The sequence below is a fragment of the Pseudorca crassidens genome, chromosome 5 (assembly GCF_039906515.1).
Source record: "Pseudorca crassidens isolate mPseCra1 chromosome 5, mPseCra1.hap1, whole genome shotgun sequence".
Lineage (NCBI taxonomy): Eukaryota > Metazoa > Chordata > Mammalia > Artiodactyla > Delphinidae > Pseudorca > Pseudorca crassidens.
Window position 1 is genome coordinate 1,537,387 of NC_090300.1, and position 72,089 is coordinate 1,609,475.

The following is a 72,089-nucleotide window of genomic DNA, read 5'->3' on the forward strand; positions in this document are numbered from 1 at the left end:
CCTTTTTGGCCAACCAAGCAAACTTGCAAAGGAAATCTGCACTACAATGTAGTCTCACTTCCCCCCGGTCAAAAGGGCCATCTGAAGAAAGTGTAAAATCCAGAAAGGCAGGACAGGCCATGGAGAACTGGGAGCCTTGTTATGCTGATGGGCGGGATGTAAATTGCCAACAGACACTCGGGAGAAGTGTATGGTGTTTCCTGAAACATCTAAAAAACAAAGCAACAGAGCCTAGGGCACTTCCACTTATGGTCCTATAGCTTAGGGAAATTAAAATCAAAAAGACACAGCCACCCCAAAGTTTGGTACACCTCTGTTTACAAGAACCTCGTTTACCGTACAAGATCAATATCACAGAAAGTGAAAAATGGATAAAGAACTTGTAGTACTTACGTACAATGCAGTATCACTCAGCAATGAAATCTATGTCATCAGGCCCGTAGCAGCATAATGAGTGGATTCAGGTACGATGATTCTAACTGAAATAAGTCACACAGAAAAAGAAACATCATAAGATATCACTAATACACGGAATGTAAACTTGGCTACACAGGAACTGAATTCCAAAACAGAACAGGGTCTCAAATTTAGAAAACCAACTTATGCTTGCTTAAGGGGAAAGGTGAGTTGGGGTGCTGCATAAAACCAGACATTGAAATGAGCACAGATAAAGTTCCTTAAGCCAAATATGGAATAGACAAGAGCTACTCCTTGCTCAACGAAATGGACTCAACACCCCATATTAAACGCCTAAGTATGTACGTGACTAGTAAGTATCTTAAAACCTATGGATTGCTATGTCTCCAAAAGAGAATCAAGCGTGTGTACAGGGGCATAAATGCAGCAGTGATAGGTTTGCAGAGGTTCGGTGAGCAAATGAAGACCCTTTGAAGTCATATTGCATGGTACCCATTCCACGGGTCTCAACTCTCCAGGTTTAAGGTATTCTTCCTTCAGCTAAAACATGCATGTGGAACCCAGAGTATGATCAACCGTGTGAACGGGAGACGTGTTCAAATATGTCTCAGTTTTCCTCCCCTGGTACTCGGGTGCAACATTCCCGACGCTTTACTAACACTCTCCCCACTTGCAGAGTCAATGCCTTTAACCTCCTGTTTGGCCCAGTTTGCAATTTCTGCGGAAGATGAACAGGAATAGGGAGAACCAATGAGAGACTAGCTGGAGGTGTCTGGACGGGCAAATTTAACTCTCATTTTCCACCAGGAAGAGGAAATAACCAAAGGCTCTGCGTGCCGTTCCGGAACAAGATTAGGGCCTGAAGCCATCCTGCGGTGCTGCGACCAGGTCACAAGAAAGCGAGTTGAAGAAAGGAGCTCAGGGGCACTGTAATTCACAAACCTGCAGAGTTATAAATGACAGCTATCGTCCAAAAATATACTGAAGTAAGGCTGCCAAGAGGACTTGAAAGCGGGGCAGAATTGCAGGAAATCGATTTCAGGAGGTAGACTGGAATTGCATTGAAAGCATAGGAAAAGAGGCAGAACGTCCACAATGATGCACTTGGCCAAAAAGGGCGTATGCGTTTTTTCCTGAATATATTCAGGAAAAAACGCATACGCCCTTTTTGGCCAACCAAGCAAACTTGCAAAGGAAATCTGCACTACAATGTAGTCTCACTTCCCCCCGGTCAAAAGGGCCATCTGAAGAAAGTGTAAAATCCAGAAAGGCAGGACAGGCCATGGAGAACTGGGAGCCTTGTTATGCTGATGGGCGGGATGTAAATTGCCAACAGACACTCGGGAGAAGTGTATGGTGTTTCCTGAAACATATAAAAAGCAAAGCAACAGAGCCTAGGGCACTTCCACTTATGGTCCTATAGCTTAGGGAAATTAAAATCAAAAACACAGCCACCCCAAAGTTTGGGACACCTCTGTTTACAAGAACCTCGTTTACTGTACAAGTTCAATATCACAGAAAGTGAAAAATGGATAAAGAACTTGTGGTACATACGTACAATGCAGTATCACTCAGCAATGAAATCTATGGCATCAGGCCCGTAGCAGCATAATGAGTGGATTCAGGTACGATGATTCTAACTGAAATAAGTCACACAGAAAAAGAAACATCATAAGATATGACTAATACACGGAATGTAAACTTGGCTACACAGGAACTGAATTCCAAAACAGAACAGGGTCTCAAATTTAGAAAACCAACTTTTGCTTGCTTAAGGGTAAAGGTGAGTTGGGGTGCTGCATAAAACCAGACATTGAAATGAGCACAGATAAAGTTCCTTAAGCCAAATATGGAATAGACAAGAGCTACTCCTTGTTCAACGAAATGGACTCAACACCCCATATTAAACGCCTAAGAATGTACCTGACTAGTAAGTATCTTAAAACCTATGGATTGCTATGTCTCCAAAAGAGAATCAAGCGTGTGTACAGGGGCATAAACGCAGCAGTGATAGGATTGGAGAGGTTCGGTGAGCAAATGAAGACCCTTTGAAGTCATATTGCATGGTACCCATTCCACGGGTCTCAACTCTCCAGGTTTAAGGTATTCTTCCTTCAGCTAAAACATGCATGTGGAACCCAGAGTATGATAAACCGTGTGAATGGGAGATGTGTTCAAATATGTCTCAGTATTCCTCCCCTGGTACTCGGGTGCAACATTCCAGACGCTTTACTAACACTCTCCCCCCTTGGAGAGTCAGCGCCTTTAACCTCCTGTTTGGCCCAGTTTGCAATTTCTGCGGAAGATGAACAGGAATAGGGAGAACCAATGAGAGACTAGCTGGAGGTGTCTGGACGGGCAAATTTAACTCTCATTTCCCACGAGGAAGAGGAATTAACCAAAGGCTCAGCGTGCCGTGCCGGAACCAGATTAGGGCCTGAAGCCATCCTGTGGTGTTGTTGCCAGGTCACAAGAAAGCGAGTTGAAGAAAGGAGCTCAGGGGCACTGTAATTCACAAACCTGCAGAGTTATAAATGACAGCTATCGTCCAAAAATATACTGAAGTAAGGCTGCCAAGAAGACTTGAAAGCGGGGCAGAATTGCAGGAAACCGATTTCAGGAGGTAGACTGGAATTGCATTGAAAGCATGGGAAAAGAGGCAGAACGTCCACAATGATACACTTGGCCAAAAAGGGCGTATGCGTTTTTTCCTGAATATATTCAGGAAAAAACGCATACGCCCTTTTTGGCCAACCAAGCAAACTTGCAAAGGAAATCTGCACTACAATGTAGTCTCACGTCCCCCCGGTCAAAAGGGCCATCTGAAAAAAGTGTAAAATCCAGAAAGGCAGGACAGGCCATGGAGAACTGGGAGCTTTGTTATGCTGATGGGCGGGATGTAAATTGCCAACAGACACTTGGGAGAAGTGTATGGTGTTTCCTGAAACATCTAAAAAACAAAGCAACAGAGCCTAGGGCACTTCCACTTATGGTCTTTTAGCTTAGGGAAATTAAAATCAAAAAGACACAGCCACCCCAAAGTTTGGTACACCTCTGTTTACAAGAACCTCGTTTACCGTACAAGATCAATATCACAGAAAGTGAAAAATGGATAAAGAACTTGTAGTACTTACGTACAATGCAGTATCACTCAGCAATGAAATCTATGTCATCAGGCCCGTAGCAGCATAATGAGTGGATTCAGGTACGATGATTCTAACTGAAATAAGTCACACAGAAAAAGAAACATCATAAGATATCACTAATACACGGAATGTAAACTTGGCTACACAGGAACTGAATTCCAAAACAGAACAGGGTCTCAAATTTAGAAAACCAACTTATGCTTGCTTAAGGGGAAAGGTGAGTTGGGGTGCTGCATAAAACCAGACATTGAAATGAGCACAGATAAAGTTCCTTAAGCCAAATATGGAATAGACAAGAGCTACTCCTTGCTCAACGAAATGGACTCAACACCCCATATTAAACGCCTAAGTATGTACGTGACTAGTAAGTATCTTAAAACCTATGGATTGCTATGTCTCCAAAAGAGAATCAAGCGTGTGTACAGGGGCATAAATGCAGCAGTGATAGGATTGCAGAGGTTCGGTGAGCAAATGAAGACCCTTTGAAGTCATATTGCATGGTACCCATTCCACGGGTCTCAACTCTCCAGGTTTAAGGTATTCTTCCTTCAGCTAAAACATGCATGTGGAACCCAGAGTATGATCAACCGTGTGAACGGGAGACGTGTTCAAATATGTCTCACTTTTCCTCCCCTGGTACTCGGGTGCAACATTCCCGACGCTTTACTAACACTCTCCCCACTTGCAGAGTCAATGCCTTTAACCTCCTGTTTGGCCCAGTTTGCAATTTCTGCGGAAGATGAACAGGAATAGGGAGAACCAATGAGAGACTAGCTGGAGGTGTCTGGACGGGCAAATTTAACTCTCATTTTCCACCAGGAAGAGGAAATAACCAAAGGCTCAGCGTGCCGTGCCGGAACCAGATTAGGGCCTGAAGCCATCCTGCGGTGCTGCGGCCAGGTCACAAGAAAGCGAGTTGAAGAAAGGAGCTCAGGGGCACTGTAATTCACAAACCTGCAGAGTTATAAATGACAGCTATCGTCCAAAAATATACTGAAGTAAGGCTGCCAAGAGGACTTGAAAGCGGGGCAGAATTGCAGGAAACCGATTTCAGGAGGTAGACTGGAATTGCATTGAAAGCATAGGAAAAGAGGCAGAACGTCCACAATGATGCACTTGGCCAAAAAGGGCGTATGCGTTTTTTCCTGAATATATTCAGGAAAAAACGCATAGGCCCTTTTTGGCCAACCAAGCAAGCTTGCAAAGGAAATCTGCACTACAATGAAGTCTCACTTCCCCCCGGTCAAAAGGGCCATCTGAAAAAAGTGTAAAATCCAGAAAGTCAGGACAGTCCATGAAGAACTGGGAGCCTTGTTATGCTGATGGGCGGGATGTAAATTGCCAACAGACACTTGAGAGAAGTGTATGGTGTTTCCTGAAACATCTAAAAAACAAAGCAACAGAGCCTAGGGCACTTCCACTTATGGTCCTATAGCTTAGGAAAATTAAAATCAAAAAGACACAGCCACCCCAAAGTTTGGGACGCCTCTGTTTACAAGAACCTCGTTTACAGTACAAGTTCAACATCGCAGAAAGTGAAAAATGGATAAAGAAGTTGTGGTATTTACTTACAAAGCAATATCACTCAGCAATGAAATCTATGTCATCAGGCCCTTAGCAGCACAATGAGTGCATTCAGGTATGATGATTCTAACTGAAATAAGTCACACAGAAAAAGAAACATCATAAGATATCAGTAATACACGGAATGTAAACTTGGCTACACAGGAACTGAATTACAGAACAGAACAGGGTCTCAAATTTAGAAAACCAACTTATGCTTGCTTAAGGGTAAAGGTGAGTTGGGGTGCGGCATAAAACCAGAGATTGAAATGAGCACAGATAAAGTTGCTTAAGCCAAATATGGAATAGACAAGAGCTACTCATTGCTCAACGAAATGGACTCAACACCGCATATTAAATGCCTAAGTATGTACCTGACTAGTAAGTATCTTAAAACCTATGGATTGCTATGTCTCCGAAAGAGAATCAAGCATGTGTACAGGGGCATAAACGCAGCAGTGATAGGATTGGAGAGGTTCGGTGAGCAAATGAAGACCCTTTGAAGTCATATTGCATGGTACCCATTCCACGGGTTTCAACTACCCAAGTTTAAGGTATTCTTCCTTCAGCTAAAACATGCATGTGGAACCTAGAGTATGATCAACCATGTGATCAGGAGACGTGTTCAAATATGTCTCAGTTATCGTATCCTGGTACTCGGGTGCAACATTCCAGACACATTACTAACACTCTCCCGACTTGGAGAGTCAGTCCCTTTAACCTCCTGTGTGGCCCAGTTTGCAATTTCTGCGGAAGATGAACAGGAATAGCGAGAACCAATGAGAGACTAGCTGGAGGTGTCTGGACGGGCAAATTTAACTCTCATGTCCCACCAGGAAGAGGAAATAACCAAAGGCTCAGCGTACCATGCCGGAACCAGATTAGGGCCTAAAGCCATCCTGCGGTGTTGCGGCCAGGTCACAAGAAAGCGAGTTGAAGAAAGGAGCTCAGGGGCACTGTAATTCACAAACCTGCAGAGTTATAAATGACAGCTATCGTCCAAAAATATACTGAAGTAAGGTTGCCAAGAGGACTTGAAAGCGAGGCAGAATTGCAGGAAACCGATTTCAGGAGGTAGACTGGAATTGCATTGAAAGCATAGGAAAAGAGGCAGAACGTCCACAATGATGCACTTGGCCAAAAAGGGCGTATGCGTTTTTTCCTGAATATATTCAGGAAAAAACGCATACGCACTTTGTGGCCAACCAAGCAAACTTGCGAAGGAAATCTGCACTACAATGAAGTCTCACTTCCCCCCGGTCAAAAGGGCCATCTGAAAAAAGTGTAAAATCCAGAAAGGCAGGTCAGGCCATGGAGAACTGGGAGCCTTGTTATGCTGATGGGCGGGATGTAAATTGCCAACAGACACTCGGGAGAAGTGTATGGTGTTTCCTGAAACATCTAAAAAACAAAGCAACAGAGCCTAGGGCACTTCCACTTATGGTCCTATAGTTTAGGGAAATTAAAATCAAAAAGACACAGCCACCCCAAAGTTTGGGACGCCTCTGTTTACAAGAACCTCGTTTACCGTACAAGCTCAATATCACAGAAAGTGAAAAATGGATAAAGAACTTGTGGTACTTACGTACAATGCAGTATCACTCAGCAATGAAATCTATGTCATCAGGCCCGTAGCAGCATAATGAGTGGATTCAGGTACGATGATTCTAACTGAAATAAGTCACACAGAAAAAGAAATATCATAAGATATCACTAATACACGGAATGTAAACTTGGCTACACAGGAACTGAATTCCAAAACAAAACGGGGTCTCAAATTTAGAAAACCAACTTATGCTTGCTTAAGGGGAAAGGTGAGTTGGGGTGCTGCATAAAACCAGAGATTGAAATGAGCACAGATAAAGTTCCTTAAGCCAAATATGGAATAGACAAGAGCTACTCCTTGCTCAACGAAATGGACTCAACACCCCATATTAAACGCCTAAGAATGTACCTGACTAGTAAGTATCTTAAAACCTATGGATTGCTATGTCTCCAAAAGAGAATCAAGCGTGTGTACAGGGGCATAAACGCAGCAGTGATAGGATTGGAGAGGTTCGGTGAGCAAATGAAGACCCTTTGAAGTCATATTGCATGGTACCCATTACACGGGTCTCAACTCTCCAGGTTTAAGGTATTCTTCCTTCAGCTAAAACATGCATGTGAACCCAGATTATGATCAACCGTGTGATCGGGAGACGTGTTCAAATATGTCTCAGTTTTCGTATCCTGGTACTCGGGTGCAACATTCGGGATGCTTTACTAACACTCTCCCCACTTGGAGAGTCAGCGCCTTTAACCTCCTGTTTGGCCCAGTTTGCAATTTCTGCGGAAGATGAACAGGAATAGCGAGAACCAATGAGAGACTAGCTGGAGGTGTCTGGACGGGCAAATTTAACTCTCATTTCCCACCAGGAAGAGGAATTAACCAAAGGCTCAGCGTGCCGTGCCGGAACCAGATTAGGGCCTGAAGCCATCCTGTGGTGTTGCGGCCAGCTCAAAAGAAAGCGAGTTGAAGAAAGGAGCTCAGGGGCACTGTAATTCACAAACCTGCAGAGTTATAAATGACAGCTATCGTCCAAAAATATACTGAAGTAAGGTTGCCAAGAGGACTTGAAAGCGGGGCAGAATTGCAGGAAACCGATTTCAGGAGGTAGACTGGAATTGCATTGAAAGCATAGGAAAAGAGGCAGAACGTCCACAATGATGCACTTGGCCAAAAAGGGCATATGCGTTTTTTCCTGAATATATTCAGGAAAAAACGCATACGCCCTTTTTGGCCAACCAAGCAAACTTGCGAAGGAAATCTGCACTACAATGAAGTCTCACTTCCCCCCGGTCAAAAGGGCCATCTGAAAAAAGTGTAAAATCCAGAAAGGCAGGACAGGCCATGGAGAACTGGGAGCCTTGTTATGCTGATGGGCGGGATGTAAATTGCCAACAGACACTCGGGAGAAGTGTATGGTGTTTCCTGAAACATCTAAAAAACAAAGCAACAGAGCCTAGGGCACTTCCACTTATGGTCCTATAGCTTAGGGAAATTAAAATCAAAAAGACACAGCCACCCCAAAGTTTGGGACGCCTCTGTTTACAAGAACCTCGTTTACCGTACAAGCTCAATATCACAGAAAGTGAAAAATGGATAAAGAACTTGTGGTACTTACGTACAATGCAGTATCACTCAGCAATGAAATCTATGTCATCAGGCCCTTAGCAGCACAATGAGTGGATTCAGGTATGATGATTCTAACTGAAATAAGTCACACAGAAAAAGAAACATCATAAGATATCACTAATACACGGAATGTAAACTTGGCTACACAGGAACTGAATTCCAAAACAGAACAGGGTCTCAAATTTAGAAAACCAACTTATGCTTGCTTAAGGGGAAAGGTGAGTTGGGGTGCTGCATAAAACCAGACATTGAAATGAGCACAGATAAAGTTCCTTAAGCCAAATATGGAATAGACAAGAGCTACTCCTTGCTCAACGAAATGGACTCAGCACCGCATATTAAACGCCTAAGAATGTACCTGACTAGTAAGTATCTTAAAACCTATGGATTGCTATGTCTCCAAAAGAGAATCAAGCGTGTGTACAGGGGCATAAACGCAGCAGTGATAGGATTGGAGATGTTCGGTGAGCAAATGAAGACCCTTTGAAGTCATATTGCATGGCACCCATTACACGGGTCTCAACTCTCCAGGTTTAAGGTATTCTTCCTTCAGCTAAAACATGCATGTGGAACCCAGATTATGATCAACCGTGTGATCGGGAGACGTGTTCAAATATGTCTCAGTTTTCGTATCCTGGTACTCGGGTGCAACATTCGGGATGCTTTACTAACACTCTCCCCACTTGGAGAGTCAGCGCCTTTAACCTCCTGTTTGGCCCAGTTTGCAATTTCTGCGGAAGATGAACAGGAATAGCGAGAACCAATGAGAGACTAGCTGGAGGTGTCTGGACGGGCAAATTTAACTCTCATTTCCCACCAGGAAGAGGAATTAACCAAAGGCTCAGCGTGCCGTGCCGGAACCAGATTAGGGCCTGAAGCCATCCTGCAGTGTTGCGGCCAGGTCACAAGAAAGCGAGTTGAAGAAAGGAGCTCAGGGGCACTGTAATTCACAAACCTGCAGAGTTATAAATGACAGCTATCGTCCAAAAATATACTGAAGTAAGGCTGCCAAGAGGACTTGAAAGCGGGGCAGAATTGCAGGAAGCCGATTTCAGGAGGTAGACTGGAATTGCATTGAAAGCATAGGAAAAGAGGCAGAACGTCCACAATGATGCACTTGGCCAAAAAGGGCGTATGCGTTTTTTCCTGAATATATTCAGGAAAAAACGCATACGCCCTTTTTGGCCAACCAAGCAAGCTTGCAAAGGAAATCTGCACTACAATGAAGTCTCACTTCCCCCCGGTCAAAAGGGCCATCTGAAAACAGTGTAAAATCCAGAAAGGCAGGACAGGCCATGGAGAACTGGGAGCCTTGTTATGCTGATGGGCGGGATGTAAATTGCCAACAGACACTCGGGAGAAGTGTATGGTGTTTCCTGAAACATCTAAAAAACAAAGCAACAGAGCCTAGGGCACTTCCACTTATGGTCCTATAGCTTAGGGAAATTAAAATCAAAAAGACACAGCCACCCCAAAGTTTGGAACAGCTCTGTTTACAAGAACCTCGTTTACAGTACAAGTTCAACATCGCAGAAAGTGAAAAATGGATAAAGAAGTTGTGGTATTTACTTACAAAGCAATATCACTCAGCAATGAAATCTATGTTATCAGGTCCTTAGCAGCACAATGAGTGGATTCAGTTACGATGATTCTAACTGAAATAAGTAACACAGAAAAAGAAACATCATAAGATATCAGTAATACACGGAATGTAAACTTGGCTACACAGGAACTGAATTCCAGAACAGAATAGGGTCTCAAATTTAGAAAACCAACTTATGGTTGCTTAAGGGTAAAGGTGAGTTGGGGTGCTGCATAAAACCAGAGATTGAAATGAGCACAGATAAAGTTCCTTAAGCCAAATATGGAATAGACAAGAGCTACTCCTTGCTCAACGAAATGGACTCAACACCCCATATTAAACGCCTAAGAATGTACCTGACTAGTAAGTATCTTAAAACCTATGGATTGCTATGTCTCCAAAAGAGAATCAAGCGTGTGTACAGGGGCATAAACGCAGCAGTGATAGGATTGGAGAGGTTCGGTGAGCAAATGAAGACCCTTTGAAGTCATATTGCATGGTACCCATTCCACGGGTTTCAACTACCCAGGTTTAAGGTATTCTTCCTTCAGCTAAAACATGCATGTGGAACCTAGAGTATGATCAACCGTGTGATCGGGAGACGTGTTCAAATATGTCTCAGTTTTCGTATCCTGGTACTCGGGTGCAACATTACAGACGCTTTACTAACACTCTCCCGACTTGGAGAGTCAGTCCCTTTAACCTCCTGTTTGGCCCAGTTTGCAATTTCTTCGGAAGATGAACAGGAATAGCGAGAACCAATGAGAGACTAGCTGGAGGTGTCTGGACGGGCAAATTTAACTCTCATTTCCCACCAGGAAGAGGAAATAACGAAAAGCTCAGCGTGCCGTGCCGGAACCAGTTTAGGGCCTGAAGCCATCCTGCGGTGTTGCGGCCAGCTCAAAAGAAAGCGAGTTGAAGAAAGGAGCTCAGGGACACTGTAATTCACAAACCTGCAGAGTTATAAATGACAGCTATCGTCCAAAAATATACTGAAGTAAGGCTGCCAAGAGGACTTGAAAGCGGGGCAGAATTGCAGGAAACCGATTTCAGGAGGTAGACTGGAATTGCATTGAAAGCATAGGAAAAGAGGCAGAACGTCCACCATGATGCACTTGGCCATAAAGGGCGTATGCGTTTTTTCCTGAATATATTCAGGAAAAAACGCATACGCCCTTTTTGGCCAACCAAGCAAGCTTGCAAAGGAAATCTGCACTACAATGAAGTCTCACTTCCCCCCGGTCAAAAGGGCCATCTGAACAAAGTGTAAAATCCAGAAAGGCAGGACAGGCCATGGAGAACTGGGAGCCTTGTTATGCTGATGGGCGGGATGTAAATTGCCAACAGCCACTCGGGAGAAGTGTATGGTGTTTCCTGAAACATCTAAAACACAAAGCAACAGAGCCTAGGGCACTTCCACTTATGGTCCTATAGCTTAGGGAAATTAAAATGAAAAAGACACAGCCACCCCAAAGTTTGGGACGCCTCTGTTTACAAGAACCTCGTTTACCGTACAAGTTCAATATCACAGAAAGTGAAAAATGGATAAAGAACTTGTGGTACTTACGTACAATGCAGTATCACTCAGCAATGAAATCTATGTTATCAGGCCCGTAGGAGCATAATGAGTGGATTCAGGTACGATGATTCTAACTGAAATAAGTCACACAGAAAAAGAAACATCACAAGATATCACTAATACACGGAATGTAAACTTGGCTACACAGGAACTGAATTCCAAAACAGAACAGGGTCTCAAATTTAGAAAACCAACTGATGCTTGCTTAAGGGTAAAGGTGAGTTGGGGTGCTGCATAAAACCAGAGATTGAAATGAGCACAGATAAAGTTCCTTAAGCCAAATATGGAATAGACAAGAGCTACTCCTTGCTCAACGAAATGGACTCAACACCCCATATTAAACGCCTAAGAATGTACCTGACTAGTAAGTATCTTAAAACCTATGGATTGCTATGTCTCCGAAAGAGAATCAAGCGTGTGTACAGGGGCATAAACGCAGCAGTGATAGGATTGGAGAGGTTCGGTGAGCAAATGAAGACCCTTTGAAGTCATATTGCATGGTACCCATTCCACGGGTCTCAACTCTCAAAGTTTAAGGTATTCTTCCTTCAGCTAAAACATGCATGTGGAACCCAGAGTATGCTCAACCGTGTGAACGGGAGATGTGTTCAAATATGTCTCAGTTTTCCTCCCCTGGTACTCGGGTGCAACATTCCAGATGCTTTACTAACACTCTCCCGATTTGGAGAGTCAGTCCCTTTAACCTCCTGTTTGGCCCAGTTTGCAATTTCTGCGGAAGATGAACAGGAATAGCGAGAACCAATGAGAGACTAGCTGGAGGTGTCTGGACGGGCAAATTTAACTCTCATTTCCCACCAGGAAGAGGAAATAACCAAAAGCTCAGCGTGCCGTGCCGGAACCAGTTTAGGGCCTGAAGCCATCCTGCGGTGTTGCGGCCAGCTCAAAAGAAAGCGAGTTGAAGAAAGGAGCTCAGGGACACTGTAATTCACAAACCTGCAGAGTTATAAATGACAGCTATCGTCCAAAAATATACTGAAGTAAGGCTGCCAAGAGGACTTGAAAGCGGGGCAGAATTGCAGGAAACCGATTTCAGGAGGTAGACTGGAATTGCATTGAAAGCATAGGAAAAGAGGCAGAACGTCCACAATGATGCACTTGGCCAAAAAGGGCGTATGCGTTTTTTCCTGAATATATTCAGGAAAAAACGCATACGCCCTTTTTGGCCAACCAAGCAAGCTTGCAAAGGAAATCTGCACTACAATGAAGTCTCACTTCCCCCCACTCAAAAGGGTCATCTGCAAAAAGTGTAAAATCCAGAAAGGCAGGACAGGCCATGGAGAACTGGGAGCCTTGTTATGCTGATGGGCAGGATGTAAATTGCCAACAGACACTCGGGAGAAGTGTATGGTGTTTCCTGAAACATCTAAAAAACAAAGCAACAGAGCCTAGGGCACTTCCACTTATGGTCCTATAGCTTAGGGAAATTAAAATGAAAAAGACACAGCCACCCCAAAGTTTGGGACGCCTCTGTTTACAAGAACCTCGTTTACCGTACAAGTTCAATATCGCAGAAAGTGAAAAATGGATAAAGAACTTGTGGTACTTACGTACAATGCAGTATCACTCAGCAATGAAATCTACGTCATCAGGCCTGTAGCAGCATAATGAGTGGATTCAAGTATGATGATTCTAACTGAAATAAGTCACACAGAAAAAGAAACATCATAAGATATCAGTAATACACGGAATGTAAACTTGGCTACACAGGAACTGAATTCCAGAACAGAATAGGGTCTCAAATTTAGAAAACCAACTTATGGTTGCTTAAGGGTAAAGGTGAGTTGGGGTGCTGCATAAAACCAGAGATTGAAATGAGCACAGATAAAGTTCCTTAAGCCAAATATGGAATAGACAAGAGCTACTCCTTGCTCAACGAAATGGACTCAACACCCCATATTAAACGCCTAAGAATGTACCTGACTAGTAAGTATCTTAAAACCTATGGATTGCTATGTCTCCAAAAGAGAATCAAGCGTGTGTACAGGGGCATAAACGCAGCAGTGATAGGATTGGAGAGGTTCGGTGAGCAAATGAAGACCCTTTGAAGTCATATTGCATGGTACCCATTCCACGGGTTTCAACTACCCAGGTTTAAGGTATTCTTCCTTCAGCTAAAACATGCATGTGGAACCTAGAGTATGATCAACCGTGTGATCGGGAGACGTGTTCAAATATGTCTCAGTTTTCGTATCCTGGTACTCGGGTGCAACATTACAGACGCTTTACTAACACTCTCCCGACTTGGAGAGTCAGTCCCTTTAACCTCCTGTTTGGCCCAGTTTGCAATTTCTTCGGAAGATGAACAGGAATAGCGAGAACCAATGAGAGACTAGCTGGAGGTGTCTGGACGGGCAAATTTAACTCTCATTTCCCACCAGGAAGAGGAAATAACGAAAAGCTCAGCGTGCCGTGCCGGAACCAGTTTAGGGCCTGAAGCCATCCTGCGGTGTTGCGGCCAGCTCAAAAGAAAGCGAGTTGAAGAAAGGAGCTCAGGGACACTGTAATTCACAAACCTGCAGAGTTATAAATGACAGCTATCGTCCAAAAATATACTGAAGTAAGGCTGCCAAGAGGACTTGAAAGCGGGGCAGAATTGCAGGAAACCGATTTCAGGAGGTAGACTGGAATTGCATTGAAAGCATAGGAAAAGAGGCAGAACGTCCACCATGATGCACTTGGCCATAAAGGGCGTATGCGTTTTTTCCTGAATATATTCAGGAAAAAACGCATACGCCCTTTTTGGCCAACCAAGCAAGCTTGCAAAGGAAATCTGCACTACAATGAAGTCTCACTTCCCCCCGCTCAAAAGGGCCATCTGAAAAAAGTGTAAAATCCAGAAAGGCAGGACAGGCCATGGAGAACTGGGAGCCTTGTTATGCTGATGGGCGGGATGTAAATTGCCAACAGACACTCGGGAGAAGTGTATGGTGTTTCCTGAAACATCTAAAAAACAAAGCAACAGAGCCTAGGGCACTTCCACTTATGGTCCTATAGCTTAGGGAAATTAAAATGAAAAAGACACAGCCACCCCAAAGTTTGGATCAGCTCTGTTTACAAGAACCTCGTTTACAGTACAAGTTCAACATCGCAGAAAGTGAAAAATGGATAAAGAAGTTGTGGTATTTACTTACAAAGCAATATCACTCAGCAATGAAATCTATGTCATCAGGCCCTTAGCAGCACAATGAGTGGATTCAGGTATGATGATTCTAACAGAAATAAGTCACACAGAAAAAGAAACATCATAAGATATCAGTAATACATGGAATGTAAACTTGGCTACACAGGAACTGAATTACAGAACAGAACAGGGTCTCAAATTTAGAAAACCAACTTATGCTTGCTTAAGGGGAAAGGTGAGTTGGGGTGCTGCATAAAACCAGAGATTGAAATGAGCACAGATAAAGTTCCTTAAGCCAAATATGGAATAGACAAGAGCTACTCTTTGCTCAACGAAATGGACTCAACACCGCATATTAAACGCCTAAGAATGTACCTGACTAGTAAGTATCTTAAAACCTATGGATTGCTATGTCTCTGAAAGAGAATCAAGCGTGTGTACAGGGGCATAAACGCAGCAGTGATAGGATTGGAGAGGTTCGGTGAGCAAATGAAGACCCTTTGAAGTCATATTGCATGGTACCCATTCCACGGGTCTCAACTCTCCAGGTTTAAGGTATTCTTCCTTCAGCTAAAACATGCATGTGGAACCCAGAGTATGATCAACCGTGTGAACGGGAGACGTGTTCAAATATGTCTCAGTTTTCCTCCCCTGGTACTCGGGTGCAACATTCCAGATGCTTTACTAAAACTCTCCCCACTTGGAGAGTCAGCGCCTTTAACCTCCTGTTTGGCCCAGTTTGCAATTTCTGCGGAAGATGAACAGGAATAGCGAGAACCAATGAGAGACTAGCTGGAGGTGTCTGGACGGGCAAATTTAACTCTCATTTCCCACCAGGAAGAGGAAATAACCAAAGGCTCAGCGTGCCGTGCCGGAACCAGATTAGGGCCTGAAGCCATCCTGCGGTTTTGCGGCCAGCTCAAAAGAAAGCGAGTTGAAGAAAGGAGCTCAGGGGCACTGTAATTCACAAACCTGCAGAGTTATAAATGACAGCTATTGTCCAAAAATATACTGAAGTAAGGCTGCCAAGAGGACTTGAAAGCGGGGCAGAATTGCAGGAAACCGATTTCAGGAGGTAGACTGGAATTGCATTGAAAGCATAGGAAAAGAGGCAGAACGTCCACAATGATGCACTTGGCCAAAAAGGGCGTATGCATTTTTTCCTGAATATATTCAGGAAAAAACGCATACGCCCTTTTTGGCCAACCAAGCAAGCTTGCAAAGGAAATCTGCACTACAATGAAGTCTCACTTCCTCCCGGTCAAAAGGACCATCTGAAAAAAGTGTAAAATCCAGAAAGGCAGGACAGGCCATAGAGAACTGGGAGCCTTGTTATGCTGATGGGCGGGATGTAAATTGCCAACAGACACTCGGGAGAAGTGTATGGTGTTTCCTGAAACATCTAAAAAACAAAGCAACAGAGCCTAGGGCACTTCCACTTATGGTCCTATAGCTTAGTAAAATTAAAATCAAAAGACACAGCCACCCCAAAGTTTGGGACGGCTCTGTTTATAAGAACCTCGTTTACCGTACAAGTTCAACATCGCAGAAAGTGAAAAATGGATAAAGAAGTTGTGGTACTTACGTACAATGCAGTATCACTCAGCAATGAAATCTATGTCATCAGGCCCGTAGCAGCACAATGAGTGGATTCAGGTACGATGATTCTAACTGAAATAAGTCACACAGAAAAAGAAACATCATAAGATATCAGTAATACACGGAATGTAAACTTGGCTACACAGGAACTGAATTACATAACAGAACAGGGTCTCAAATTTAGAAAACCAACTTATGCTTGCTTAAGGGGAAAGGTGAGTTGGGGTGCTGCATAAAACCAGAGATAGAAATGAGCACAGATAAAGTTCCTTAAGCCAAATATGGAATAGACAAGAGCTACTCCTTGCTCAACGAAATGGACTCAACACCCCATATTAAACGCCTAAGAATGTACCTGACTAGTAAGTATCTTAAAACCTATGGATTGCTATGTCTCGAAAAGAGAATCAAGCATTTGTTCAGGGGCATAAACGGAGCAGTGTTAGGATTGGAGAGGTTCGGTGAGCAAATGAAGACCCTTTGAAGTCATATTGCATGGTACCCATTACACGGGTCTCAACTCTCCAGGTTTAAGGTATTCTTCCTTCAGCTAAAACATGCATGTGGAACCCAGAGTATGATCAACCGTGTGAACGGCAGATGTGTTCAAATATGTCTCAGTTTTCCTCCCCTGGTACTTGGGTTCAACATTCCAGACGCTTTACTAACACTCTCCCCACTTGGAGAGTCAGCGCCTTTAACCTCCTGTTTGGCCCAGTTTGCAATTTCTGCGGAAGATGAACAGGAATAGGGAGAACCAATGAGAGACTAGCTGGAGGTGTCTGGACGGGCAAATTTAACTCTCATTTCCCACCAGGAAGAGGAATTAACCAAAGGCTCAGCGTGCCGTGCCGGAACCAGATTAGGGCCTGAAGCCATCCTGCGGTGTTGCGGCCAGCTCAAAAGAAAGCGAGTTGAAGAAAGGAGCTCAGGGGCACTGTAATTCACAAACCTGCAGAATTATAAATGACAGCTATTGTCCAAAAATATACTGACGTAAGGCTGCCAAGAGGACTTGAAAGCGGGGCAGAATTGCAGGAAACCGATTTCAGGAGGTAGACTGGAATTGCATTGAAAGCATAGGAAAAGAGGCAGAACGTCCACAATGATGCACTTGGCCAAAAAGGGCGTATGCGTTTTTTCCTGAATATATTCAGGAAAAAACGCATACGCCCTTTTTGGCCAACCAAGCAAGCTTGCAAAGGAAATCTGCACTACAATGAAGTCTCACTTCCCCCCGCTCAAAAGGGCCATCTGAAAAAAGTGTAAAATCCAGAAAGGCAGGACAGGCCATGGAGAACTGGGAGCCTTGTTATGCTGATGGGCGGGATGTAAATTGCCAACAGACACTCGGGAGAAGTGTATGGTGTTTCCTGAAACATCTAAAAAACAAAGCAACAGAGCCTAGGGCACTTCCACTTATGGTCCTATAGCTTAGGGAAATTAAAATCAAAAAGACACAGCCACCCCAAAGTTTGGAACAGCTCTGTTTACAAGAACCTCGTTTACAGTACAAGTTCAACATCGCAGAAAGTGAAAAATGGATAAAGAAGTTGTGGTATTTACTTACAAAGCAATATCACTCAGCAATGAAATCTATGTTATCAGGTCCTTAGCAGCACAATGAGTGGATTCAGTTACGATGATTCTAACTGAAATAAGTAACACAGAAAAAGAAACATCATAAGATATCAGTAATACACGGAATGTAAACTTGGCTACACAGGAACTGAATTCCAGAACAGAATAGGGTCTCAAATTTAGAAAACCAACTTATGGTTGCTTAAGGGTAAAGGTGAGTTGGGGTGCTGCATAAAACCAGAGATTGAAATGAGCACAGATAAAGTTCCTTAAGCCAAATATGGAATAGACAAGAGCTACTCCTTGCTCAACGAAATGGACTCAACACCCCATATTAAACGCCTAAGAATGTACCTGACTAGTAAGTATCTTAAAACCTATGGATTGCTATGTCTCCAAAAGAGAATCAAGCGTGTGTACAGGGGCATAAACGCAGCAGTGATAGGATTGGAGAGGTTCGGTGAGCAAATGAAGACCCTTTGAAGTCATATTGCATGGTACCCATTCCACGGGTTTCAACTACCCAGGTTTAAGGTATTCTTCCTTCAGCTAAAACATGCATGTGGAACCTAGAGTATGATCAACCGTGTGATCGGGAGACGTGTTCAAATATGTCTCAGTTTTCGTATCCTGGTACTCGGGTGCAACATTACAGACGCTTTACTAACACTCTCCCGACTTGGAGAGTCAGTCCCTTTAACCTCCTGTTTGGCCCAGTTTGCAATTTCTTCGGAAGATGAACAGGAATAGCGAGAACCAATGAGAGACTAGCTGGAGGTGTCTGGACGGGCAAATTTAACTCTCATTTCCCACCAGGAAGAGGAAATAACGAAAAGCTCAGCGTGCCGTGCCGGAACCAGTTTAGGGCCTGAAGCCATCCTGCGGTGTTGCGGCCAGCTCAAAAGAAAGCGAGTTGAAGAAAGGAGCTCAGGGACACTGTAATTCACAAACCTGCAGAGTTATAAATGACAGCTATCGTCCAAAAATATACTGAAGTAAGGCTGCCAAGAGGACTTGAAAGCGGGGCAGAATTGCAGGAAACCGATTTCAGGAGGTAGACTGGAATTGCATTGAAAGCATAGGAAAAGAGGCAGAACGTCCACCATGATGCACTTGGCCATAAAGGGCGTATGCGTTTTTTCCTGAATATATTCAGGAAAAAACGCATACGCCCTTTTTGGCCAACCAAGCAAGCTTGCAAAGGAAATCTGCACTACAATGAAGTCTCACTTCCCCCCGGTCAAAAGGGCCATCTGAACAAAGTGTAAAATCCAGAAAGGCAGGACAGGCCATGGAGAACTGGGAGCCTTGTTATGCTGATGGGCGGGATGTAAATTGCCAACAGCCACTCGGGAGAAGTGTATGGTGTTTCCTGAAACATCTAAAACACAAAGCAACAGAGCCTAGGGCACTTCCACTTATGGTCCTATAGCTTAGGGAAATTAAAATGAAAAAGACACAGCCACCCCAAAGTTTGGGACGCCTCTGTTTACAAGAACCTCGTTTACCGTACAAGTTCAATATCACAGAAAGTGAAAAATGGATAAAGAACTTGTGGTACTTACGTACAATGCAGTATCACTCAGCAATGAAATCTATGTTATCAGGCCCGTAGGAGCATAATGAGTGGATTCAGGTACGATGATTCTAACTGAAATAAGTCACACAGAAAAAGAAACATCACAAGATATCACTAATACACGGAATGTAAACTTGGCTACACAGGAACTGAATTCCAAAACAGAACAGGGTCTCAAATTTAGAAAACCAACTGATGCTTGCTTAAGGGTAAAGGTGAGTTGGGGTGCTGCATAAAACCAGAGATTGAAATGAGCACAGATAAAGTTCCTTAAGCCAAATATGGAATAGACAAGAGCTACTCCTTGCTCAACGAAATGGACTCAACACCCCATATTAAACGCCTAAGAATGTACCTGACTAGTAAGTATCTTAAAACCTATGGATTGCTATGTCTCCGAAAGAGAATCAAGCGTGTGTACAGGGGCATAAACGCAGCAGTGATAGGATTGGAGAGGTTCGGTGAGCAAATGAAGACCCTTTGAAGTCATATTGCATGGTACCCATTCCACGGGTCTCAACTCTCCAGGTTTAAGGGATTCTTCCTTCAGCTAAAACATGCATGTGGAACCCAGAGTATGATCAACCGTGTGATCGGGAGACGTGTTCAAATATGTCTCAGTTTTCGTACCCTGGTACTCGGGTGCAACATTCCAGACGCTTTACTAACACTCTCCCGACTTGGAGAGTCAGCGACTTTAACCTCCTGTTTGGCCCAGTTTGCAATTTCTGCGGAAGATGAACAGGAATAGGGAGAACCAATGAGAGACTAGCTGGAGGTGTCTGGACGGGCAAATTTAACTCTCATTTCCCACCAGGAAGAGGAATTAACCAAAGGCTCAGCGTGCCGTGCCGGAACCAGATTAGGGCCTGAAGCCATCCTGCGGTGTTGCGGCCAGCTCAAAAGAAAGCGAGTTTAAGAAAGGAGCTCAGGGGCACTGTAATTCACAAACCTGCAGAGTTATAAATGACAGCTATTGTCCAAAAATATACTGACGTAAGGCTGCCAAGAGGACTTGAAAGCGGGGCAGAATTGCAGGAAACCGATTTCAGGAGGTAGACTGGAATTGCATTGAAAGCATAGGAAAAGAGGCAGAACGTCCACAATGATGCACTTGGCCAAAAAGGGCGTATGCGTTTTTTCCTGAATATATTCAGGAAAAAACGCATACGCACTTTTTGGTCAACCAAGCAAGCTTGCAAAGGAAATCTGCACTACAATGAAGTCTCACTTCCCCCCGCTCAAAAGGGCCATCTGAAAAAAGTGTAAAATCCAGAAAGGCAGGACAGGCCATGGAGAACTGGGAGCCTTGTTATGCTGATGGGCGGGATGTAAATTGCCAACAGACACTCGGGAGAAGTGTATGGTGTTTCCTGAAACATCTAAAAAACAAAGCAACAGAGCCTAGGGCACTTCCACTTATGGTCCTATAGCTTAGGGAAATTAAAATGAAAAAGACACAGCCACCCCAAAGTTTGGATCAGCTCTGTTTACAAGAACCTCGTTTACAGTACAAGTTCAACATCGCAGAAAGTGAAAAATGGATAAAGAAGTTGTGGTATTTACTTACAAAGCAATATCACTCAGCAATGAAATCTATGTCATCAGGCCCTTAGCAGCACAATGAGTGGATTCAGGTATGATGATTCTAACAGAAATAAGTCACACAGAAAAAGAAACATCATAAGATATCAGTAATACATGGAATGTAAACTTGGCTACACAGGAACTGAATTACAGAACAGAACAGGGTCTCAAATTTAGAAAACCAACTTATGCTTGCTTAAGGGGAAAGGTGAGTTGGGGTGCTGCATAAAACCAGAGATTGAAATGAGCACAGATAAAGTTCCTTAAGCCAAATATGGAATAGACAAGAGCTACTCTTTGCTCAACGAAATGGACTCAACACCGCATATTAAACGCCTAAGAATGTACCTGACTAGTAAGTATCTTAAAACCTATGGATTGCTATGTCTCTGAAAGAGAATCAAGCGTGTGTACAGGGGCATAAACGCAGCAGTGATAGGATTGGAGAGGTTCGGTGAGCAAATGAAGACCCTTTGAAGTCATATTGCATGGTACCCATTCCACGGGTCTCAACTCTCCAGGTTTAAGGTATTCTTCCTTCAGCTAAAACATGCATGTGGAACCCAGAGTATGATCAACCGTGTGAACGGGAGACGTGTTCAAATATGTCTCAGTTTTCCTCCCCTGGTACTCGGGTGCAACATTCCAGATGCTTTACTAAAACTCTCCCCACTTGGAGAGTCAGCGCCTTTAACCTCCTGTTTGGCCCAGTTTGCAATTTCTGCGGAAGATGAACAGGAATAGCGAGAACCAATGAGAGACTAGCTGGAGGTGTCTGGACGGGCAAATTTAACTCTCATTTCCCACCAGGAAGAGGAAATAACCAAAGGCTCAGCGTGCCGTGCCGGAACCAGATTAGGGCCTGAAGCCATCCTGCGGTTTTGCGGCCAGCTCACAAGAAAGCGAGTTGAAGAAAGGAGCTCAGGGGCACTGTAATTCACAAACCTGCAGAGTTATAAATGACAGCTATTGTCCAAAAATATACTGAAGTAAGGCTGCCAAGAGGACTTGAAAGCGGGGCAGAATTGCAGGAAACCGATTTCAGGAGGTAGACTGGAATTGCATTGAAAGCATAGGAAAAGAGGCAGAACGTCCACAATGATGCACTTGGCCAAAAAGGGCGTATGCATTTTTTCCTGAATATATTCAGGAAAAAACGCATACGCCCTTTTTGGCCAACCAAGCAAGCTTGCAAAGGAAATCTGCACTACAATGAAGTCTCACTTCCTCCCGGTCAAAAGGACCATCTGAAAAAAGTGTAAAATCCAGAAAGGCAGGACAGGCCATAGAGAACTGGGAGCCTTGTTATGCTGATGGGCGGGATGTAAATTGCCAACAGACACTCGGGAGAAGTGTATGGTGTTTCCTGAAACATCTAAAAAACAAAGCAACAGAGCCTAGGGCACTTCCACTTATGGTCCTATAGCTTAGTAAAATTAAAATCAAAAGACACAGCCACCCCAAAGTTTGGGACGGCTCTGTTTATAAGAACCTCGTTTACCGTACAAGTTCAACATCGCAGAAAGTGAAAAATGGATAAAGAAGTTGTGGTACTTACGTACAATGCAGTATCACTCAGCAATGAAATCTATGTCATCAGGCCCGTAGCAGCACAATGAGTGGATTCAGGTACGATGATTCTAACTGAAATAAGTCACACAGAAAAAGAAACATCATAAGATATCAGTAATACACGGAATGTAAACTTGGCTACACAGGAACTGAATTACATAACAGAACAGGGTCTCAAATTTAGAAAACCAACTTATGCTTGCTTAAGGGGAAAGGTGAGTTGGGGTGCTGCATAAAACCAGAGATAGAAATGAGCACAGATAAAGTTCCTTAAGCCAAATATGGAATAGACAAGAGCTACTCCTTGCTCAACGAAATGGACTCAACACCCCATATTAAACGCCTAAGAATGTACCTGACTAGTAAGTATCTTAAAACCTATGGATTGCTATGTCTCGAAAAGAGAATCAAGCATTTGTTCAGGGGCATAAACGGAGCAGTGTTAGGATTGGAGAGGTTCGGTGAGCAAATGAAGACCCTTTGAAGTCATATTGCATGGTACCCATTCCACGGGTCTCAACTCTCCAGGTTTAAGGTATTCTTCCTTCAGCTAAAACATGCATGTGGAACCCAGAGTATGATCAACCGTGTGAACGGCAGATGTGTTCAAATATGTCTCAGTTTTCCTCCCCTGGTACTTGGGTTCAACATTCCAGACGCTTTACTAACACTCTCCCCACTTGGAGAGTCAGCGCCTTTAACCTCCTGTTTGGCCCAGTTTGCAATTTCTGCGGAAGATGAACAGGAATAGGGAGAACCAATGAGAGACTAGCTGGAGGTGTCTGGACGGGCAAATTTAACTCTCATTTCCCACCAGGAAGAGGAATTAACCAAAGGCTCAGCGTGCCGTGCCGGAACCAGATTAGGGCCTGAAGCCATCCTGCGGTGTTGCGGCCAGCTCAAAAGAAAGCGAGTTGAAGAAAGGAGCTCAGGGGCACTGTAATTCACAAACCTGCAGAATTATAAATGACAGCTATTGTCCAAAAATATACTGACGTAAGGCTGCCAAGAGGACTTGAAAGCGGGGCAGAATTGCAGGAAACCGATTTCAGGAGGTAGACTGGAATTGCATTGAAAGCATAGGAAAAGAGGCAGAACGTCCACAATGATGCACTTGGCCAAAAAGGGCGTATGCGTTTTTTCCTGAATATATTCAGGAAAAAACGCATACGCCCTTTTTGGCCAACCAAGCAAGCTTGCAAAGGAAATCTGCACTACAATGAAGTCTCACTTCCCCCCGCTCAAAAGGGCCATCTGAAAAAAGTGTAAAATCCAGAAAGGCAGGACAGGCCATGGAGAACTGGGAGCCTTGTTATGCTGATGGGCGGGATGTAAATTGCCAACAGACACTCGGGAGAAGTGTATGGTGTTTCCTGAAACATCTAAAAAACAAAGCAACAGAGCCTAGGGCACTTCCACTTATGGTCCTATAGCTTAGGGAAATTAAAATCAAAAAGACACAGCCACCCCAAAGTTTGGATCAGCTCTGTTTACAAGAACCTCGTTTACAGTACAAGTTCAACATCGCAGAAAGTGAAAAATGGATAAAGAAGTTGTGGTATTTACTTACAAAGCAATATCACTCAGCAATGAAATCTATGTCATCAGGCCCTTAGCAGCACAATGAGTGGATTCAGGTATGATGATTCTAACAGAAATAAGTCACACAGAAAAAGAAACATCATAAGATATCAGTAATACATGGAATGTAAACTTGGCTACACAGGAACTGAATTACAGAACAGAACAGGGTCTCAAATTTAGAAAACCAACTTATGCTTGCTTAAGGGGAAAGGTGAGTTGGGGTGCTGCATAAAACCAGAGATTGAAATGAGCACAGATAAAGTTCCTTAAGCCAAATATGGAATAGACAAGAGCTACTCTTTGCTCAACGAAATGGACTCAACACCGCATATTAAACGCCTAAGAATGTACCTGACTAGTAAGTATCTTAAAACCTATGGATTGCTATGTCTCTGAAAGAGAATCAAGCGTGTGTACAGGGGCATAAACGCAGCAGTGATAGGATTGGAGAGGTTCGGTGAGCAAATGAAGACCCTTTGAAGTCATATTGCATGGTACCCATTCCACGGGTCTCAACTCTCCAGGTTTAAGGTATTCTTCCTTCAGCTAAAACATGCATGTGGAACCCAGAGTATGATCAACCGTGTGAACGGGAGACGTGTTCAAATATGTCTCAGTTTTAGTACCCTGGTACTCGGATGCAACATTCCAGACACTTTACTAACACTCTCCCGACTTGGAGAGTCAGTCCCTTTAACCTCCTGCTTGGCCCAGTTTGCAATTTCTGCAGAAGATGAACAGGAATAGCGAGAACCAATGAGAGACTAGATGGAGGTGTCTGGACGGGCAAATTTAACTCTCATTTCCCACCAGGAAGAGGAATTAACCAAAGGCTCAGCGTGCCGTGCCCGAACCAGATTAGGGCCTGAAGGCATCCTGCGGTGTTGCGGCCAGCTCAAAAGAAAGCGAGTTGAAGAAAGGAGCTCAGGGGCACTGTAATTCACAAAGCTGCAGAGTTATAAATGACAGCTATCGTCCAAAAATATACTGAAGTAAGGCTGCCAAGAGGACTTGAAAGCGGGGCAGAATTGCAGGAAACAGATTTCAGGAGGTAGACTGGAATTGCATTGAAAGCATAGGAAAAGAGGCAGAACGTCCACAATGATGCACTTGGCCAAAAAGGGCATATGCGTTTTTTCCTGAATATATTCAGGAAAAAACGCATACGCCCTTTTTGGCCAACCAAGCAAACTTGCAAAGGAAATCTGCACTACAATGAAGTCTCACTTCCCCCCGGTCAAAAGGACCATCTGAAAACAGTGTAAAATCCAGAAAGGCAGGACAGGCCATGGAGAACTGGGAGCCTTGTTATGCTGATGGGCGGGATGTAAATTGCAAACAGACACTCGGGAGAAGTGTATGGTGTTTCCTGAAACATCTAAAAAACAAAGCAACAGAGCCTAGGGCACTTCCACTTATGGTCCTATAGCATAGGGAAATTAAAATCAAAAAGACACAGCCACCACAAAGTTTGGGACGCCTCTGTTTACAAGAACCTCCTTTACCGTACAAGTTCAATATCACAGAAAGTGAAAAATGGATAAAGAACTTGTGGTACATACGTACAATGCAGTATCACTCAGCAATGAAATCTATGTCATCAGGCCCGTAGCAGCATAATGAGTGGATTCAGGTACGATGATTCTAACTGAAATAAGTCACACAGAAAAAGAAACATCATAAGATATCACTAATACACGGAAGGTAAACTTGGCTACACAGGAACTGAATTCCAGAACAGAACAGGGTCTCAAATTTAGAAAACCAACTTATGCTTGCTTAAGGGGAAAGGTGAGTTGGGGTGCTGCATAAAACCAGAGATTGAAATGAGGACAGATAAAGTTCCTTAAGCCAAATATGGAATAGACAAGAGCTACTCCTTGCTCAACGAAATGGACTCAACACCGCATATTAAACGCCTAAGAATGTACCTGACTAGTAAGTATCTTAAAACCTATGGATTGCTATGTCTCCGAAAGAGAATCAAGCATGTGTACAGGGGCATAAATGCAGCAGTGATAAGATTGCAGAGGTTCGGTGAGCAAATGAAGACCCCTTGAAGTCATATTGCATGGTACCCATTCCACGGGTCTCAACTCTCCAGGTTTAAGGTATTCTTCCTTCAGCTAAAACATGCATGTGGAACCCAGAGTATGATCAACCGTGTGAACGGGAGACGTGTTCAAATATGTCTCAGTTTTCCTCCCCTGGTACTCGGGTGCAACATTCCAGACGCTTTACTAACACTCTCCCCACTTGGAGAGTCAGCGCCTTTAACCTCCTGTTTGGCCCAGTTTGCAATTTCTGCGGAAGATGAACAGGAATAACGAGAACCAATGAGAGACTAGCTGGAGGTGTCTGGACGGGCAAATTTAACTCTCATTTCCCACCAGGAAGAGGAATTAACCAAAGGCTCAGCGTAGCGTGCCCGAACCAGATTAGGGCCTGAAGCCATCCTGCGGTGTTGCGGCCAGCTCAAAAGAAAGCGAGTTGAAGAAAGGAGCTCAGGGGCACTGTAATTCACAAACCTGCAGAGTTATAAATGACAGCTATCGTCCAAAAATATACTGAAGTAAGGCTGCCAAGAGGACTTGAAAGCGGGGCAGAATTGCAGGAAACCGATTTCAGGAGGTAGACTGGAATTGCATTGAAAGCATAGGAAAAGAGGCAGAACGTCCACAATGATGCACTTGGCCAAAAAGGGCGTATGCGTTTTTTCCTGAATATATTCAGGAAAAAACGCATACGCCCTTTTTGGCCAACCAAGCAAACTTGCAAAGGAAATCTGCACTACAATGAAGTCTCACTTCCCCCCACTCAAAAGGGCCATCTGAAAAAAGTGTAAAATCCAGAAAGGCAGGACAGGCCATGGAGAACTGGGAGCCTTGTTATGCTGATGGGTGGGATGTAAATTGCCAACAGACACTCGGGAGAAGTGTATGGTGTTTCCTGAAACATCTAAAAAACAAAGCAACAGAGCCTAGGGCACTTCCACTTATGGTCCTATAGCTTAGGGAAATTAAAATCAAAAAGACACAGCCACCCCAAAGTTTGGATCAGCTCTGTTTACAAGAACCTCGTTTACAGTACAAGTTCAACATCGCAGAAAGTGAAAAATGGATAAAGAAGTTGTGGTATTTACTTACAAAGCAATATCACTCAGCAATGAAATCTATGTCATCAGGCCCTTAGCAGCAAAATGAGTGGATTCAGCTATGATGATTCTAACAGAAATAAGTCACACAGAAAAAGAAACATCATAAGATATCAGTAATACATGGAATGTAAACTTGGCTACACAGGAACTGAATTACAGAACAGAACAGGGTCTCAAATTTAGAAAACCAACTTATGCTTGCTTAAGGGGAAAGGTGAGTTGGGGTGCTGCATAAAACCAGAGATTGAAATGAGCACAGATAAAGTTCCTTAAGCCAAATATGGAATAGACAAGAGCTACTCTTTGCTCAACAAAATGGACTCAACACCGCATATTAAACGCCTAAGAATGTACCTGACTAGTAAGTATCTTAAAACCTATGGATTGCTATGTCTCTGAAAGAGAATCAAGCGTGTGTACAGGGGCATAAACGCAGCAGTGATAGGATTGGAGAGGTTCGGTGAGCAAATGAAGACCCTTTGAAGTCATATTGCATGGTATCCATTCCACGGGTCTCAACTCTCCAGGTTTAAGGTATTCTTCCTTCAGCTAAAACATGCATGTGGAACCCAGAGTATGATCAACCGTGTGAACGGGAGACGTGTTCAAATATGTCTCAGTTTTCGTACCCTGGTACTCGGATGCAACATTCCAGACACTTTACTAACACTCTCCCGACTTGGAGAGTCAGTCCCTTTAACCTCCTGCTTGGCCCAGTTTGCAATTTCTGCAGAAGATGAACAGGAATAGCGAGAACCAATGAGAGACTAGATGGAGGTGTCTGGACGGGCAAATTTAACTCTCATTTCCCACCAGGAAGAGGAATTAACCAAAGGCTCAGCGTGCCGTGCCCGAACCAGATTAGGGCCTGAAGCCATCCTGCGGTGTTGCGGCCAGCTCAAAAGAAAGCGAGTTGAAGAAAGGAGCTCAGGGGCACTGTAATTCACAAAGCTGCAGAGTTATAAATGACAGCTATCGTCCAAAAATATACTGAAGTAAGGCTGCCAAGAGGACTTGAAAGCGGGGCAGAATTGCAGGAAACAGATTTCAGGAGGTAGACTGGAATTGCATTGAAAGCATAGGAAAAGAGGCAGAACGTCCACAATGATGCACTTGGCCAAAAAGGGCGTATGCGTTTTTTCCTGAATATATTCAGGAAAAAACGCATACGCCCTTTTTGGCCAACCAAGCAAACTTGCAAAGGAAATCTGCACTACAATGAAGTCTCACTTCCCCCCGGTCAAAAGGACCATCTGAAAACAGTGTAAAATCCAGAAAGGCAGGACAGGCCATGGAGAACTGGGAGCCTTGTTATGCTGATGGGCGGGATGTAAATTGCAAACAGACACTCGGGAGAAGTGTATGGTGTTTCCTGAAACATCTAAAAAACAAAGCAACAGAGCCTAGGGCACTTCCACTTATGGTCCTATAGCATAGGGAAATTAAAATCAAAAAGACACAGCCACCACAAAGTTTGGGACGCCTCTGTTTACAAGAACCTCCTTTACCGTACAAGTTCAATATCACAGAAAGTGAAAAATGGATAAAGAACTTGTGGTACATACGTACAATGCAGTATCACTCAGCAATGAAATCTATGTCATCAGGCCCGTAGCAGCATAATGAGTGGATTCAGGTACGATGATTCTAACTGAAATAAGTCACACAGAAAAAGAAACATCATAAGATATCACTAATACACGGAAGGTAAACTTGGCTACACAGGAACTGAATTCCAGAACAGAACAGGGTCTCAAATTTAGAAAACCAACTTATGCTTGCTTAAGGGTAAAGGTGAGTTGGGGTGCTGCATAAAACCAGAGATTGAAATGAGGACAGATAAAGTTCCTTAAGCCAAATATGGAATAGACAAGAGCTACTCCTTGCTCAACGAAATGGACTCAACACCGCATATTAAACGCCTAAGAATGTACCTGACTAGTAAGTATCTTAAAACCTATGGATTGCTATGTCTCCGAAAGAGAATCAAGCATGTGTACAGGGGCATAAATGCAGCAGTGATAAGATTGCAGAGGTTCGGTGAGCAAATGAAGACCCCTTGAAGTCATATTGCATGGTACCCATTCCACGGGTCTCAACTCTCCAGGTTTAAGGTATTCTTCCTTCAGCTAAAACATGCATGTGGAACCCAGAGTATGATCAACCGTGTGAACGGGAGACGTGTTCAAATATGTCTCAGTTTTCCTCCCCTGGTACTCGGGTGCAACATTCCAGACGCTTTACTAACACTCTCCCCACTTGGAGAGTCAGCGCCTTTAACCTCCTGTTTGGCCCAGTTTGCAATTTCTGCGGAAGATGAACAGGAATAACGAGAACCAATGAGAGACTAGCTGGAGGTGTCTGGACGGGCAAATTTAACTCTCATTTCCCACCAGGAAGAGGAATTAACCAAAGGCTCAGCGTAGCGTGCCCGAACCAGATTAGGGCCTGAAGCCATCCTGCGGTGTTGCGGCCAGCTCAAAAGAAAGCGAGTTGAAGAAAGGAGCTCAGGGGCACTGTAATTCACAAACCTGCAGAGTTATAAATGACAGCTATCGTCCAAAAATATACTGAAGTAAGGCTGCCAAGAGGACTTGAAAGCGGGGCAGAATTGCAGGAAACCGATTTCAGGAGGTAGACTGGAATTGCATTGAAAGCATAGGAAAAGAGGCAGAACGTCCACAATGATGCACTTGGCCAAAAAGGGCGTATGCGTTTTTTCCTGAATATATTCAGGAAAAAACGCATACGCCCTTTTTGGCCAACCAAGCAAACTTGCAAAGGAAATCTGCACTACAATGAAGTCTCACTTCCCCCCGGTCAAAAGGGCCATCTGAAAAAAGTGTAAAATCCAGAAAGTCAGGACAGGCCATGGAGAACTGGGAGCCTTGTTATGCTGATGGGCGGGATGTAAATTGCCAACAGACACTCGGGAGAATTGTATGGTGTTTCCTGAAACATCTAAAAAACAAAGCAACAGAGCCTAGGGCACTTCCACTTATGGTCCTATAGCTTAGGGAAATTAAAATCAAAAAGACACAGCCACCCCAAAGTTTGGGACGCCTCTGTTTACAAGAACCTCATTTACCGTACAAGTTCAATATCACAGAAAGTGAAAAATGGATAAAGAACTTGTGGTACTTACGTACAATGCAGTATCACTCAGCAATGAAATCTATGTCATCAGTCCCGTAGCAGAATAATGAGTGGATTCAGGTACGATGATTCTAACTGAAATAAGTCACACAGAAAATGAAACATCATAAGATATCACTAATACACGGAATGTAAACTTGGCTACACAGGAACTGAATTCCAAAACAGAACAGGGTCTCAAATTTAGAAAAGCAACTTATGCTTGCTTAAGGGTAAAGGTGAGTTGGGGTGCTGCATAAAACCAGAGATTGAAATGAGCACAGATAAAGTTCCTTAAGCCAAATATGGAATAGACAAGAGCTACTCCTTGCTCAACGAAATGGACTCAACACCCCATATTAAACGCCTAAGAATGTACCTGACTAGTAAGTATCTTAAAACCTATGGATTGCTATGTCTCCAAAAGGGAATCAAGCATGTGTACAGAGGCATAAACGCAGCAGTGATAGGATTGGAGACGTTCGATGAGCAAATGAATACCCTTTGAAGTCATACTGCATGGTACCCATTCCACGGGTCTCAAGTCTCCAGGTTTAAGGTATTCTTCCTTCAGCTAAAAGATGCATGTGGAACACAGAGTATGATCAACCGTGTGAACGGGAGACGTGTTCAAATATGTCTCAGTTTTCCTCCCCTGGTACTCGGGTGCAACATTCCAGACGCTTTACTAACACTCTCCCCACTTGGAGAGTCAGCGCCTTTAACCTCCTGTTTGGCCCAGTTTGCAATTTCTGCGGAAGATGAACAGGAATAGCGAGAACCAATGAGAGACTAGCTGGAGGTGTCTGGACGGGCAAATTTAACTCTCATTTCCCACCAGGAAGAGGAAATAACCAAAGGCTCAGCGTGCCGTGCCGGAACCAGATTAGGGCCTGAAGCCACCCTGCGGTATTGCGGCCATGTCACAAGAAAGCGAGTTGAAGAAAGGAGCTCAGGGGCAGTGTAATTCACAAACCTGCAGAGTTATAAATGACAGCTATTGTCCAAAAATATACTGAAGTAAGGCTGCCAAGAGGACTTGAAAGCGGGGCAGAATTGCAGGAAACCGATTTCAGGAGGTAGACTGGAATTGCATTGAAAGCATAGGAAAAGAGGCAGAACGTCCACAATGATGCACTTGGCCAAAAAGGGCGTATGCGTTTTTTCCTGAATATATTCAGGAAAAAACGCATACGCCCTTTTTGGCCAACCAAGCAAGCTTGCAAAGGAAATCTGCACTACAATGAAGTCTCACTTCCCCCCGGTCAAAAGGGCCATCTGAAAAAAGTGTAAAATCCAGAAAGGCAGGACAGGCCATGGAGAACTGGGAGCCTTGTTATGCTGATGGGCGGGATGTAAATTGCCAACAGACACTCGGGAGAAGTGTATGGTGTTTCCTGAAACATCTAAAAAACAAAGCAACAGAGCCTAGGGCACTTCCACTTATGGTCCTATAGCTTAGGGAAATTAAAATCAAAAAGACACAGCCACCCAAAGTTTGGGTCGCCTCTGTTTACAAGAACCTCGTTTACCATACAAGTTCAATATCACAGAAAGTGAAAAATGGATAAAGAACTTGTGGTACTTACGTACAATGCAGTATCACTCAGCAATGAAATCTATGTCATCAGGCCCGTAGCAGCATAATGAGTGGATTCAGGTACGATGATTCTAACTGAAATAAGTCACACAGAAAAAGAAACATCATAAGATATCACTAATACACGGAATGTAAACTTGGCTACACAGGAACTGAATTCCAAAACAGAACAGGGTCTCAAATTTAGAAAACCAACTTATGCTTGCTTAAGGGTAAAGGTGAGTTGGGGTGCTGCATAAAACCAGAGATTGAAATGAGCACAGATAAAGTTCCTTAAGCCAAATATGGAATAGACAAGAGCTACTCCTTGCTCAACGAAATGGACTCAGCACCGCATATTAAACGCCTAAGAATGTACCTGACTAGTAAGTATCTTAAAACCTATGGATTGCTATGTCTCCGAAAGAGAATCAAGCATGTGTACAGGGGCATAAACGCAGCAGTGATAGGATTGGAGAGGTTCGGTGAGCAAATGAAGACCCTTTGAAGTCATATTACATGGTACCCATTCCACGGGTTTCAACTACCCAGGTTTAAGGTATTCTTCCTTCAGCTAAAACATGCATGTGGAACCTAGAGTATGATCAACCATGTGATCGGGAGATGTGTTCAAATATGTCTCAGTTTTCGTACCCTGGTACTCGGGTGCAACATTCCAGACGCTTTACTAACACCCTCCCGACTTGGAGAGTCAGTCCCTTTAACCTCCTGTTTGGCCCAGTTTGCAATTTCTGCAGAAGATGAACAGGAATAGCGAGAACCAATGAGAGACTAGCTGGAGGTGTCTGGACGGGCAAATTTAACTCTCATTTCCCACCAGGAAGAGGAATTAACCAAAGGCTCAGCGTCCGTGCCGGAACCAGATTAGGGCCTGAAGCCATCCTGCGGAGTTGCGGCCAGGTCACACGAAAGCGAGTTGAAGAAAGGAGCTCAGGGGCACTGTAATTCACAAAGCTGCAGAGTTATAAATGACAGCTATCGTCCAAAAATATACTGAAGTAAGGCTGCCAAGAGGACTTGAAAGCGGGGCAGAATTGCAGGAAACCGATTTCAGGAGGTAGACTGGAATTGCATTGAAAGCATAGGAAAAGAGGCAGAACGTCCACAATGATGCACTTGGCCAAAAAGGGCATATGCGTTTTTTCCTGAATATATTCAGGAAAAAACGCATACGCCCTTTTTGGCCAACCAAGCAAGCTTGCAAAGGAAATCTGCACTACAATGAAGTCTCACTTCCCCCCGGTCAAAAGGGCCATCTGAACAAAGTGTAAAATCCAGAAAGGCAGGACAGGCCATGGAGAACTGGGAGCCTTGTTATGCTGATGGGCGGGATGTAAATTGCCAACAGACACTCAGGAGAAGTGTATGGTGTTTCCTGAAACATCTAAAAAACAAAGCAACAGAGCCTAGGGCACTTCCACTTATGGTCCTATAGCTTAGGGAAATTAAAATCAAAAAGACACAGCCACCCCAAAGTTTGGGACGCCTCTGTTTACAAGAACCTCGTTTACAGTACAAGTTCAACATCGCAGAAAGTGAAAAATGGATAAAGAATTTGTGGTATTTACTTACAAAGCAATATCACTCAGCAATGAAATCTATGTCATCAGGCCCTTAGCAGCACAATGAGTGGATTCAGGTATGATGATTCTAACTGAAATAAGTCACACAGAAAAAGAGACATCATAAGATATCAGTAATACACGGAATGTAAACTTGGCTACACAGGAACTGAATTACAGAACAGAACAGGGTCTCAAATTTAGAAAACCAACTTATGCTTGCTTAAGGGGAAAGGTGAGTTGGGGTGCTGCATAAAACCAGAGATTGAAATGAGCACAGATAAAGTTCCTTAAGCCAAATATGGAATAGACAAGAGCTACTCCTTGCTCAACGAAATGGACTCAACACCGCATATTAAACGCCTAAGAATGTACCTGACTAGTAAGTATCTTAAAACCTATGGATTGCTATGTCTCCGAAAGAGAATCAAGCATGTGTACAGGGGCATAAACGCAGCAGTGATAGGATTGAAGAGGTTCGGTGAGCAAATGAAGACCCTTTGAAGTCATATTCCATGGTACCCATTCCACGGGTTTCAACTACCCAGGTTTAAGGTATTCTTCCTTCAGCTAAAACATGCATGTGGAACCTAGAGTATGATCAACCATGTCATCGGGAGACGTGTTCAAATATGTCTCAGTTTTCGTACCCTGGTACTCGGGTGCAACATTCCAGACGCTTTACTAACACCCTCCCGACTTGGAGAGTCAGTCCCTTTAACCTCCTGTTTGGCCCAGTTTGCAATTTCTGCGGAAGATGAACAGGAATAGCGAGAACCAATGAGAGACTAGCTGGAGGTGTCTGGACGGGCAAATTTAACTCTCATTTCCCACCAGGAAGAGGAATTAACCAAAGGCTCAGCGTCCGTGCCGGAACCAGATTAGGGCCTGAAGCCATCCTGCGGAGTTGCGGCCAGGTCACAAGAAAGCGAGTTGAAGAAAGGAGCTCAGGGGCACTGTAATTCACAAACCTGCAGACTTATAAATGACAGCTATCGTCCAAAAATATACTGAAGTAAGGCTGCCAAGAGGACTTGAAAGCGGGGCAGAATTGCAGGAAACCGATTTCAGGAGGTAGACTGGAATTGCATTGAAAGCATAGGAAAAGAGGCAGAACGTCCACAATGATGCACTTGGCCAAAAAGGGCGTATGCGTTTTTTCCTGAATATATTCAGGAAAAAACGCATACGCCCTTTTTGGCCAACCAAGCAAGCTTGCAAAGGAAATCTGCACTACAATGAAGTCTCACTTCCCCCTGGTCAAAAGGGCCATCTGAACAAAGTGTAAAATCCAGAAAGGCAGGACAGGCCATGGAGAACTGGGAGCCTTGTTATGCTGATGGGCGGGATGTAAATTGCCAACAGACACTGGGGAGAAGTGTATGGTGTTTCCTGAAACATCTAAAAAACAAAGCAACAGAGCCTAGGGCACTTCCACTTATGGTCCTATAGCTTAGGGAAATTAAAATCAAAAAGACACAGCCACCCCAAAGTTTGGGACGCCTCTGTTTACAAGAACCTCATTTACCGTACAAGTTCAATATCACAGAAAGTGAAAAATGGATAAAGAACTTGTGGTACTTACGTACAATGCAGTATCACTCAGCAATGAAATCTATGTCATCAGGCCCGTAGCAGCATAATGAGTGGATTCAGGTACGATGATTCTAACTGAAATAAGTCACACAGAAAAAGAAACATCATAAGATATCACTAATACACGGAATGTAAACTTGGCTACACAGGAACTGAATTCCAAAACAGAACAGGGTCTCAAATTTAGAAAACCAACTTATGCTTGCTTAAGGGGAAAGGTGAGTTGGGGTGCTGCATAAAACCAGAGATTGAAATGAGCACAGATAAAGTTCCTTAAGCCAAATATGGAATAGACAAGAGCTACTCCTTGCTCAACGAAATGGACTCAGCACCGCATATTAAACGCCTAAGAATGTACCTGACTAGTAAGTATCTTAAAACCTATGGATTGCTATGTCTCTGAAAGAGAATCAAGCGTGTGTACAGGGGCATAAACGCAGCAGTGATAGGATTGGAGAGGTTCGGTGAGCAAATGAAGACCCTTTGAAGTCATATTGCATGGTACCCATTACACGGGTCTCAACTCTCCAGGTTTAAGGTATTCTTCCTTCAGCTAAAACATGCATGTGGAACCCAGAGTATGATCAACCGTGTGATCGGGAGACGTGTTCAAATATGTCTCAGTTTTCCTCCCCTGGTACTCGGGTGCAACATTCCAGACGCTTTACTAACACTCTCCCCACTTGGAGAGTCAGCGCCTTTAACCTCCTGTTTGGCCCAGTTTGCAATTTCTGTGGAAGATGAACAGGAATAGGGAGAACCAATGAGAGACTAGCTGGAGGTGTCTGGACGGGCAAATTTAACTCTCATTTCCCACCAGGAAGAGGAAATAACCAAAGGCTCAGCATGCCGTGCCGGAACCAGATTAGGGCCTGAAGCCATCCTGCGGTGTTGCGACCAGCTCAAAAGAAAGCGAGTTGAAGAAAGGAGCTCAGGGGCACTGTAATTCACAAACCTGCAGAGTTATAAATGACAGCTATCGTCCAAAAATATACTGAAGTAAGGCTGCCAAGAGGACTTGAAAGCGGGGCAGAATTGCAGGAAACCGATTTCAGGAGGTAGACTGGAATTGCATTGAAAGCATAGGAAAAGAGGCAGAACGTCCACAATGATGCACTTGGCCAAAAAGGGCGTATGCGTTTTTTCCTGAATATATTCAGGAAAAAACGCATACGCCCTTTTTGGCCAACCAAGCAAGCTTGCAAAGGAAATCTGCACTACAATGAAGTCTCACTTCCCCCCGGTCAAAAGGGCCATCTGAAAAAAGTGTAAAATCCAGAAAGGCAGGACAGGCCATGGAGAACTGGGAGCCTTGTTATGCTGATGGCCGGGATGTAAATTGCCAACAGACACTCGGGAGAAGTGTATGGTGTTTCCTGAAACATCTAAAAAACAAAGCAACAGAGCCTAGGGCACTTCCACTTATGGTCCTATAGCTTAGGGAAATTAAAATAAAAAAGACACAGCCACCCCAAAGTTTGGGACGCCTCTCTTTACAAGAACCTCGTTTACAGTACAAGTTCAACATCGCAGAAAGTGAAAAATGGATAAAGAAGTTGTGGTATTTACTTACAAAGCAATATCACTCAGCAATGAAATCTATGTCATCAGACCCTTAGCAGCACAATGAGTGGATTCAGGTATGATGATTCTAACTGAAATAAGTCACACAGAAAAAGAAACATCATAAGATATCAGTAATACACGGAATGTAAACTTGGCTACACAGGAACTGAATTACAGAACAGAACAGGGTCTCAAATTTAGAAAACCAACTTATGCTTGCTTAAGGGTAAAGGTGAGTTGGGGTGCTGCATAAAACCAGAGATTGAAATGAGCACAGATAAAGTTCCTTAAGCCAAATATGGAATAGACAAGAGCTACTCCTTGCTCAACGAAATGGACTCAACACCCCATATTAAACGCCTAAGAATGTACCTGACTAGTAAGTATCTTAAAACCTATGGATTGCTATGTCTCCAAAAGAGAATCAAGCATGTGTACAGGGCCATAAACGCAGCAGTGATAGGATTGGAGAGGTTTGGTGAGCAAATGAAGACCCTTTGAAGTCATATTGCATGGTACCCATTCCATGGGTCTCAACTACCCAGGTTTAAGGTATTCTTCCTTCAGCTAAAACATGCATGTGGAACCCAGAGTATGATTAACCGTGTGAACGGGAGACGTGTTCAAATATGTCTCAGTTTTCCTTCCCAGTTACTCGGGTGCAACATTCCAGAGGCTTTACTAACACTCTCCCCACTTGGAGAGTCAGCACCTTTAACCTCCTGTTTGGCCCAGTTTGCAATTTCTGTGGAAGATGAACAGGAATAGGGAGAACCAATGAGAGACTAGCTGGAGGTGTCTGGACGGGCAAATTTAACTCTCATTTCCCACCAGGAAGAGGAAATAACCAAAGGCTCAGCGTGCCGTGCCGGAACCAGATTAGGGCCTGAAGCCATCCTGCGGTGTTGCGGCCAGCTCAAAAGAAAGCGAGTTGAAGAAAGGAGCTCAGGGGCACTGTAATTCACAAACCTGCAGAGTTATAAATGACAGCTATCGTCCAAAAATATACTGAAGTAAGGCTGCCAAGAGGACTTGAAAGCGGGGCAGAATTGCAGGAAACCGATTTCAGGAGGTAGACTGGAATTGCATTGAAAGCATAGGAAAAGAGGCAGAACGTCCACAATGATGCACTTGGCCAAAAAGGGCGTATGCGTTTTTTCCTGAATATATTCAGGAAAAAACGCATACGCCCTTTTTGGCCAACCAAGCAAGCTTGCAAAGGAAATCTGCACTACAATGAAGTCTCACTTCCCCCCGGTCAAAAGGGCCATCTGAAAAAAGTGTAAAATCCAGAAAGGCAGGACAGGCCATGGAGAACTGGGAGCCTTGTTATGCTGATGGGCGGGATGTAAATTGCCAACAGACACTCGGGAGAAGTGTATGGTGTTTCCTGAAACATCTAAAAAACAAAGCAACAGAGCCTAGGGCACTTCCACTTATGGTCCTATAGCTTAGGGAAATTAAAATCAAAAAGACACAGCCACCCCAAAGTTTGGGACGCCTCTGTTTACAAGAACCTCGTTTACAGTACAAGTTCAACATCGCAGAAAGTGAAAAATGGATAAAGAAGTTGTGGTATTTACTTACAAAGCAATATCACTCAGCAATGAAATCTATGTCATCAGGCCCTTAGCAGCACAATGAGTGGATTCAGGTATGATGATTCTAACTGAAATAAGTCACACAGAAAAAGAAACATCATAAGATATCAGTAATACACGGAATGTAAACTTGGCTACACAGGAACTGAATTACAGAACAGAACAGGGTCTCAAATTTAGAAAACCAACTTATGCTTGCTTAAGGGGAAAGGTGAGTTGGGGTGCTGCATAAAACAAGAGATTGAAATGAGCACAGATAAAGTTCCTTAAGCCAAATATGGAATAGACAAGAGCTACTCCTTGCTCAACGAAATGGACTCAACACCGCATATTAAACGCCTAAGAATGTACCTGACTAGTAAGTATCTTAAAACCTATGGATTGCTATGTCTCCGAAAGAGAATCAAGCATGTGTACAGGGGCATAAACGCAGCAGTGATAGGATTGGAGAGGTTCGGTGAGCAAATGAAGACCCTTTGAAGTCATATTGCATGGTACCCATTCCACGGGTTTCAACTACCCAGGTTTAAGGTATTCTTCCTTCAGCTAAAACATGCATGTGGAACCTAGAGTATGATCAACCATGTGATCGGGAGACGTGTTCAAATATGTCTCAGTTTTCGTACCCTGGTACTCGGGTGCAACATTCCAGACGCTTTACTAACACCCTCCCGACATGGAGAGTCAGTCCCTTTAACCTCCTGTTTGGCCCAGTTTGCAATTTCTGTGGAAGATGAACAGGAATAGCGAGAACCAATGAGAGACTAGCTGGAGGTGTCTGGACGGGCAAATTTAACTCTCATTTCCCACCAGGAAGAGGAAATAACCAAAGGCTCAGCATGCCGTGCCGGAACCAGATTAGGGCCTGAAGCCATCCTGCGGTGTTGCGGCCATGTCACAAGAAAGCGAGTTGAAGAAAGGAGCTCAGGGGCACTGTAATTCACAAACCTACAGAGTTATAAATCACAGCTATCATCCAAAAATATACTGAAGTAAGGCTGCCAAGAGGACTTGAAAGCGGGGCAGAATTGCAGGAAACCGATTTCAGGAGGTAGACTGGAATTGCATTGAAAGCATAGGAAAAGAGGCAGAACGTCCACAATGATGCACTTGGCCAAAAAGGGCGTATGCGTTTTTTCCTGAATATATTCAGGAAAAAACGCATACGCCCTTTTTGGCCAACCAAGCAAGCTTGCAAAGGAAATCTGCACTACAATGAAGTCTCACTTCCCCCCGGTCAAAAGGGCCATCTGAAAAAAGTGTAAAATCCAGAAAGGCAGGACAGGCCATGGAGAACTGGGAGCCTTGTTATGCTGATGGGCGGGATGTAAATTGCCAACAGACACTGGGGAGAAGTGTATGGTATTTCCTGAAACATCTAAAAAACAAAGCAACAGAGCCTAGGGCACTTCCACTTATGGTCCTATAGCTTAGGGAAATTAAAATCAAAAAGACACAGCCACCCCAAAGTTTGGGTCGCCTCTGTTTACAAGAACCTCGTTTACCGTACAAGTTCAATATCACAGAAAGTGAAAAATGGATAAAGAACTTGTGGTACTTACGTACAATGCAGTATCACTCAGCAATGAAATCTATGTCATCAGGCCCTTAGCAGCACAATGAGTGGTTTCACGTATGATGATTCTAACTGAAATAAGTCACACAGAAAAAGAAACATCATAAGATATCACTAATACACGGAATGTAAACTTGGCTACACAGGAACTGAATTACAGAACAGAACAGGGTCTCAAATTTAGAAAACCAACTTATGCTTGCTTAAGGGTAAAGGTGAGTTGGGGTGCTTCATAAAACCAGAGATTGAAATGAGCACAGATAAAGTTCCTTAAGCCAAATATGGAATAGACAAGAGCTACTCCTTGCTCAACGAAATGGACTCAACACCCCATATTAAACGCCTAAGAATGTACCTGACTAGTAAGTATCTTAAAACCTATTGATTGCTATGTCTCCAAAAGAGAATCAAGCATGTGTACAGGGCCATAAACGCAGCAGTGATAGGATTGGAGAGGTTTGGTGAGCAAATGAAGACCCTTTGCAGTCATATTGCATGGTACCCATTCCATGGATTTCAACTACCCAGGTTTAAGGTATTCTTCCTTCAGCTAAAACATGCATGTGGAACCTAGAGTATGATCAACTGTGTGAAGGGGAGACGTGTTCAAATATGTCTCAGTTTTCCTCCCCTGGTACTCGGGTGCAATATTCCAGACGCTTTACTAACACTCTCCCCACTTGGAGAGTCAGCACCTTTAACCTCCTGTTTGGCCCAGTTTGCAATTTCTGCGGAAGATGAACAGGAATAGGGAGAACCAATGAGAGACTAGCTGGAGGTGTCTGGACGGGCAAATTTAACTCTCATTTCCCACCAGGAAGAGGAATTAACCAAAGGCTCAGCGTGCCGTGCCAGAACAAGATTAGGGCCTGAAGCCATCCTGCGGTGTTGCGGCCAGCTCAAAAGAAAGCGAGTTGAAGAAAGGAGCTCAGGGGCACTGTAATTCACAAACCTGCAGAGTTATAAATGACAGCTATCGTCCAAAAATATACTGAAGTAAGGCTGCCAAGAGGACTTGAAAGCGGGGCAGAATTGCAGGAAACCGATTTCAGGAGGTAGACTGGAATTGCATTGAAAGCATAGGAAAAGAGGCAGAACGTCCACAATGATGCACTTGGCCAAAAAGGGCGTATGCGTTTTTTCCTGAATATATTCAGGAAAAAACGCATACGCCCTTTTTGGCCAACCAAGCAAGCTTGCAAAGGAAATCTGCACTACAATGAAGTCTCACTTCCCCCCGGTCAAAAGGGCCATCTGAAAAAAGTGTAAAATCCAGAAAGGCAGGACAGGCCATGGAGAACTGGGAGCCTTGTTATGCTGATGGGCGGGATGTAAATTGCCAACAGACACTGGGGAGAAGTGTATGGTGTTTCCTGAAACATCTAAAAAACAAAGCAACAGAGCCTAGGGCATTTCCACTTATGGTCCTATAGCTTAGGGAAATTAAAATCAAAAAGACACAGCCACCCCAAAGTTTGGGACGCCTCTGTTTACAAGAACCTCATTTACCGTACAAGTTCAATATCACAGAAAGTGAAAAATGGATAAAGAACTTGTGGTACTTACGTACAATGCAGTATCACTCAGCAATGAAATCTATGTCATCAGGCCCGTAGCAGCATAATGAGTGGATTCAGGTACGATGATTCTAACTGAAATAAGTCACACAGAAAAAGAAACATCATAAGATATCACTAATACACGGAATGTAAACTTGGCTACACAGGAACTGAATTCCAAAACAGAACAGGGTCTCAAATTTAGAAAACCAACTTATGCTTGCTTAAGGGGAAAGGTGAGTTGGGGTGCTGCATAAAACCAGAGATTGAAATGAGCACAGATAAAGTTCCTTAAGCCAAATATGGAATAGACAAGAGCTACTCCTTGCTCAACGAAATGGACTCAGCACCGCATATTAAACGCCTAAGAATGTACCTGACTAGTAAGTATCTTAAAACCTATGGATTGCTATGTCTCTGAAAGAGAATCAAGCGTGTGTACAGGGGCATAAACGCAGCAGTGATAGGATTGGAGAGGTTCGGTGAGCAAATGAAGACCCTTTGAAGTCATATTGCATGGTACCCATTACACGGGTCTCAACTCTCCAGGTTTAAGGTATTCTTCCTTCAGCTAAAACATGCATGTGGAACCCAGAGTATGATCAACCGTGTGATCGGGAGACGTGTTCAAATATGTCTCAGTTTTCCTCCCCTGGTACTCGGGTGCAACATTCCAGACGCTTTACTAACACTCTCCCCACTTGGAGAGTCAGCGCCTTTAACCTCCTGTTTGGCCCAGTTTGCAATTTCTGTGGAAGATGAACAGGAATAGGGAGAACCAATGAGAGACTAGCTGGAGGTGTCTGGACGGGCAAATTTAACTCTCATTTCCCACCAGGAAGAGGAAATAACCAAAGGCTCAGCGTGCCGTGCCGGAACCAGATTAGGGCCTGAAGCCATCCTGCGGTGTTGCGACCAGCTCAAAAGAAAGCGAGTTGAAGAAAGGAGCTCAGGGGCACTGTAATTCACAAACCTGCAGAGTTATAAATGACAGCTATCGTCCAAAAATATACTGAAGTAAGGCTGCCAAGAGGACTTGAAAGCGGGGCAGAATTGCAGGAAACCGATTTCAGGAGGTAGACTGGAATTGCATTGAAAGCATAGGAAAAGAGGCAGAACGTCCACAATGATGCACTTGGCCAAAAAGGGTGTATGCGTTTTTTCCTGAATATATTCAGGAAAAAACGCATACGCCCTTTTTGGCCAACCAAGCAAGCTTGCAAAGGAAATCTGCACTACAATGAAGTCTCACTTCCCCCCGGTCAAAAGGGCCATCTGAAAAAAGTGTAAAATCCAGAAAGGCAGGACAGGCCATGGAGAACTGGGAGCCTTGTTATGCTGATGGGCAGGATGTAAATTGCCAACAGACACTCGGGAGAAGTGTATGGTGTTTCCTGAAACATCTAAAAAACAAAGCAACAGAGCCTAGGGCACTTCCACTTATGGTCCTATAGCTTAGGGAAATTAAAATAAAAAAGACACAGCCACCCCAAAGTTTGGGACGCCTCTCTTTACAAGAACCTCATTTACAGTACAAGTTCAACATCGCAGAAAGTGAAAAATGGATAAAGAAGTTGTGGTATTTACTTACAAAGCAATATCACTCAGCAATGAAATCTATGTCATCAGACCCTTAGCAGCACAATGAGTGGATTCACGTACGATGATTCTAACTGAAATAAGTCACACAGAAAAAGAAACATCATAAGATATCAGTAATACACGGAATGTAAACTTGGCTACACAGGAACTGAATTACAGAACAGAACAGGGTCTCAAATTTAGAAAACCAACTTATGCTTGCTTAAGGGGAAAGGTGAGTTGGGGTGCTGCATAAAACCAGAGATTGAAATGAGCACAGATAAAGTTCCTTAAGCCAAATATGGAATAGACAAGAGCTACTCCTTGCTCAACGAAATGGACTCAACACCCCATATTAAACGCCTAAGAATGTACCTGACTAGTAAGTATCTTAAAACCTATGGATTGCTATGTCTCCAAAAGAGAATCAAGCATGTGTACAGGGCCATAAACGCAGCAGTGATAGGATTGGAGAGGTTTGGTGAGCAAATGAAGACCCTTTGAAGTCATATTGCATGGTACCCATTCCACGGGTCTCAACTACCCAGGTTTAAGGTATTCTTCCTTCAGCTAAAACATGCATGTGGAACCCAGAGTATGATTAACCGTGTGAACGGGAGACGTGTTCAAATATGTCTCAGTTTTCCTTCCCAGTTACTCGGGTGCAACATTCCAGAGGCTTTACTAACACCCTCCCGACTTGGAGAGTCAGTCCCTTTAACCTCCTGTTTGGCCCAGTTTGCAATTTCTGTGGAAGATGAACAGGAATAGCGAGAACCAATGAGAGAATAGCTGAAGGTGTCTGGACGGGCAAATTTAACTCTCATTTCCCACGAGGAAGAGGAATTAACCAAAGGCTCAGCGTGCCGTGCTGGAACCAGATTAGGGCCTGAAGCCATCCTGCGGTGTTGCGGCCAGGTCACAAGAAAGCGAGTTGAAGAAAGGAGCTCAGGGGCACTGTAATTCACAAACCTGCAGAGTTATAAATGACAGCTATCGTCCAAAAATATACTGAAGTAAGGCTGCCAAGAGGACTTGAAAGTGGGGCAGAATTGCAGGAAACCGATTTCAGGAGGTAGACTGGAATTGCATTGAAAGCATAGGAAAAGAGGCAGAACGTCCACAATGATGCACTTGGCCAAAAAGGGCGTATGCGTTTTTTCCTGAATATATTCAGGAAAAAACGCATACGCCCTTTTTGGCCAACCAAGCAAACTTGCAAAGGAAATCTGCACTACAATGAAGTCTCACTTCCCCCCGGTCAAAAGGGCCATCTGAAAAAAGTGTAAAATCCAGAAAGGCAGGACAGGCCATGGAGAACTGGGAGCCTTGTTATGCTGATGGGCGGGATGTAAATTGCCAACAGACACTCGGGAGAAGTGTATGGTGTTTCCTGAAACATCTAAAAAACAAAGCAACAGAGCCTAGGGCACTTCCACTTATGGTCCCATAGCTTAGGGAAATTAAAATCAAAAAGACACAGCCACCCCAAAGTTTGGGACGCCTCTGTTTACAAGAACCTCGTTTACAGTACAAGTTCAACATCGCAGAAAGTGAAAAATGGATAAAGAAGTTGTGGTATTTACTTACAAAGCAATATCACTCAGCAATGAAATCTATGTCATCAGGCCTGTAGCAGCATAATGAGTGGATTCAGGTACGATGATTCTAACTGAAATAAGTCACACAGAAAAAGAAACATCATAAGATATCACTAATACACGGAATGTAAACTTGGCTACACAGGAACTGAATTCCAAAACAGAACAGGGTCTCAAATTTAGAAAACCAACTTATGCTTGCTTAAGGGGAAAGGTGAGTTGGGGTGCTGCATAAAACCAGAGATTGAAATGAGCACAGATAAAGTTCCTTAAGCCAAATATGGAATAGACAAGAGCTACTCCTTGCTCAACGAAATGGACTCAGCACCGCATATTAAACGCCTAAGAATGTACCTGACTAGTAAGTATCTTAAAACCTATGGATTGCTATGTCTCCGAAAGAGAATCAAGCGTGTGTACAGGGGCATAAACGCAGCAGTGATAGGATTGGAGAGGTTCGGTGAGCAAATGAAGACCCTTTGAAGTCATATTGCATGGTACCCATTCCACGGGTCTCAACTCTCCAGGTTTAAGGTATTCTTCCTTCAGCTAAAACATGCATGTGGAACCCAGAGTATGATCAACCGTGTGATCGGGAGACGTGTTCAAATATGTCTCAGTTTTCCTCCCCTGGTACTCGGGTGCAACATTCCAGACGCTTTACTAACACTCTCCCCACTTGGAGAGTCAGCGCCTTTAACCTCCTGTTTGGCCCAGTTTGCAATTTCTGTGGAAGATGAACAGGAATAGGGAGAACCAATGAGAGACTAGCTGGAGGTGTCTGGACGGGCAAATTTAACTCTCATTTCCCACCAGGAAGAGGAAATAACCAAAGGCTCAGCGTGCCGTGCCGGAACCAGATTAGGGCCTGAAGCCATCCTGCGGTGTTGCGGCCATTTCACAAGAAAGCGAGTTGAAGAAAGGAGCTCAGGGGCACTGTAATTCACAAACCTACAGAGTTATAAATCACAGCTATCATCCAAAAATATACTGAAGTAAGGCTGCCAAGAGGACTTGAAAGCGGGGCAGAATTGCAGGAAACCGATTTCAGGAGGTAGACTGGAATTGCATTGAAAGCATAGGAAAAGAGGCAGAACGTCCACAATGATGCACTTGGCCAAAAAGGGCGTATGCGTTTTTTCCTGAATATATTCAGGAAAAAACGCATACGCCCTTTTTGGCCAACCAAGCAAGCTTGCAAAGGAAATCTGCACTACAATGAAGTCTCACTTCCCCCCGGTCAAAAGGGCCATCTGAAAAAAGTGTAAAATCCAGAAAGGCAGGACAGGCCATGGAGAACTGGGAGCCTTGTTATGCTGATGGGCGGGATGTAAATTGCCAACAGACACTGGGGAGAAGTGTATGGTATTTCCTGAAACATCTAAAAAACAAAGCAACAGAGCCTAGGGCACTTCCACTTATGGTCCTATAGCTTAGGGAAATTAAAATCAAAAAGACACAGCCACCCCAAAGTTTGGGTCGCCTCTGTTTACAAGAACCTCGTTTACCGTACAAGTTCAATATCACAGAAAGTGAAAAATGGATAAAGAACTTGTGGTACTTACGTACAATGCAGTATCACTCAGCAATGAAATCTATGTCATCAGGCCCTTAGCAGCACAATGAGTGGATTCACGTATGATGATTCTAACTGAAATAAGTCACACAGAAAAAGAAACATCATAAGATATCACTAATACACGGAATGTAAACTTGGCTACACAGGAACTGAATTACAGAACAGAACAGGGTCTCAAATTTAGAAAACCAACTGATGCTTGCTTAAGGGTAAAGGTGAGTTGGGGTGCTGCATAAAACCAGAGATTGAAATGAGCACAGATAAAGTTCCTTAAGCCAAATATGGAATAGACAAGAGCTACTCCTTGCTCAACGAAATGGACTCAACACCGCATATTAAACGCCTAAGAATGTACCTGATTAGTAAGTATCTTAAAACCTATGGATTGCTATGTCTCCGAAAGAGAATCAAGCATGTGTACAGGGGCATAAACGCAGCAGTGATAGGATTGGAGAGGTTCGGTGAGCAAATGAAGACCCTTTGAAGTCATATTGCATGGTACCCATTCCACGGGTTTCAACTACCCAGGTTTAAGGTATTCTTCCTTCAGCTAAAACATGCATGGGGAACCTAGAGTATGATCAACCATGTGATCGGGAGACGTGTTCAAATATGTCTCAGTTTTCGTACCCTGGTACTCGGGTGCAACATTCCAGACGCTTTACTAACACCCTCCCGACTTGGAGAGTCAGTCCCTTTAACCTCCTGTTTGGCCCAGTTTGCAATTTCTGCGGAAGATGAACAGGAATAGCGAGAACCAATGAGAGACTAGCTGGAGGTGTCTGGACGGGCAAATTTAACTCTCATTTCCCACCAGGAAGAGGAATTAACCAAAGGCTCAGCGTGCCGTGCCGGACCCAGATTAGGGCCTGAAGCCATCCTGCGGTGTTGCGGCCAGCTCAAAAGAAAGCGAGTTGAAGAAAGGAGCTCAGGGGCACTGTAATTCACAAACATGCAGAGTTATAAATGACAGCTATCGTCCAAAAATATACTGAAGTAAGGCTGCCAAGAGGACTTGAAAACGGGGCAGAATTGCAGGAAACCGATTTCAGGAGGTAGACTGGAATTGCATTGAAAGCATAGGAAAAGAGGCAGAACGTCCACAATGATGCACTTGGCCAAAAAGGGCGTATGCGTTTTTTCCTGAATATATTCAGGAAAAAACGCATACGCCCTTTTTGGCCAACCAAGCAAACTTGCAAAGGATATCTGCACTACAATGAAGTCTCACTTCTCCCCGGTCAAAAGGGCCATCTGAAAAAAGTGTAAAATCCAGAAAGGCAGGACAGGCCATGGAGAACTGGGAGCCTTGTTATGCTGATGGGCAGGATGTAAATTGCCAACAGACACTCGGGAGAAGTGTATGGTGTTTCCTGAAACATCTAAAAAACAAAGCAACAGAGCCTAGGGCACTTCCACTTATGGTCCTATAGCTTAGGGAAATTAAAATCAAAAAGACACAGCCACCCCAAAGTTTGGGACACCTCTGTTTACAAGAACCTCGTTTACAGTACAAGTTCAACATCGCAGAAAGTGAAAAATGGATAAAGAATTTGTGGTATTTACTTACAAAGCAATATCACTCAGCAATGAAATCTATGTCATCAGGCCCTTAGCAGCACAATGAGTGGATTCAGGTATGATGATTCTAACTGAAATAAGTCACACAGAAAAAGAAACATCATAAGATATCAGTAATACACGGAATGTAAACTTGGCTACACAGGAACTGAATTACAGAACAGAACAGGGTCTCAAATTTAGAAAACCAACTTATGCTTGCTTAAGGGTAAAGGTGAGTTGGGGTGCTTCATAAAACCAGAGATTGAAATGAGCACAGATAAAGTTCCTTAAGCCAAATATGGAATAGACAAGAGCTACTCCTTGCTCAACGAAATGGACTCAACACCCCATATTAAACGCCTAAGAATGTACCTGACTAGTAAGTATCTTAAAACCTATGGATTGCTATGTCTCCAAAAGAGAATCAAGCATGTGTACAGGGCCATAAACGCAGCAGTGATAGGATTGGAGAGGTTTGGTGAGCAAATGAAGACCCTTTGAAGTCATATTGCATGGTACACATTACACGGGTCTCAACTCTCCAGGTTTAAGGTATTCTTCCTTCAGCTAAAACATGCATGTGGAACCCAGAGTATGAACAACCGTGTGAACGGGAGACGTGTTCAAATATGTCTCAGTTTTCCTGTCCTGGTACTCGGGTGCAACACTGCAGACACTTTACTAACACTCTCCCCACTTGGAGAGTCAGCGCCTTTAACCTCCTGTTTGGCCCAGTTTGCAATTTCTGCGGAAGATGAACAGGAATAGGGAGAACCAATGAGAGACTAGCTGGAGGTGTCTGGACGGGCAAATTTAACTCTCATTTCCCACCAGGAAGAGGAATTAACCAAAGGCTCAGCGTGCCGTGCCGGAACCAGATTAGGGCCTGAAGCCATCCTGCGGTGTTGCGGCCAGATCACAAGAAAGCGAGTTGAAGAAAGGAGCTCAGGGGCACTGTAATTCACAAACCTGCAGAGTTATAAATGACAGCTATCGTCCAAAAATATACTGAAGTAAGGCTGCCAAGAGGACTTGAAAGCGGGGCAGAATTGCAGGAAACCGATTTCAGGAGGTAGACTGGAATTGCATTGAAAGCATAGGAAAAGAGGCAGAACGTCCACAATGATGCACTTGGCCAAAAAGGGCGTAAGCATTTTTTCCTGAATATATTCAGGAAAAAACGCATACGCCCTTTTTGGCCAACCAAGCAAGCTTGCAAAGGAAATCTGCACTACAAAGAAGTCTCACTTCCCCCCGGTCAAAAGGGCCATCTGAAAAAAGTGTAAAATCCAGAAAGGCAGGACAGGCCATGGAGAACTGGGAGCCTTGTTATGCTGATGGGCGGAATGTAAATTGCCAACAGACACTCGGGAGAAGTGTATGGTGTTTCCTGAAACATCTAAAAAACAAAGCAACAGAGCCTAGGGCACTTCCACATATGGTCCTATGGCTTAGGGAAATTAAAATCAAAAAGACACAGCCACCCCAAAGTTTGGGACGCCTCTGTTTACAAGAACCTCGTTTACCGTACAAGTTCAATATCACAGAAAGTTAAAAATGGATAAAGAACTTGTGGTACTTACGTACAATGCAGTATCACTCAGCAATGAAATCTATGTCATCAGGCCAATAGGAGCATAATGAGTGGATTCAGGTATGATGATTTTAACTGAAACAAGTTACACAGAAAAAGAAACATCATAAGATATCAGTAATACACGCAATGTAAACTTGGCTACACAGGAACTGAATTACAGAACAGAACAGTGTCTCAAATTTAGGAAACCAACTTATGATTGCTTAAGGGTAAAGGTGAGTTGGGGTGCTGCATAAAACCAGAGATTGAAATGAGCACAGATAAAGTTCCTTAAGCCAAATATGGAATAGACAAGAGCTACTCCTTGCTCAACGAAACGGACTCAACACCCCATATTAAACACATAAAAATGTACCTTACTAGTAAGTATCTTAAAACCTACGGATTGCTATGTCTCCGAAAGAGAATCAAGCGTGTGTACAGGGGCATAAACGCAGCAGTGATAGGATTGGAGAGGTTCGGGGAGCAAATGAAGACCCTTTGAAGTCATATTGCATGGTACCTATTCCACGGGTCTCAACTACCCAGGTTTAAGGTATTCTTCCTTCAGCTAAAACATGCATGTGGAACCTAGAGTATGATCAACCATGTGAACGGGAGACGTGTTCAAATATGTCTCAGTTTTCGTACCCTGGTACTCGGGTGCAACATTCCAGACGCTTTACTAACACCCTCCCGACTTGGAGAGTCAGTCCCTTTAACCTCCTGTTTGGCCCAGTTTGCAATTTCTGCGGAAGGTGAACAGGAATAGGGAGAACCAATGAGAGACTAGCTGGAGGTGTCTGGACGGGCAAATTTAACTCTCATTTCCCACGAGGAAGAGGAATTAACCAAAGGCTCAGCGTGCCGTGCTGGAACCTGATTAGGGCCTGAAGCCATCCTGCGGTGTTGCGGCCAGCTCAAAAGAAAGCGAGTTGAAGAAAGGAGCTCAGGGGCACTGTAATTCACAAACCTGCAGACTTATAAATGACAGCTATCGTCCAAAAATATACTGAAGTAAGGCTGCCAAGAGGACTTGAAAGCGGGGCAGAATTGCAGGAAACCGATTTCAGGAGGTAGACTGGAATTGCATTGAAAGCATAGGAAAAGAGGCAGAACGTCCACAATGATGCACTTGGCCAAAAAGTGCGTATGCGTTCTTTCCTGAATATATTCAGGAAAAAATGCATACGCCCTTTTTGGCCAACCAAGCAAGCTTGCAAAGGAAATCTGCACTACAATGAAGTCTCACTTCCCCCCGGTCAAAAGGGCCATCTGAAAAAAGTGTAAAATCCAGAAAGGCAGGACAGGCCATGGAGAACTGGGAGCCTTGTTATGCTGATGGGCAGGATGTAAATTGCCAACAGACACTGGGGAGAAGTGTATGGTGTTTCCTGAAACATCTAAAAAACAAAGCAACAGAGCCTAGGGCACTTCCACTTATGGTCCTATAGCTTAGGGAAATTAAATCAAAAAGACACAGCCACCCCAAAGTTTGGGACACCTCTATTTACAAGAACCTCGTTTACAGTACAAGTTCAACATCGCAGAAAGTGAAAAATGGATAAAGAATTTGTGGTATTTACTTACAAAGCAATATCACTCAGCAATGAAATCTATGTCATCAGGCCCTTAGCAGCACAATGAGTGCATTCAGGTATGATGATTCTAACTGAAATAAGTCACACAGAAAAAGAAACATCATAAGATATCAGTAATACACGGAATGTAAACTTGGCTACACAGGAACTGAATTACAGAACAGAACAGGGTCTCAAATTTAGAAAACCAACTTATGCTTGCTTAAGGGGAAAGGTGAGTTGGGGTGCTGCATAAAACCAGAGATTGAAATGAGCACAGATAAAGTTCCTGAAGCCAAATATGGAATAGACAAGAGCTACTCCTTGCTCAACGAAATGCACTCAACACCCCATATTAAACGCCTAAGAATGTACCTGACTAGTAAGTATCTTAAAACCTATGGATTGCTATGTCTCCAAAAGAGAATCAAGCATGTGTACAGAGGCATAAACGCAGCAGTGATAGGATTGGAGAGGTTCGGTGAGCAAATGAAGACCCTTTGAAGTCATATTGCATGGTACCCATTCCACGGGTCTCAACTCTCCAGGTTTAAGGTATTCTTCCTTCAGCTAAAACATGCATGTGGAACCCAGAGTATGATCAACCATGTGAACGGGAGACGTGTTCAAATATGTCTCAGTTTTCCTCCCCAGGTACTCGGGTGCAACATTCCAGACACTTTACTAACACACTCCCCACTTGGAGAGTCAGCGCCTTTAACCTCCTGTTTGGCCCAGTTTGCAATTTCTGTGGAAGATGAACAGGAATAGCGAGAACCAATGAGAGACTAGCTGGAGGTGTCTGGACGGGCAAATTTAACTCTCATTTCCCACCAGGAAGAGGAAATAACCAAAGGCTCAGCGTGCCGTACCGGAACCACATTAGGGCCTAAAGGCATCCTGCGGTGTTGCGGCCAGGTCACAAGAAAGCGAGTTGAAGAAAGGAGCTCAGGGGCACTGTAATTCACAAACCTGCAGAGTTATAAATGACAGCTATCGTCCAAAAATATACTGAAGTAAGGCTGCCAAGAGGACTTGAAAGCGGGGCAGAATTGCAGGAAACCGATTTCAGGAGGTAGACTGGAATTGCATTGAAAGCATAGGAAAAGAGGCAGAACGTCCACAATGATGCACTTGGCCAAAAAGGGCGTATGCGTTTTTTCCTGAATATATTCAGGAAAAAACGCATACGCCCTTTTTGGCCAACCAAGCAAGCTTGCAAAGGAAATCTGCACTACAATGAAGTCTCACTTCCCCCTGGTCAAAAGGGCCATCTGAAAAAAGTGTAAAATCCAGAAAGGCAGGACAGGCCATGGAGAACTGGGAGCCTTGTTATGCTGATGGGCGGGATGTAAATTGCCAACAGACATTCGGGAGAAGTGTATGGTGTTTCCTGAAACATCTAAAAAACAAAGCAACAGAGCCTAGGGCACTTCCACTTATGGTCCTATAGCTTAGGGAAATTAAAATCAAAAAGACACAGCCACCCCAAAGTTTGGGACGCCTCTGTTTACAAGAACCTCGTTTACAGTACAAGTTCAACATCGCAGAAAGTGAAAAATGGATAAAGAAGTTGTGGTATTTACTTACAAAGCAATATCACTCAGCAATGAAATCTATGTCATCAGGCCCTTAGCAGCACAATGAGTGGATTCAGGTATGATGATTCTAACTGAAATAAGTCACACAGAAAAAGAAACATCATAAGATATCACTAATACACGGAATGTAAACTTGGCTACACAGGAACTGAATTCCAAAACAGAACAGGGTCTCAAATTTAGAAAACCAACTTATGCTTGCTTAAGGGGAAAGGTGAGTTGGGGTGCTGCATAAAACCAGAGATTGAAATGAGCACAGATAAAGTTCCTTAAGCCAAATATGGAATAGACAAGAGCTACTCCTTGCTCAACGAAATGGACTCAGCACCGCATATTAAACGCCTAAGAATGTACCTGACTAGTAAGTATCTTAAAACCTATGGATTGCTATGTCTCCGAAAGAGAATCAAGCGTGTGTACAGGGGCATAAACGCAGCAGTGATAGGATTGGAGAGGTTCGGTGAGCAAATGAAGACCCTTTGAAGTCATATTGCATGGTACCCATTACACGGGTCTCAACTCTCCAGGTTTAAGGTATTCTTCCTTCAGCTAAAACATGCATGTGGAACCCAGAGTATGATCAACCGTGTGATCGGGAGACTTGTTCAAATATGTCTCAGTTTTCCTCCCCTGGTACTCGGGTGCAACATTCCAGACGCTTTACTAACACTCTCCCCACTTGGAGAGTCAGCGCCTTTAACCTCCTGTTTGGCCCAGTTTGCAATTTCTGTGGAAGATGAACAGGAATAGGGAGAACCAATGAGAGACTAGCTGGAGGTGTCTGGACGGGCAAATTTAACTCTCATTTCCCACCAGGAAGAGGAAATAACCAAAGGCTCAGCGTGCCGTGCCGGAACCAGATTAGGGCCTGAAGCCATCCTGCGGTGTTGCGGCCAGCTCAAAAGAAAGCGAGTTGAAGAAAGGAGCTCAGGGGCACTGTAATTCACAAACCTGCAGAGTTATAAATGACAGCTATCGTCCAAAAATATACTGAAGTAAGGCTGCCAAGAGGACTTGAAAGCGGGGCAGAATTGCAGGAAACCGATTTCAGGAGGTAGACTGGAATTGCATTGAAAGCATAGGAAAAGAGGCAGAACGTCCACAATGATGCACTTGGCCAAAAAGGGCGTATGCGTTTTTTCCTGAATATATTCAGGAAAAAACGCATACGCCCTTTTTGGCCAACCAAGCAAGCTTGCAAAGGAAATCTGCACTACAATGAAGTCTCACTTCTCCCCGGTCAAAAGGGCCATCTGAAAAAAGTGTAAAATCCAGAAAGGCAGGACAGGCCATGGAGAACTGGGAGCCTTGTTATGCTGATGGGCGGGATGTAAATTGCCAACAGACACTCGGGAGAAGTGTATGGTGTTTCCTGAAACATCTAAAAAACAAAGCAACAGAGCCTAGGGCACTTCCACTTATGGTCCTATAGCTTAGGGAAATTAAAATAAAAAAGACACAGCCACCCCAAAGTTTGGGACGCCTCTCTTTACAAGAACCTCGTTTACAGTACAAGTTCAACATCGCAGAAAGTGAAAAATGGATAAAGAAGTTGTGGTATTTACTTACAAAGCAATATCACTCAGCAATGAAATCTATGTCATCAGACACTTAGCAGCACAATGAGTGGATTCAGGTATGATGATTCTAACTGAAATAAGTCACACAGAAAAAGAAACATCATAAGATATCAGTAATACACGGAATGTAAACTTGGCTACACAGGAACTGAATTACAGAACAGAACAGGGTCTCAAATTTAGAAAACCAACTTATGCTTGCTTAAGGGGAAAGGTGAGTTGGGGTGCTGCATAAAACCAGAGATTGAAATGAGCACAGATAAAGTTCCTTAAGCCAAATATGGAATAGACAAGAGCTACTCCTTGCTCAACGAAATGGACTCAACACCCCATATTAAACGCCTAAGAATGTACCTGACTAGTAAGTATCTTAAAACCTATGGATTACTATGTCTCCAAAAGAGAATCAAGCATGTGTACAGGGCCATAAACGCAGCAGTGATAGGATTGGAGAGTTTTGGTGAGCAAATGAAGACCCTTTGAAGTCATATTGCATGGTACCCATTCCACGGGTTTCAACTACCCAGGTTTAAGGTATTCTTCCTTCAGCTAAAACATGCATGTGGAACCTAGAGTATGATCAACCGTGTGAACGGGAAACGTGTTCAAATATGTCTCAGTTTTCCTCCCCTGGTACTCGGGTGCAATATTCCAGACGCTTTACTAACACTCTCCCCACTTGGAGAGTCAGCACCTTTAACCTCCTGTTTGGCCCAGTTTGCAATTTCTGCGGAAGATGAACAGGAATAGCGAGAACCAATGAGAGACTAGCTGGAGGTGTCTGGACGGGCAAATTTAACTCTCATTTCGCACCAGGAAGAGGAAATAACCAAAGGCTCAGCGTGCCGTGCCGGAACCAGATTAGGGCCTGAAGCCATCCTGCGGTGTTGCGGCCAGCTCAAAAGAAAGCGAGTTGAAGAAAGGAGCTCAGGGGCACTGTAATTCACAAACCTGCAGAGTTATAAATGACAGCTATCGTCCAAAAATATACTGAAGTAAGGCTGCCAAGAGGACTTGAAAGCGGGGCACAATTGCAGGAAACCGATTTCAGGAGGTAGACTGGAATTGCATTGAAAGCATAGGAAAAGAGGCAGAACGTACACAATGATGCACTTGGCCAAAAAGGGCGTATGCGTTTTTTCCTGAATATATTCAGGAAAAAACGCATACGCTCTTTTTGGCCCACCAAGCAAGCTTGCAAAGGAAATCTGCAATACAATGAAGTCTCACTTCCCCCCGGTCAAAAGGGCCATCTGAAAAAAGTGTAAAATCCAGAAAGGCAGGACAGGCCATGGAGAACTGGGAGCCTTGTTATGCTGATGGGCGGGATGTAAATTGCCAACAGACATTCGGGAGAAGTGTATGGTGTTTCCTGAAACATCTAAAAAACAAAGCAACAGAGCCTAGGGCACTTCCACTTATGGTCCTATAGCTTAGGGAAATTAAAATGAAAAAGACACAGCCACCCCAAAGTTTGGGACACCTCTGTTTACAACAACCTCGTTTACAGTACAAGTTCAACATCGCAGAAAGTGAAAAATGGATAAAGAAATTGTGGTATTTACTTACAAAGCAATATCACTCAGCAATGAAATCTATGTCATCAGGCCCTTAGCAGCACAATGAGTGGATTCAGGTATGATGATTCTAACTGAAATAAGTCACACAGAAAAAGAAACATCATAAGATATCAGTAATACACGGAATGTAAACTTGGCTACACAGGAACTGAATTACAGAACAGAACAGGGTCTCAAATTTAGAAAACCAACTTATGCTTGCTTAAGGGGAAAGGTGAGTTGGGGTGCTGCATAAAACCAGAGATTGAAATGAGCACAGATAAAGTTCCTTAAGCCAAATATGGAATAGACAAGAGCTACTCCTTGCTCAACGAAATGGACTCAACACCCCATATTAAACGCCTAAGAATGTACCTGACTAGTAAGTATCTTAAAACCTATGGATTGCTATGTCTCCGAAAGAGAATCAAGCATGTGTACAGGGGCTTAAACGCAGCAGTGATAGGATTGGAGAGGTTCGGTGAGCAAATGAAGACCCTTTGAAGTCATATTGCATGGTACCCATTACACGGGTCTCAACTCTCCAGGTTTAAGGTATTCTTCCTTCAGCTAAAACATGCATGTGGAACCTAGAGTATGATCAACCATGTGATCGGGAGACATGTTCAAATATGTCTCAGTTTTTGTTCCCTGGTACTCGGGTGCAACATTCCAGACGCTTTACTAACACCCTCCCAACTTGGAGAGTCAGTCCCTTTAACCTCCTGTTTGGCCCAGTTTGCAATTTCTGCGGAAGATGAACAGGAATAGCGAGAACCAATGAGAGACTAGCTGGAGGTGTCTGGACGGGCAAATTTAACTCTCTTTTCCCACCAGGAAGAGGAATTAACCAAAGGTTCAGCATGCCGTGCCGGAACCGGATTAGGGCCTGAAGCCATCCTGCGGTGTTGCGGCCAGGTCACAAGAAAGCGAGTTGAAGAAAGGAGCTCAGGGGCACTGTAATTCACAAACCTGCAGAGTTATAAATGACAGCTATCGTCCAAAAATATACTGAAGTAAGGCTGCCAAGAGGACTTGAAAGCGGGGCAGAATTGCAGGAAACCGATTTCAGGAGGTAGACTGGAATTGCATTGAAAGCATAGGAAAAGAGGCAGAACGTCCACAATGATGCACTTGGCCAAAAAGGGTGTATGCGTTTTTTCCTGAATATATTCAGGAAAAAACGCATACGCCCTTTTTGGCCAACCAAGCAAGCTTGCAAAGGAAATCTGCACTACAATGAAGTCTCACTTCCCCCCGGTCAAAAGGGCCATCTGAAAAAAGTGTAAAATCCAGAAAGGCAGGACAGGCCATGGAGAACTGGGAGCCTTGTTATGCTGATGGGCGGGATGTAAATTGCCAACAGACACTCGGGAGAAGTGTATGGTGTTTCCTGAAACATCTAAAAAACAAAGCAACAGAGCCTAGGGCACTTCCACTTATGGTCCTATAGCTTAGGGAAATTAAAATCAAAAAGACACAGCCACCCCAAAGTTTGGGACGCCTCTGTTTACAAGAACCTCGTTTACAGTACAAGTTCAACATCGCAGAAAGTGAAAAATGGATAAAGAAGTTGTGGTATTTACTTACAAAGCAATATCACTCAGCAATGAAATCTATGTCATCAGGCCCTTAGCAGCACAATGAGTGGATTCAGGTATGATGATTCTAACTGAAATAAGTCACACAGAAAAAGAAACATCATAAGATATCAGTAATACACGGAATGTAAACTTGGCTACACAGGAACTGAATTACAGAACAGAACAGGGTCTCAAATTTAGAAAACCAACTTATGCTTGCTTAAGGGTAAAGGTGAGTTGGGGTGCTGCATAAAACCAGAGATTGAAATGAGCACAGATAAAGTTCCTTAAGCCAAATATGGAATAGACAAGAGCTACTCCTTGCTCAACGAAATGGACTCAACACCGCATATTAAACGCCTAAGAATGTACCTGACTAGTAAGTATCTTAAAACCTATGGATTGCTGTCTCCAAAAGGGAATCAAGCATGTGTACAGAGGCATAAACGCAGCAGTGATAGGATTGGAGACGTTCGATGAGCAAATGAAGACCCTTTGAAGTCATATTGCATGGTACCCATTCCACGGGTCTCAAGTCTCCAGGTTTAAGGTATTCTTCCTTCAGCTAAAACATGCATGTGGAACCCAGAGTATGATCAACCGTGTGAACGGGAGACGTGTTCAAATATGTCTCAGTTTTCCTCCCCTGGTACTCGGGTGCAACATTCCAGACGCTTTACTAACACTCTCCCCACTTGGAGAGTCAGCGCCTTTAACCTCCTGTTTGGCCCAGTTTGCAATTTCTGCGGAAGATGAACAGGAATAGCGAGAACCAATGAGAGACTAGCTGGAGGTGTCTGGACGGGCAAATTTAACTCTCATTTCCCACCAGGAAGAGGAAATAACCAAAGGCTCATCGTGCCGTGCCGGAACCAGATTAGGGCCTGAAGCCATCCTGCGATGTTGCGGCCATGTCACAAGAAAGCAAGTTGAAGAAAGGAGCTCAGGGGCACTGTAATTCACAAACCTGCAGAGTTATAAATGACAGCTATCATCCAAAAATATACTGAAGTAAGGCTGCCAAGAGGACTTGAAAGCGGGGCAGAATTGCAGGAAACCGATTTCAGGAGGTAGACTGGAATTGCATTGAAAGCATAGGAAAAGAGGCAGAACGTCCACAATGATGCACTTGGCCAAAAAGGGCGTATGCGTTTTTTCCTGAATATATTCAGGAAAAAACGCATACGCCCTTTTTGGCCAACCAAGCAAGCTTGCAAAGGAAATCTGCACTACAATGAAGTCTCACTTCCCCCCGGTCAAAAGGGCCATCTGAAAAAAGTGTAAAATCCAGAAAGGCAGGACAGGCCATGGAGAACTGGGAGCCTTGTTATGCTGATGGGCGGGATGTAAATTGCCAACAGACACTCGGGAGAAGTGTATGGTGTTTCCTGAAACATCTAAAAAACAAAGCAACAGAGCCTAGGGCACTTCCACTTATGGTCCTATAGCTTAGGGAAATTAAAATCAAAAAGACACAGCCACCCCAAAGTTTGGGTCGCCTCTGTTTACAAGAACCTCGTTTACCGTACAAGTTCAATATCACAGAAAGTGAAAAATGGATAAAGAACTTGTGGTACTTACGTACAATGCAGTATCACTCAGCAATGAAATCTATGTCATCAGGCCCATAGCAGCATAATGAGTGGATTCAGGTACGATGATTCTACCTGAAATAAGTCACACAGAAAAAGAAACATCATAAGATATCACTAATACACGGAATGTACACTTGGCTACACAGGAACTGAATTCCAAAACAGAACAGGGTCTCAAATTTAGAAAACCAACTTATGCTTGCTTAAGGGGAAAGGTGAGTTGGGGTGCTGCATAAAACCAGAGATTGAAATGAGCACAGATAAAGTTCCTTAAGCCAAATATGGAATAGACAAGAGCTACTCCTTGCTCAACGAAATGGACTCAACACCGCATATTAAACGCCTAAGAATGTACCTGACTAGTAAGTATCTTAAAACCTATGGATTGCTGTCTCCAAAAGGGAATCAAGCATGTGTACAGAGGCATAAACGCAGCAGTGATAGGATTGGAGACGTTCGATGAGCAAATGAATACCCTTTGAAGTCATATTGCATGGTACCCATTCCACGGGTCTCAAGTCTCCAGGTTTAAGGTATTCTTCCTTCAGCTAAAAACATGCATGTGGAACCCAGAGTATGATCAACCGTGTGAACGGGAGACGTGTTCAAATATGTCTCAGTTTTCCTCCCCTGGTACTCGGGTGCAACATTCCAGACGCTTTACTAACACTCTCCCCACTTGGAGAGTCAGCGCCTTTAACCTCCTGTTTGGCCCAGTTTGCAATTTCTGTGGAAGATGAACAGGAATAGGGAGAACCAATGAGAGACTAGCTGGAGGTGTCTGGACGGGCAAATTTAACTCTCATTTCCCACCAGGAAGAGGAAATAACCAAAGGCTCAGCATGCCGTGCCGAAACCGGATTAGGGCCTGAAGCCATCCTGCGGAGTTGCGGCCAGGTCACAAGAAAGCGAGTTGAAGAAAGGAGCTCAGGGGCACTGTAATTCACAAACCTGCAGAGTTATAAATGACAGCTATCGTCCAAAAATATACTGAAGTAAGGTTGCCAAGAGGACTTGAAAGCGGGGCAGAATTGCAGGAAACCGATTTCAGGAGGTAGACTGGAATTGCATTGAAAGCATAGGAAAAGAGGCAGAACGTCCACAATGATGCACTTGGCCAAAAAGGGCGTATGCGTTTTTTCCTGAATATATTCAGGAAAAAACGCATACGCCCTTTTTGGCCAACCAAGCAAGCTTGCAAAGGAAATCTGCACTACAATGAAGTCTCACTTCCCACCGGTCAAAAGGGCCATCTGAAAAAAGTGTAAAATCCAGAAAGGCAGGACAGGCCATGGAGAACTGGGAGCCTTGTTATGCTGATGGGCGGGATGTAAATTGCCAACAGACACTCGGGAGAAGTGTATGGTGTTTCCTGAAACATCTAAAAAACAAAGCAACAGAGCCTAGGGCACTTCCACTTATGGTCCTATAGCTTAGGGAAATTAAAATCAAAAAGACACAGCCACCCCAAAGTTTGGGACGCCTCTGTTTACAAGAACCTCGTTTACCGTACAAGTTCAATATCACAGAAAGTGAAAAATGGATAAAGAACTTGTGGTACTTACGTACAATGCAGTATCACTCAGCAATGAAATCTATGTCATCAGGCCCGTAGCAGCATAATGAGTGGATTCAGGTACGATGATTCTAACTGAAATAAGTCACACAGAAAAAGAAACATCATAAGATATCACTAATACACGGAATGTAAACTTGGCTACACAGGAACTGAATTCCAAAACAGAACAGGGTCTCAAATTTAGAAAACCAACTTATGCTTGCTTAAGGGGAAAGGTGAGTTGGGGTGCTGCATAAAACCAGAGATTGAAATGAGCACAGATAAAGTTCCTTAAGCCAAATATGGAATAGACAAGAGCTACTCCTTGCTCAACGAAATGGACTCAACACCCCATATTAAACGCCTAAGAATATACCTGACTAGTAAGTATCTTAAAACCTATGTATTGCTATGTCTCCAAAAGAGAATCAAGCGTGTGTACAGGGGCATAAACGCAGCAGTGATAGGATTGGAGAGGTTCGGTGAGCAAACGAAGACCCTTTGAAGTCATATTGCATGGTACCCATTCCACGCGTTTCAACTACACAGGTTTAAGGTATTCTTCCTTCAGCTAAAACATGCATGTGGAACCTAGAGTATGATCAACCATGTGATCGGGAGACGTGTTCAAATATGTCTCAGTTTTCCTCCCCTGGTACTCGGGTGCAACATTCCAGACGCTTTACTAACACCCTCCCCACTTGGAGAGTCAGTCCCTTTAACCTCCTGTTTGGCCCAGTTTGCAATTTCTGCGGAAGATGAACAGGAATAGCGAGAACCAATGAGAGACTAGCTGGAGGTGTCTGGACGGGCAAATTTAACTCTCCTTTCCCACGAGGAAGAGGAATTAACCAAAGGCTCAGCGTGCCGTGCCGGAACCAGATTAGGGCCTGAAGCCATCCTGCGGTGTTGCGGCCAGGTCACAAGAAAGCGAGTTGAAGAAAGGAGCTCAGGGGCACTGTAATTCACAAACCTGCAGAGTTATAAATGACAGCTATCGTCCAAAAATATACTGAAGTAAGGCTGCCAAGAGGACTTGAAAGCGGGGCAGAATTGCAGGAAACCGATTTCAGGAGGTAGACTGGAATTGCATTGAAAGCATAGGAAAAGAGGCAGAACGTCCACAATGATGCACTTGGCCAAAAAGGGCGTATGCGTTTTTTCCTGAATATATTCAGGAAAAAACGCATACGCCCTTTTTGGCCAACCAAGCAAGCTTGCAAAGGAAATCTGCACTACAATGAAGTCTCACTTCCCCCCGGTCAAAAGGGCCATCTGAACAAAGTGTAAAATCCAGAAAGGCAGGACAGGCCATGGAGAACTGGGAGCCTTGTTATGCTGATGGGCGGGATGTAAATTGCCAACAGACACTCGGCAGAAGTGTATGGTGTTTCCTGAAACATCTATAAAACAAAGCAACAGAGCCCACGGCACTTCCACTTATGATCCTATAGCTTAGGGAAATTAAAATCAAAAAGACACAGCCACCCCAAAGTTTGGGACGCCTCTGTTTACAAGAACCTCGTTTACAGTACAAGTTCAACATCGCAGAAAGTGAAAAATGGATAAAGAAGTTGTGGTATTTACTTACAAAGCAATATCACTCAGCAATGAAATCTATGTCATCAGGCCCTTAGCAGCACAATGAGTGGATTCAGGTATGATGATTCTAACTGAAATAAGTCACACAGAAAAAGAAATATCATAAGATATCAGTAATACACGGAATGTAAACTTGGCTACACAGGAACTGAATTACAGAACAGAACAGGGTCTCAAATTTAGAAAACCAACTTATGCTTGCTTAAGGGGAAAGGTGAGTTGGGGTGCTGCATAAAACCAGAGATTGAAATGAGCACAGATAAAGTTCCTTAAGCCAAATATGGAATAGACAAGAGCTACTCCTTGCTCAACGAAATGGACTCAACACCGCATATTAAACGCCTAAGAATGTACCTGACTAGTAAGTATCTTAAAACCTATGGATTGCTTTGTCTCCGAAAGAGAATCAAGCATGTGTACAGGGGCATAAACGCAGCAGTGATAGGATTGGAGAGGTTCGGTGAGCAAATGAAGACCCTTTGAAGTCATATTGCATGGTACCCATTCCACGGGTTGCAAATACCCAGGTTTAAGGTATTCTTCCTTCAGCTAAAACATGCATGTGGAACCTAGAGTATGATCAACCATGTGATCGGGAGACGTGTTCAAATATGTCTCAGTTTTCGTACCCTGGTACTCGGGTGCAACATTCCAGACGCTTTCCTAACACTCTCCCGACTTGGAGAGTCAGTCCCTTTAACCTCCTGTTTGGCCCAGTTTGCAATTTCTGCGGAAGATGAACAGGAATAGCGAGAACCAATGAGAGACTAGCTGGAGGTGTCTGGACGTGCAAATTTAACTCTCATTTCCCACCAGGAAGAGGAATTAACCAAAGGCTCAGCGTGCCGTGCCGGACCCAGATTAGGGCCTGAAGCCATCCTGCGGTGTTGCGGCCAGGTCACAAGAAAGCGAGTTGAAGAAAGGAGCTCAGGGGCACTGTAATTCACAAACCTGCAGAGTTATAAATGACAGCTATCGTCCAAAAATATACTGAAGTAAGGCTGCCAAGAGGACTTGAAAGCGGGGCAGAATTGCAGGAAACCGATTTCAGGAGGTAGACTGGAATTGCATTGAAAGCATAGGAAAAGAGGCAGAACGTCCACAATGATGCACTTGGCCAAAAAGGGTGTATGCGTTTTTTCCTGAATATATTCAGGAAAAAACGCATACGCCCTTTTTGGCCAACCAAGCAAGCTTGCAAAGGAAATCTGCACTACAATGAAGTCTCACTTCTCCCCGGTCAAAAGGGCCATCTGAAAAAAGTGTAAAATCCAGAAAGGCAGGACAGGCCATGGAGAACTGGGAGCCTTGTTATGCTGATGGGCGGGATGTAAATTGCCAACAGACACTCGGGAGAAGTGTATGGTGTTTCCTGAAACATCTAAAAAACAAAGCAACAGAGCCTAGGGCACTTCCACTTATGGTCCTATAGCTTAGGGAAATTAAAATCAAAAAGACACAGCCACCCCAAAGTTTGGGACACCTCTGTTTACAAGAACCTCGTTTCCAGTACAAGTTCAACATCGCAGAAAGTGAAAAATGGATAAAGAATTTGTGGTATTTACTTACAAAGCAATATCACTCAGCAATGAAATCTATGTCATCAGGCCCTTAGCAGCACAATGAGTGGATTCAGGTATGATGATTCTAACTGAAATAAGTCACACAGAAAAAGAAACATCATAAGATATCACTAATACACGGAATGTACACTTGGCTACACAGGAACTGAATTCCAAAACAGAACAGGGTCTCAAATTTAGAAAACCAACTTATGCTTGCTTAAGGGGAAAGGTGAGTTGGGGTGCTGCATAAAACCAGAGATTGAAATGAGCACAGATAAAGTTCCTTAAGCCAAATATGGAATAGACAAGAGCTACTCCTTGCTCAACGAAATGGACTCAACACCGCATATTAAACGCCTAAGAATGTACCTGACTAGTAAGTATCTTAAAACCTATGGATTGCTGTCTCCAAAAGGGAATCAAGCATGTGTACAGAGGCATAAACGCAGCAGTGATAGGATTGGAGACGTTCAATGAGCAAATGAATACCCTTTGAAGTCATATTGCATGGTACCCATTCCACGGGTCTCAAGTCTCCAGGTTTAAGGTATTCTTCCTTCAGCTAAAAACATGCATGTGGAACCCAGAGTATGATCAACCGTGTGAACGGGAGACGTGTTCAAATATGTCTCAGTTTTCCTCCCCTGGTACTCGGGTGCAACATTCCAGACGCTTTACTAACACCCTCCCCACTTGGAGAGTCAGCGCCTTTAACCTCCTGTTTGGCCCAGTTTGCAATTTCTGTGGAAGATGAACAGGAATAGGGAGAACCAATGAGAGACTAGCTGGAGGTGTCTGGACGGGCAAATTTAACTCTCATTTCCCACCAGGAAGAGGAAATAACCAAAGGCTCAGCATGCCGTGCCGAAACCGGATTAGGGCCTGAAGCCATCCTGCGGAGTTGCGGCCAGGTCACAAGAAAGCGAGTTGAAGAAAGGAGCTCAGGGGCACTGTAATTCACAAACCTGCAGAGTTATAAATGACAGCTATCGTCCAAAAATATACTGAAGTAAGGTTGCCAAGAGGACTTGAAAGCGGGGCAGAATTGCAGGAAACCGATTTCAGGAGGTAGACTGGAATTGCATTGAAAGCATAGGAAAAGAGGCAGAACGTCCACAATGATGCACTTGGCCAAAAAGGGCGTATGCGTTTTTTCCTGAATATATTCAGGAAAAAACGCATACGCCCTTTTTGGCCAACCAAGCAAGCTTGCAAAGGAAATCTGCACTACAATGAAGTCTCACTTCCCACCGGTCAAAAGGGCCATCTGAAAAAAGTGTAAAATCCAGAAAGGCAGGACAGGCCATGGAGAACTGGGAGCCTTGTTATGCTGATGGGCGGGATGTAAATTGCCAACAGACACTCGGGAGAAGTGTATGGTGTTTCCTGAAACATCTAAAAAACAAAGCAACAGAGCCTAGGGCACTTCCACTTATGGTCCTATAGCTTAGGGAAATTAAAATCAAAAAGACACAGCCACCCCAAAGTTTGGGACGCCTCTGTTTACAAGAACCTCGTTTACCGTACAAGTTCAATATCACAGAAAGTGAAAAATGGATAAAGAACTTGTGGTACTTACGTACAATGCAGTATCACTCAGCAATGAAATCTATGTCATCAGGCCCGTAGCAGCATAATGAGTGGATTCAGGTACGATGATTCTAACTGAAATAAGTCACACAGAAAAAGAAACATCATAAGATATCACTAATACACGGAATGTAAACTTGGCTACACAGGAACTGAATTCCAAAACAGAACAGGGTCTCAAATTTAGAAAACCAACTTATGCTTGCTTAAGGGGAAAGGTGAGTTGGGGTGCTGCATAAAACCAGAGATTGAAATGAGCACAGATAAAGTTCCTTAAGCCAAATATGGAATAGACAAGAGCTACTCCTTGCTCAACGAAATGGACTCAACACCCCATATTAAACGCCTAAGAATATACCTGACTAGTAAGTATCTTAAAACCTATGTATTGCTATGTCTCCAAAAGAGAATCAAGCGTGTGTACAGGGGCATAAACGCAGCAGTGATAGGATTGGAGAGGTTCGGTGAGCAAACGAAGACCCTTTGAAGTCATATTGCATGGTACCCATTCCACGCGTTTCAACTACACAGGTTTAAGGTATTCTTCCTTCAGCTAAAACATGCATGTGGAACCTAGAGTATGATCAACCATGTGATCGGGAGACGTGTTCAAATATGTCTCAGTTTTCCTCCCCTGGTACTCGGGTGCAACATTCCAGACGCTTTACTAACACCCTCCCCACTTGGAGAGTCAGTCCCTTTAACCTCCTGTTTGGCCCAGTTTGCAATTTCTGCGGAAGATGAACAGGAATAGCGAGAACCAATGAGAGACTAGCTGGAGGTGTCTGGACGGGCAAATTTAACTCTCCTTTCCCACGAGGAAGAGGAATTAACCAAAGGCTCAGCGTGCCGTGCCGGAACCAGATTAGGGCCTGAAGCCATGCTGCGGTGTTGCGGCCAGGTCACAAGAAAGCGAGTTGAAGAAAGGAGCTCAGGGGCACTGTAATTCACAAACCTGCAGAGTTATAAATGACAGCTATCGTCCAAAAATATACTGAAGTAAGGCTGCCAAGAGGACTTGAAAGCGGGGCAGAATTGCAGGAAACCGATTTCAGGAGGTAGACTGGAATTGCATTGAAAGCATAGGAAAAGAGGCAGAACGTCCACAATGATGCACTTGGCCAAAAAGGGCGTATGCGTTTTTTCCTGAATATATTCAGGAAAAAACGCATACGCCCTTTTTGGCCAACCAAGCAAGCTTGCAAAGGAAATCTGCACTACAATGAAGTCTCACTTCCCCCCGGTCAAAAGGGCCATCTGAACAAAGTGTAAAATCCAGAAAGGCAGGACAGGCCATGGAGAACTGGGAGCCTTGTTATGCTGATGGGCGGGATGTAAATTGCCAACAGACACTCGGCAGAAGTGTATGGTGTTTCCTGAAACATCTATAAAACAAAGCAACAGAGCCCACGGCACTTCCACTTATGATCCTATAGCTTAGGGAAATTAAAATCAAAAAGACACAGCCACCCCAAAGTTTGGGACGCCTCTGTTTACAAGAACCTCGTTTACAGTACAAGTTCAACATCGCAGAAAGTGAAAAATGGATAAAGAAGTTGTGGTATTTACTTACAAAGCAATATCACTCAGCAATGAAATCTATGTCATCAGGCCCTTAGCAGCACAATGAGTGGATTCAGGTATGATGATTCTAACTGAAATAAGTCACACAGAAAAAGAAATATCATAAGATATCAGTAATACACGGAATGTAAACTTGGCTACACAGGAACTGAATTACAGAACAGAACAGGGTCTCAAATTTAGAAAACCAACTTATGCTTGCTTAAGGGGAAAGGTGAGTTGGGGTGCTGCATAAAACCAGAGATTGAAATGAGCACAGATAAAGTTCCTTAAGCCAAATATGGAATAGACAAGAGCTACTCCTTGCTCAACGAAATGGACTCAACACCGCATATTAAACGCCTAAGAATGTACCTGACTAGTAAGTATCTTAAAACCTATGGATTGCTTTGTCTCCGAAAGAGAATCAAGCATGTGTACAGGGGCATAAACGCAGCAGTGATAGGATTGGAGAGGTTCGGTGAGCAAATGAAGACCCTTTGAAGTCATATTGCATGGTACCCATTCCACGGGTTTCAAATACCCAGGTTTAAGGTATTCTTCCTTCAGCTAAAACATGCATGTGGAACCTAGAGTATGATCAACCATGTGATCGGGAGACGTGTTCAAATATGTCTCAGTTTTCGTACCCTGGTACTCGGGTGCAACATTCCAGACGCTTTCCTAACACTCTCCCGACTTGGAGAGTCAGTCCCTTTAACCTCCTGTTTGGCCCAGTTTGCAATTTCTGCGGAAGATGAACAGGAATAGCGAGAACCAATGAGAGACTAGCTGGAGGTGTCTGGACGTGCAAATTTAACTCTCATTTCCCACCAGGAAGAGGAATTAACCAAAGGCTCAGCGTGCCGTGCCGGACCCAGATTAGGGCCTGAAGCCATCCTGCGGTGTTGCGGCCAGGTCACAAGAAAGCGAGTTGAAGAAAGGAGCTCAGGGGCACTGTAATTCACAAACCTGCAGAGTTATAAATGACAGCTATCGTCCAAAAATATACTGAAGTAAGGCTGCCAAGAGGACTTGAAAGCGGGGCAGAATTGCAGGAAACCGATTTCAGGAGGTAGACTGGAATTGCATTGAAAGCATAGGAAAAGAGGCAGAACGTCCACAATGATGCACTTGGCCAAAAAAAGTGTATGCGTTTTTTCCTGAATATATTCAGGAAAAAACGCATACGCCCTTTTTGGCCAACCAAGCAAGCTTGCAAAGGAAATCTGCACTACAATGAAGTCTCACTTCTCCCCGGTCAAAAGGGCCATCTGAAAAAAGTGTAAAATCCAGAAAGGCAGGACAGGCCATGGAGAACTGGGAGCCTTGTTATGCTGATGGGCGGGATGTAAATTGCCAACAGACACTCGGGAGAAGTGTATGGTGTTTCCTGAAACATCTAAAAAACAAAGCAACAGAGCCTAGGGCACTTCCACTTATGGTCCTATAGCTTAGGGAAATTAAAATCAAAAAGACACAGCCACCCCAAAGTTTGGGACGCCTCTGTTTACAAGAACCTCGTTTCCAGTACAAGTTCAACATCGCAGAAAGTGAAAAATGGATAAAGAATTTGTGGTATTTACTTACAAAGCAATATCACTCAGCAATGAAATCTATGTCATCAGGCCCTTAGCAGCACAATGAGTGGATTCAGGTATGATGATTCTAACTGAAATAAGTCACACAGAAAAAGAAACATCATAAGATATCAGTAATACACGGAATGTAAACTTGGCTACACAGGAACTGAATTACAGAACAGAACAGGGTCTCAAATTTAGAAAACCAACTTATGCTTGCTTAAGGGGAAAGGTGAGTTGGGGTGCTGCATAAAACCAGAGATTGAAATGAGCACAGATAAAGTTCCTTAAGCCAAATATGGAATAGACAAGAGCTACTCCTTGCTCAACGAAATGCACTCAAAACCCCATATTAAACGCCTAAGAATGTACCTGACTAGTAAGTATCTTAAAACCTATGGATTGCTATGTCTCCAAAAGAGAATCAAGCATGTGTACAGAGGCATAAACGCAGCAGTGATAGGATTGGAGAGGTTCGGTGAGCAAATGAAGACCCTTTGAAGTCATATTGCATGGTACCCATTCCACGGGTTTCAACTACCCAGGTTTAAGGTATTCTTCCTTCAGCTAAAACATGCATGTGGAACCCAGAGTATGATCAACCATGTGAACGGGAGACGTGTTCAAATATGTCTCAGTTTTCCTCCCCAGGTACTCGGGTGCAACATTCCAGACGCTTTACTAACACTCTCCCCACTTGGAGAGTCAGCGCCTTTAACCTCCTGTTTGGCCCAGTTTGCAATTTCTGTGGAAGATGAACAGGAATAGCGAGAACCAATGAGAGACTAGCTGGAGGTGTCTGGGCGGGCAAATTTAACTCTCATTTCCCACCAGGAAGAGGAATTAACCAAAGGCTCAGCGTCCGTGCCGGAACCAGATTAGGGCCTGAAGTCATCCTGCGGAGTTGCGGCCAGGTCACAAGAAAGCGAGTTGAAGAAAGGAGCTCAGGGGCACTGTAATTCACAAACCTGCAGACTTATAAATGACAGCTATCGTCCAAAAATATACTGAAGTAAGGCTGCCAAGAGGACTTGAAAGCGGGGCAGAATTGCAGGAAACCGATTTCAGGAGGTAGACTGGAATTGCATTGAAAGCATAGGAAAAGAGGCAGAACGTCCACAATGATGCACTTGGCCAAAAAGGGCATATGCGTTTTTTCCTGAATATATTCAGGAAAAAACGCATACGCCCTTTTTGGCCAACCAAGCAAGCTTGCAAAGGAAATCTGCACTACAATGAAGTCTCACTTCCCCCCGGTCAAAAGGGCCATCTGAACAAAGTGTAAAATCCAGAAAGGCAGGACAGGCCATGGAGAACTGGGAGCCTTGTTATGCTGATGGGCGGGATGTAAATTGCCAACAGACACTCGGGAGAAGTGTATGGTGTTTCCTGAAACATCTAAAAAACAAAGCAACAGAGCCTAGGGCACTTCCACTTATGGTCCTATAGCTTAGGGAAATTAAAATCAAAAAGACACAGCCACCCCAAAGTTTGGGACGCCTCTGTTTACAAGAACCTCGTTTACAGTACAAGTTCAACATCGCAGAAAGTGAAAAATGGATAAAGAAGTTGTGGTATTTACTTACAAAGCAATATCACTCAGCAATGAAATCTATGTCATCAGGCCCTTAGCAGCACAATGAGTGGATTCAGGTATGATGATTCTAACTGAAATAAGTCACACAGAAAAAGAAACATCATAAGATATCAGTAATACACGGAATGTAAACTTGGCTACACAGGAACTGAATTACAGAACAGAACAGGGTCTCAAATTTAGAAAACCAACTTATGCTTGCTTAAGGGGAAAGGTGAGTTGGGGTGCTGCATAAAACCAGAGATTGAAATGAGCACAGATAAAGTTCCTTAAGCCAAATATGGAATAGACAAGAGCTACTCCTTGCTCAACGAAATGCACTCAAAACCCCATATTAAACGCCTAAGAATGTACCTGACTAGTAAGTATCTTAAAACCTATGGATTGCTATGTCTCCAAAAGAGAATCAAGCATGTGTACAGAGGCATAATCGCAGCAGTGATAGGATTGGAGAGGTTCGGTGAGCAAATGAAGACCCTTTGAAGTCATATTGCATGGTACCCCTTCCACGGGTCTCAACTCTCCAGGTTTAAGGTATTCTTCCTTCAGCTAAAACATGCATGTGGAACCCAGAGTATGATCAACCATGTGAACGGGAGACGTGTTCAAATATGTCTCAGTTTTCCTCCCCAGGTACTCGGGTGCAACATTCCAGACGCTTTACTAACACTCTCCCCACTTGGAGAGTCAGCGCATTTAACCTCCTGTTTGGCCCAGTTTGCAATTTCTGTGGAAGATGAACAGGAATAGCGAGAACCAATGAGAGACTAGCTGGAGGTGTCTGGACGGGCAAATTTAACTCTCATTTCCCACCAGGAAGAGGAATTAACCAAAGGCTCAGCGTCCGTGCCGGAACCAGATTAGGGCCTGAAGCCATCCTGCGGAGTTGCGGCCAGGTCACAAGAAAGCGAGTTGAAGAAAGGAGCTCAGGGGCACTGTAATTCACAAACCTGCAGACTTATAAATGACAGCTATCGTCCAAAAATATACTGAAGTAAGGCTGCCAAGAGGACTTGAAAGCGGGGCAGAATTGCAGGAAACCGATTTCAGGAGGTAGACTGGAATTGCATTGAAAGCATAGGAAAAGAGGCAGAACGTCCACAATGATGCACTTGGCCAAAAAGGGCATATGCGTTTTTTCCTGAATATATTCAAGAAAAAACGCATACGCCCTTTTTGGCCAACCAAGCAAGCTTGCAAAGGAAATCTGCACTACAATGAAGTCTCACTTCCCCCCGGTCAAAAGGGCCATCTGAACAAAGTGTAAAATCCAGAAAGGCAGGACAGGCCATGGAGAACTGGGAGCCTTGTTATGCTGATGGGCGGGATGTAAATTGCCAACAGACACTGGGGAGAAGTGTATGGTGTTTCCTGAAACATCTAAAAAACAAAGCAACAGAGCCTAGGGCACTTCCACTTATGGTCCTATAGCTTAGGGAAATTAAAATCAAAAAGACACAGCCACCCCAAAGTTTGGGACGCCTCTGTTTACAAGAACCTCGTTTACAGTACAAGTTCAACATCGCAGAAAGTGAAAAATGGATAAAGAAGTTGTGGTATTTACTTACAAAGCAATATCACTCAGCAATGAAATCTATGTCATCAGGCCCTTAGCAGCACAATGAGTGGATTCAGGTATGATGATTCTAACTGAAATAAGTCACACAGAAAAGAAACATCATAAGATATCAGTAATACACGGAATGTAAACTTGGCTACACAGGAACTGAATTCCAAAACAGAACAGGGTCTCAAATTTAGAAAACCAACTTATGCTTGCTTAAGGGAAAAGGTGAGTTCGGGAGCTGCATAAAACCATAGATTGAAATGAGCACAGATAAAGTTCCTTAAGCCAAATATGGAATAGACAAGAGCTACTCCTTGCTCAACGAAATGGACTCAACACCCCATATTAACCGCCTAAGAATGTACCTGACTAGTAAGTATCTTAAAACCTATGGATTGCTATGTCTCCGAAAGAGAATCAAGCATGTGTACAGGGGCATAAACGCAGCAGTGATAGGATTGGAGAGGTTCGGTGAGAAAATGAAGACCCTTTGAAGTCATATTGCATGGTACCCATTACACGGGTCTCAACTCTCCAGGTTTAAGGTATTCTTCATTCAGCTAAAACATGCATGTGGAACCCAGAGTATGATCAACCGTGTGATCGGG